The sequence below is a fragment of the Camellia sinensis genome, chromosome 13, assembly GCF_055761805.1.
Source record: "Camellia sinensis isolate YWXY chromosome 13, ASM5576180v1, whole genome shotgun sequence".
Lineage (NCBI taxonomy): Eukaryota > Viridiplantae > Streptophyta > Magnoliopsida > Ericales > Theaceae > Camellia > Camellia sinensis.
Genome location: NC_138973.1, coordinates 61,580,442 through 61,652,530, shown reverse-complemented (window position 1 = coordinate 61,652,530; position 72,089 = coordinate 61,580,442). Strand labels below are relative to the sequence as shown.

At 34.2% G+C, this 72,089-nt stretch overlaps 3 protein-coding genes and 1 non-coding gene across 5 annotated transcripts in view; 3 read left to right on the top strand and 1 right to left on the bottom strand.

Annotated features, from left to right (window-relative positions):
* The first annotated feature begins 21,265 nt into the window (after positions 1 to 21,265).
* Positions 21,266 to 23,096, top strand: LOC114282435 (Exostosin family protein). Its single transcript, XM_028225115.2, has one exon. It carries the CDS (start codon positions 21,489 to 21,491, stop codon positions 22,821 to 22,823), a length of 1,335 nt encoding a protein of 444 aa, XP_028080916.2. The 5' UTR covers positions 21,266 to 21,488; the 3' UTR covers positions 22,824 to 23,096.
* A 120-nt stretch (positions 23,097 to 23,216) lies between these two features.
* LOC114282436 (beta-ketoacyl-[acyl-carrier-protein] synthase III A, chloroplastic) lies at positions 23,217 to 42,877 on the bottom strand. Its single transcript, XM_028225117.2, has 8 exons — positions 42,197 to 42,877; positions 40,438 to 40,586; positions 39,340 to 39,476; positions 25,599 to 25,704; positions 25,388 to 25,506; positions 24,381 to 24,445; positions 24,070 to 24,295; positions 23,217 to 23,577 (listed from the first exon to the last, which is right to left on the bottom strand). Exons 1-8 carry the CDS (start codon positions 42,388 to 42,390, stop codon positions 23,356 to 23,358), a joined length of 1,218 nt encoding a protein of 405 aa, XP_028080918.2. The 5' UTR covers positions 42,391 to 42,877; the 3' UTR covers positions 23,217 to 23,355.
* A 14,968-nt stretch (positions 42,878 to 57,845) lies between these two features.
* On the top strand, positions 57,846 to 57,916 carry TRNAG-GCC (transfer RNA glycine (anticodon GCC)). The gene has a single exon. It is a non-coding gene; the product is annotated as a tRNA-Gly (tRNA).
* Positions 57,917 to 63,811: 5,895 nt separating this feature from the next.
* The window catches only part of LOC114282439 (uncharacterized), a 10,324-nt gene continuing 2,046 nt past the window's right edge, over positions 63,812 to 72,089 (top strand). The window contains exons 1-4 of one of the 2 annotated variants that reach the window (XM_028225118.2): positions 63,812 to 64,052; positions 66,628 to 66,830; positions 67,123 to 67,305; positions 72,043 to 72,089. The exon at positions 72,043 to 72,089 is cut by the window's right edge and continues 503 nt beyond it. In XM_028225118.2, coding sequence (XP_028080919.2) covers positions 66,720 to 66,830; positions 67,123 to 67,305; positions 72,043 to 72,089 — 341 coding nt within the window. In that variant the 5' untranslated portion in view covers positions 63,812 to 64,052; positions 66,628 to 66,719. Of the gene's footprint in view, positions 64,053 to 66,619; positions 66,831 to 67,122; positions 67,306 to 72,042 lie in introns of both variants that reach the window. The other variant, XM_082902345.1, reaches the window with a different exon arrangement.

The following is a 72,089-nucleotide window of genomic DNA, read 5'->3' as shown; positions in this document are numbered from 1 at the left end:
GAACCGGCACCCATATATATGCAAGATTTCGGGACTTTCACCTTGGACACTCCAGCCAAATTAATTTTAAATGGAGTCCATCCCCTATCTCCTCTAAACAGTGGAGTACATCCCTTTTCTTCTCTCAAATAATTATACATATACAATGTATTAAAATATCGTCATATACAATGACCATCCACAACACAAATTCAATGTCTCGATCATACCGTCATATTCAATGACACAATTTAAATGATAGGTTTCAATTTACTTAATCCTCATGCAATTTCTACAACAATCATAACTATCCTTCACTAATAACCCAAAACAGATATTTCTAGACAGATACACATTCTTTTAAACAGATAATTTATCAAATTTCCATAGGTGAGTGATTTAACAAATCCAACTACACCATTCATTCGCATATCCTTCCAATCTCACATTTCCCATATCAATTTCATTTATACAATTTGATTATTCAACTCAAATTAAGGCAAATTTTTCCCTTTTTCAAATATCAATCCACAGCTAAATTTCACCATTTTAACATTAGAGAATCTCATATACAAGTCCCATAGTCATTTTGTAAAAACAACATGCAAAACCCCTCTTTCAATTTTGAATCAAACCCTAACTTTACTCAAATCCTCCCAAATCCCACCATTTATACAAAACAACAAATACCTAGGTTAAAAACCATATAAAGGTGAAGAATGTTCCTACCTCAAAGAAAGAAGACGAGCCAAGCAAGGATGGAACTTCAAAATAACGAAACCAACTTCTACTCGGATCAAAGTGAAGAGCTTGAGGAGTTCTACCTTTTTAATAAAGGCATAAAGGTGTAGAGATCAAAGGATCTAGGTCAAAATGTAGAGAGAATGTGAGTTTGAGAGACAGGAACTCTCAACTTTAGGGTTTTGGGTGAAAATATATGAAAAAGTGATATAAAAAGTGTTTTTTGTGATCTGATATACGAGCAGTCCGCTCGAGCGGAGAGTTTGGCGCTCGAGCGTCAAACACAAACTTTTGTTCCGCTCGAGCGCAAGAAGAGCCCCGCTCGAGCGTAGAACACACACCTTCAGAACTTTTACAGACGATAGACCAACCGTTCGAGCTTAAGAAATGATGCTTAAGCACCCACCCGCTCGAGCGTAGGAAACGCCGCTCGAGTGTGAAAGACACTTCTCCAGCACTTTTACAGACGTGCAAAGTACTAAAGGTTTGCAACTCCCGCTCGAGCGCAAGAAAGTCCGCTCGAGCGGAGGACTAAAATTTACATATCCCGCTCTAGCACAATAATGGCCGCTCGAGCGGAAGACCAAAAATCTGGGCAACACAAGGTTTGAAAACTAAGTAACCCACCTATTCCAAACACACCACAACCACCCAAAGACCAATTTCAAAGGTATACAAGGGAAGAAAGAGATACACAACAATACAAAGGTATTAAACCCAAGTCCGGAACATCACAAGAGTCTGGTCAAAATCGGGATTGCTATAACCTCCCTTCTTAAAGAATTTCATCCCCAAAATTTACCAATTGAGTTTCAGAATCAAGTTTAGGAAATTCTCAAAATGATTACAAATCAATACTCAACGCCATAACCCATTTACCGGTCAGTCAATCCCTTCACAAGAGAACAGATTCACAATATACCTCTCAACATATGTTACCAATACACATTCCCCAAGATTTTAACCAATTTCAATACATTTGCCTCATATATTCAAAACATATTCAATATTTATGACAAATTTGCATTTCCAAAACTTGAACAACATATACAATGTTCAAATTAAACTTGCGTTTCTAAAACATATTCAACATATACAATGCTTTCATAATTCAAAACATATACAATGTTTTCATAGTTCATAAACAAAGCTAAAATCTCAACATATACTCAAACATCAACAAATAACTCCAAATATTTCTCACGAACTTCCAATTCACGCTCCCAAGTTACTTCCTCGACCCCGTAATGTTTCCACAATACTTTAACTAAGGGAATTGCCTTGCCCTGCAAGACTTGGTCCCGTCTATCCAAGACTCTCACTGGTCTCTCCTCATACGAGGCATCCTCCTCTACCTCTAAGTCGGTCCAATCCAACATGTGCGATGGATTCGGCTCATACTTCCAAAGCATACTAATATGAAACACATCATCTACTCTAGAAAGTTGTGGCAGCAACGCCAAACAGTAAGCAACCTCTCCAATTCGCTCAAGGATTTCAAAAGGGCCAATAAACCAATGAGATAACTTCTCACTCTTCTCAAATCTCATCAAACCCCACCTAGGTGATATTTTCAAAAAAACATGATCACCCACTTCAAAGGACAATGGTCTTCTCCTACGGTCGACTTAACTCTTTTGGCAACTCTGGGCTGTAGCTAATCTCTTACGAATAAGTGTCATTTTCTTCGTTGTTTCCCAAACCAACTCTAGACCCAACAAAGGTGCATCACCCACCTCGGCCCAACACACTGGAGATCTACAAGGTCGGCCATACAAGGCCTCAAATGGTGCCATGCCAATACTCGATTGGAAACTATTATTGTAGGCAAACTCCACCAAAGGTAAATGCCTCTCCCATGACCCCTTGAAATCAAGCACACAACCTCGAAGCATATCCTCAAGGATCTGAATAGTACGTTCAGACTGCCCATCAGTCTGAGGATGATATGCAATGCTAAAGGTCAATCTAGTACCCAAGGCACTCTGCAAGCTCTGTCACAACCGAGCTGTGAAATGCAGATCTTTATCCGAAGCAATCGTCACAGGGACCCCGTGCAATCCCACTATGTCCCTAATATACAAGTCGGCAAGATAGTCTACTAAACCACTCACGTGCATAGGAATAAAATGCACTGATTTGGTCAACCGGTCAACTACCACCCAAATGGCACCACTACCCCGTTGAGTCCTCAGAAGGCCCACAACAAAATCCATCATGATATGCTCCCACTTCCATTCGGTTATAGGCAAGGGTTACAACAAACCCACTGGTCTCTGATGTTCAGCCTTCACTTGCTGACAAGTAAGACACATCGATACGCACACGGCTACATCCTTCTTCATACCCCTCTACCAAAACTGACGATTCAGATTGTGATACATCTTTATGCCTTCCAGATGCACCGCAAGGCGTGAATGGTGAAACTCTCGGAGTACATCCTCTCGGCAAGACTCCGGTACAAACAAACGATCACGGTATCTCACACTTTGATCAAGATACACAGTCAAGCCCTTCTCTATCTTCCCACTACAGATCTTCTCCTGGAGAGATTCTACCTCAAGGTCACCCCCTTGCGCTTCTAACACTCGGTTCACAAATGTAGGTTGTGCACCTACTGAAAACAAGGCCGCAGATTCAATAGACTCGCCCAAGTCTAAGTCAAACTCCCCAAGAGCACCCAACATCTCCCATTCCCGAATGGCGATACAAGCCACACTACTAATGGATTTCCTATTCAAGGCATCGGCTACGACATTGGCCTTCCCGAGATGGTAATACAACTCAAAATCATAATCCTTTATGAACTCCATCCACCTCCTCTGTCTCAGATTCAAGTCTTTGTGTGTAAACAAATACTTCAGACTCTTGTGATCGAAAAATACCTCAAATCTCTCACTATACAGATAGTGCCTCCAAATCTTTAAGGCAAATATCACTGCTGCCAACTCTAAGTCGTGAGTAGGGTAGTTCCTCTCGTGGGTTTTCAACTGCAATGAGCCATAAGCTACTACTTTCCCCCATTGCATCAATACACAACCCAAACCTTCCCGTGAGAGATCACAACACACTGAATAGCTCAAACCCCTCTCCGGAATAATCAAGACTGGAGCGGTGGTAAGTCTAACCTTAAGTTCTTGGAATGACTTTTCACAAGTCTCACTTCACACAAATTTAACTCCCTTCCTCGCCAACTTAGTCAAAGGTGAGGCTAATCTCAAGAAGTCTTTCACAAACCTCCGATAGTACCCGGCCAACCCCAGAAAACTACGGATCTCAAAGGCATTTTTAGGCTGTGCCCGATCCTGCACGGCCTCTATCTTGGATGAATCTACAGTCACTCCTTCCCCGGATACCACATGGCCTAAGAACTTAACTGTTCTCAACCAAAACTCATGTTTTCCAAACTTAGCAGATAGTTTGTGGGCTCTAAGTAATTCAAGCACTACTCGCAAGTGCTCCCCATGTTCCTCCTCGGAAGGTGAGTAAATCAAGATGTCGTCCACAAAATGGTCTAAAAACTCCCGGAAGATTCTGTTCATCAAATCCATGAACACAGTTGGTGTATTAGTTAGCCCAAAAGGCATCACAAGAAACTCATAATGGTCATACCGTGTATGAAATGCCGTCTTCGGGATATCCTCCTCCCTTATCCTCAACTGATGATAACCTAATCTTAGGTCTATTTTAGAGAAACAATGAGACCCTCTCAACTGATCAAACAGGTCATCTATACGAGGCATCAGATACTTGTTCTTAACCGTAACCCGGTTTAGTTTTCGATAATCTATGCAAAGTCGCAACACTCCATCTTTCTTCTTAGCAAAGAGAGCTAGTGCTCCCCAATATAAGGTACTAGGGCGGATAAAACCCTTATCTAACAATTCCTGGAATTGAGTCTTCAACTCACTCAACTCAACTGGTGCAAACCGATAAGGTGCCATAGAAATTGGTGCCGTGCCAGGCACTAAATCGACAGAGAACTCTATCTCTCGGTGAGGTGGTAAACTAACAAAATCCTTGAGAAAGACATCCGAGTACTCACAAACCACCCTTGGCAACTTAACCCGAATTTCATCACACTCACCACTCTGAAAACTAGTAAGGAGACAATGAAGCCTACTCCGTCCACGCGGATCATATACTGGGGATAAGACTCTATCCACCCGGTTTCCCAAGAAATAAAAATAATCCCCGTTTAAGGTATATACAGTAACCCTTTGATGGTAGCAATCTATAACAGCCCGATATGACGATAACCAGTCCATACCCAAAATAACATCAAAACCAATCATATCAAGCAAAACAAATGCAAAAGGAAGTCGACAACTGGCGACCTCTATGTCATAACCCCAACACCACTGTTTCAAGATAACCTCACCATCAATAGGTGACTCTACACAGATAGGAGATGCTAACTGTACCAACTCTAACCCCAAGACTGATGCAAATGCAGAAGATATAAAGAAATGGGATGCGCCCGTATCAATCAATACACTAGCAACTGAATTGTAAAACAAAAAGGTACCTCTCACAACAGATTGAGCCGACACAAGGTCTGGTGTAATAACATCATACACACGCCCTGTTGGGCCCTGATCTACCTGCTCACCCCTCGGAACATAAGACTGTTGCACTGACTGAGTTGAAGAGGCTCTCTGATTGGCCCTTGAGGCCTGTGCTGACTGTGCAGGCTGGTGACTCTGTGTCTGCCTTGAATCAGACGCACTAGGCGTGCCACCGAACTGTGAAAAAAAACTTTTCAAGTGCCCCACCTACCCACACTGATAATAAGTAAGCGGCTGGCCTTTGCCCTGACTCTGGCCCTGAGAACGAGCCGAAGATGAAGTTGCTCGCTGCCCTCCTCTCCTCTGTGGACAAGCTGGAGACTTGTGGCCCAACTAACCACATTTGAAACAAGTGAAGTCTCCCTGAGCACCTCTCCCAGAAGCCAAACTCGGCATTGGAAAGGTAGACCTCGAATACACTCTCTAGGACTGCTAGGGATTAGAACCCCTCTGCCTCTTTCTATCCCCCTAACCATCCTGACTCCTCCTGGAGCCCCTCATCCTCTATTCCTCCGCATGCATAATGGTCTCAAAATGGGTTGCAGCCTCCACAAGGTGTCCATAGTCCCTAATCATGGATCCGGCCACTCTAAATATGAGTCTGGTCCTCAACCTCTTCTCAAACTCCAAACACCGACGTTCCTCGGTCGCCACTAACTCCGGTGCGAACCTCAACAAACTAGTAAAGGTGGCCTTGAACTCAGCCACTAGTGTATTGAGTTGCACCAATTTGGAGAATTAATCCCTCAACTTCTCCTTTACTGTTGCAGGTAAGTACTTGTCCTGGAAAGCATCTACAAAGGCCTCCAAAGTCCCTCCAATGCGCCCTTACGCACACTTCTACTACTAACCTGCGTCTCCCTTCAATTGGAAGGACGCCAAGGTCACTCTTAAACCTCCGTCTTCGATGTCGAGCATCTCAAACGTCTTAAGTACATAACATCTATACTTAAGCCTCTAACAAGCGAGGCAAACCCATTGTGGTATTAACCACTTCCCACGTATCCAAAATATTCAAACCCGGTACGCTCTGATACCAAGTTGTCATGCCCCCAAAATATAATACAAACAATCCATTCCATAAGATCTATGAACATAATAAAATGATCTACTTCATTCATCAGAGTTTCTATTACAAAAGAGAATTACATGCATTATACATTCATAAACATTCATTCTGAATGTACAGCATGTAATTCAAATTAACGATAACAAAATAAATGCCCTACGGGCTTACATCTTTCCAAGATATCACTTGGTTACAACAAAAGAAAAAGTCCTAAGCTCTATACAAGTTAAGCATTTGGCTTGAATAAACATTAAGCACAAATATAACAAAAATGGAGCCTTCAGCCTCAATCCTCCCAAGCTATGTCCTTGGCGGTAGCATGTCACCAGTACCTGAAAATGTTTTCCCAAGTAGGGTGAGCCAAAGCCCAGTAGTGATAAACTAATACAGTATATAAGGTTTAACTAAGATATAAGTGTCAAATAAATGTTTCATAATCATGATCAACTTACATTCTTTCTTTAACCATTCAATATAGATGACCATATCTCAATTCATTTCCATTCATTCATTTCGGGTTAATCCATTAACCAAGTTCATTATTATCTAATCAACCAAAATGAAACTACAACTCAATGGTTCACAATTCAACACATTCATCACTCCAACACTTCTATTTTGTCATTTTACGGAACTCTCATCCGAGGGAACCGGCACCCATATATATGCAAGATTTCGGGACTTTCACCCTAGACACTCCGGCCAACTTAATTTTAAATGGAGTTCATCCCCTATCTCCTCCCAAACAGTAGAGTATATCCTTTTTTCTCCCAAACAATTATACATATACAATGTATTAAAATATCGTCATATATAACGACCATCCACAACACATATTTAATGTCTCAATCATACCGTCATATTCAATGACACAATTTAAATGATAGGTTTCAATTTATCTAATCCTCATGCAATTTCTATAACAATCATAGCTATCCTTCACCGATAGCCCAAAACAGATATTTCTAGACAGATACATAATCTTTTAACTAGATAATTTATCAAATTTCCATAGGTGAGTGATTTAACAAATCCAACTACACCATTCATTCACATACCTTTCCAATCTCACATTTCCCATATCAATTTCATTATTTATACAATTTGGTTATCCAACTCAAATTAAGGCAAATTTTTTCCTTTTTCAAATATCACCCCAAAGGCTAAATTTCACCATTTTAATATTAGAGAATCTCATATACAAGCCCCATAGTCATTTTGTAAAAACATGGAAAACCCCTCTTTCAATTTTGAATTCAAACCCTAACTTTACTCAAATCCTCCCAAATCCCACCATTTATACAAAACAACAAATACCTAGGTTAAAAGCCATATTAAGGTGTAGAATGTCCCTACCTCAAAGAAAGAAGACGAGCTAAGCAAGGATGGAACTTCAAAAGTAATGAAACCAACTTCTACTCGGATCAAAGTGAAGAGCTTGAGGAGTTCTACCTTTTTAATGAAGGCACAAAGGTGTAGAGATCAAACGATCTAGGTCAAAATATAGAGAGAAGGTGAGTTTGAGAGAGAGAAACTCTCAACTTTAGGGTTTTGGGTGAAAAAATATGAAAAAGTGTTGGAAAAAGTGTTGTAAAAAGTGCTTTTTGCAATCTGATATACGCGCAGTCCGCTCAAGCGAAAAGTTTGACCTCTCAAGCGTTAGACACAAACTTTTGTTCCGCTAGAGCGCAAGAAGAGTCCCGCTAGAGCGTAGAACACACACCTCCAGAACTTTTACAGACAACAGACCAACCGCTCGAGCTTAAGAAAGGACGCTCGAGCGCCCACCCGCTCGGGCGTAGGAAACGCCGCTCAAGCGTGAAAGACACTCCTCCAGCACTTTTGGAGACGTGCAAAGTACTGAAGGTTTGCAACTCCCGTTTAAGCGCAAGAAAGTCCGCTCAAGCGGAGGACCAAAATTTACATATCCTGCTTGAAGGTAATAATGGCCGCTCAAGCGGAAGACCAAAAATCTGGGCAACACAAGGTTTGAAAACTAAGTAACCCATATGTTCCAAACATCTCCACAACTACCCAAAGACCAATTTCAAAAGTATACAAGGGAAGAAAGAGATACACAACAATAAAAAGGCACTAAACCCGAGTTCAGAACATCACAAGAGTCGGGTCAAAACCGGGATCGCTATAGCAGGCTTTTTCATCATTCAACCATTTTCAATGAGACATCAATAAAAAAGGCATACTGTATTGCGAAATACACAGATGCATACATATTTGCACAACAACGAAAATCAAAAATGAACTAGAACATCGTACAAGTTGGGTTAATGATAAAATTTATGCAAGTGGGTCGAATTCCAGAGGCATGGTAAACTTCTGCAAGCCATGTCTGAAAGTCGGTAGGCCCCCTTCCAGCAATTGAATCAATCTAATAAGGACCGTCCTAGTTGGGGCCTAATTTACCGTCTACCGGGTTTTTAGTAGTAGGAAGCACTTTCTTGAGAACTAGTTCTCCAGGTGCATGACAGTGCAACTACACGTGTTGGTTATACGACTTAGCGATCTGTTGCTGATACTACGCCATACACGCAAGAGCACGATCTCGGTGTTCTTCAATCAAAGTCAAATGTAAGGCCAACATCATGTTATTACGCCCCATGTCAAAAACCTTTGATTTTAGTGTGGGTAGGCCGATTTCAAGAAGGATGATAGCCTGTGTCCCAAAGCATAAGGCGAATAGCATTTCTACAGTGGAGCGCCTCGGAGTAATACGATGAGCCCCCAATACACTGGGCAACTCTTGAACCCACTTGCCTTTGGCTTTCTCCAATCGTTTCTTGATTCCGTCCAGCATCACTTTGTTAGAGGCCTCAGCCTAACCGTTGCTTTGTGGGTACGCCGGTGAGAAAAAATAAGGTCGGATACCATATGTATTGCATAACTCCCGATAGACGCCACAATCGAATTACGTACCATTGTCGGATACCAAAGCTCTCGATATGATAAATTGAGTTATAATGTTTTTCTATACAAAGCGTTTAACATCGACATCTCGGATATGTGCCAATGCCTCTACTTCAACCCACTTCATGAAATAGTCAATTACGACGATCAGAAATCATTTGTTTTCTGGAGCCCACGGTAATGGTCTGACGATGCAAGTCCCCATTGAGCGAACTACCAAGAACTAGTAACGAAATTTAATTCTTCAGCAAACAGATAAGTTAATGGGGAAAATTGTTGGCATTGTTCGCATTTCTTTACATAGTTCTCGGCATCAGTACGCGTGGTTGGCCAATAATATCCCTATGTTACGGCTCGGTGGGCCAATGAGCGTCCTCCAAAGTGGGCGCCGCAACTACCTTCATATATTTTGGTCAAGAATTCCTCAACTTTGTCTGGATGAACACATTCTAAATATGACCCAAAGAGAGATTTTTTGTAAAGCTTTCCCTACAGATCCAAATAATATCGCAGTGCTTTATTCCGTAATTTGTGGGCTTCTTTCTTATCTGTTGGAAGCTTCTCTAAGGAAAGAAATGCAGCGATAGGGTCTATCCAACTCGATCTTAACTCAATGACATTAATCTAAACTGGTTCAGAAGAAGTGATACTCGGCTCTGGGATGAACCATACTTCGATGGTTCGTTTGACTTCTGAGTTAATGGTGGAAGCTACGCAAGCAAGGGCATCCGCATGCGTGTTCTGATCCCGGGTTATTTGATTCAGCTCGTGGTGGTCGAATTTTGTGAGCAAGGAATTTTCCATTTTCATGTAGGCTGCCATTTAGTTATTTTTAGCCACATATTCCCCTTTCAACTTGTTGATGACTAACTTTGTGTCATAGAAAACATGTAACCGCCGTACACCAAGATGAAGTGCGTTATGAAAGCTTGTTAGCAATTATTCGTATTCGGCCTCGTTATTTGATGCATCAAAATCTAGTTTGACTACCTGTTGTAGCTCACTTTTTTGTGCTCCTTTCAGAAGACAATAAGTCCTATAGTTCGGACTCCTGTGGTTCTAAATCTGATCTCACAAATGCAATGTGAAATAGATAAATACCAAAAAGTCCAAATCTGGCAAATCTTTTAGAAAATCAATTTTGAATCAAAATGCCAAAAATAGATTGTTTTGCTAGATACAGAGTCGCCATCTAAACATTTTTTAAAAATTTAAGAAACCCATGACTCGTGCCAAAGGCCACATGTCCATCATCACCAAGATTGTCTCGGCTTGGGAACTTAGGTATGAGAGATGAAGGTCATGAATTGAGCACCCCCGCTCGTCCGATCAAAGATCAGCCTTTACTAATCATGATGTGAATCTTATTTACATTATATGCTCTTATTTCGATTTATTAGGTTAACTTACTATGTGATGCGCACACAAGTATAGACTATTTTGCCAAAATTAGAATATTTGATTTCATGTTTGTTTTTTAAAAGAGTTTGTGAATGTGCCACTTGAAAAAGTGGGCTCAAATGTATATTAATCAAACTATCCCAATTCAAGCAACTAGCCTTCACCCACAGGCATTCAAATAGTTTATCACCTAAGCACTTAGCCTCATGATGAACATGCTTTGACATGGTAACAACCACAATCGTGCAATATGCTAAAGCACAAAAAGCTCATCTAATACTCCAAGCCAAAAAATATGATAGAGTTAGAATAATGCATGCTCCAAACTATGCAATATCACTAATGCAACGCATGCAATATGTAATTTACTAGGCTCGGCTACTAATATAGCGTATAAATTAATTTGATAGCGTGCGGTCTAAGCACGTATTCAAAGAAGTATTAACTAACAATGTAAGTTAGAATGATGCGCTGAGCTCAATGCATGTAAGACAATGGATGCAAGTCATGAGAGATGCTAAACGAAACATGATGCCTTAAACTAACCATCATAAGTAGGTAAATAAAAGGGAGAAAGACATGGGGTTGGAAGCCATACATATTATTACAACTGTTCCCTCGGGTAGGAGGGCCCAACTAAACTGACTAGCTAAGCTAATTAACTAGCTATTACAAAACGAATTAACTAATTATTACAAACCGAATAAACTAACTATGATAGCTAGTTATTACAGAGCCAATTAATTAATTAACTATTCTATGGAACTAACTAATTAATTACACTAATTAATTAATTACAAATCAAAATTAACTAATTAATTACAACATGAATACAACATAAAAGAAATAACTAAGCTAACTAATCAGTCTGGGAAGTGAGGAATGCTCATGTATGCACGGATTTCTAACCAAAAAGCCCACTGTTTTGCTGTCAAAATGCCTCTGTTGCACAGTTAGAACATCTTTTCACCTCAGCCTCTGCTCTGCTCTGTTCTATTCCAAAAAGTTGCTACTCAATTTGACAAAAGTGGCCAGCAGGCCAGAAGCAATGGCCGACCGGCCACAAAAGGTAGCTTGACGTCCAAAAGAAGTGGCCTACTGGCCAGAAAAAGTGGCATGCCGGACACTAAAGCCTGGTTCCTTTTGCTACAACAGAAAGAATACAGAGCACAAACAATGTATTCTCAAGGTATGTTTGTCCACCTTACCCCTCATTATCATCAAATAGCTCAAAGGAGTGGCAAGCTCAATTCACAAGCCATCAATCGATGCAATTTCATTGCATGATGGCCTATGAACCAAGGTGTACAATTTCAATAAATGCACAATAAAAGACTCTCAAACCTCTTCCTTATCATAGATTGATCAAGGGAAGTGGTTGACCTTGGAAACTTGAACCATTTCATCACTAGCAAGTATGAAATGCCTCAAGTTTCTATGTGTTCAATTAACGTCCGATTGAACACCAAATTGCTTATTATCTTACACCATTTTTAGTCCCAATTTTATTACTTCATTTTAATTACCAACCATTTCTTAGTTCATTAAGTTTGATACTGATTTTTAAGTCCTTTAATGGAAAAGAAATACCAAACCAAGTGTTGTTTTAGGCATCAGAGATGTGTCATGTCGTTGGTAATGAACCCCTAAAGGGTTAAACCATTAAGTACAATACCTCTATCTTAAGCTTAAACAAGCAAGTAGTTTGAAACAATTTCCAAAGCAAAGAAAAAGTCAAGAAATGAGGGAGGTAACAGAGGTAATTAAATATGAATACAAGCATGGAAAGCAAGAAATAAACACTATTAAGTCAAATAGGTTGGTGGCTAAGGCCTAAACCACCAAGTCTATGAGGACAATTACACTACAAGCATGCTATACAAATCTCAAATGCAATGAATAACCAAAAACAGTCCTAAAACATGTTGGAATTAATACAAAAATAGCTAAAACAATAAGTTACAACATGAAGCAAATTAAGCTAGTAAGTAAGCACAAGGAGGGGAGGCTACCTCCTCCATTTTTGCGACTTTAAAACATGGTTTTAGCCTTTGAAAAACCTCTGAGATTCATTATTAAAAAGCTGAAAAAAAGATAATAGAAATGTGGGAAACACAAGGACAAAGGCTTAAGAAGTGAGGTGCAAAGAAGGGTGATCTACCCCTCCACCGTTAATGGCCTTAAACCACAAGTTTCAGCCCAAAAATACAGAGTATAAACACTTCAAAAATAGTAGGAAAATAATAAATAAATCAAAGAAACGAGCCGAGACTTATACCTCTTGAAGAGGAGAACCCTTTCTAAGTGACAAACCAACACTTACACACCCTCAAGAGCTCAAAGTAAGCTCAAAAGTGCCTCAACTCAAATACCACAAGGTTTGGTTTAGAGTGTATAGGCAAAGATTTAAGAATTGGCAAGAGAGAGGGAATTGTAGAGAGAGAGAGAGAGATATAGTTTTGCTCCAAAACTTCCAACCCTCAAAAATGGAAGGGGAGGTCTTCTACTTATAGAAAAACATGAAACTTCCTCAGAAATATCCTTACATAGATGTGTGGGCAGATGCATGCACCTGTGGAAACAACTGGTACAACTGGCATAAATATCTGCAAAAACACACAAGTGGCCGACAGGCCACTAATGTTGGTCGGCAAGCCACACAAATGACCGGTAGCCCAAACTAGTAGGCCTGTAGGTTTCAGGGTTTTTAGGCTTGAAAAACTGTGGTTTTGGTCCAAAACAAGTCACAAGATGTGTAGGGTTTGAAGGCTCAAAGCTGTGGCATTCTGCTGAGGATTTTGAGCACTTGACAAGCATATACAAATTTATCATTGGGTGCACAACCGGTGACGCCCAAGTCATAAGGGCGGTCAAAAGTGGGGTGTCTACACCTGCTCGATTATTGCCCTTTCGGGGGTCATAATTACTACGAATGCCCCGCTGCCACGTTGGTTGGATGATCGATTACAATACATTTGCCAAATGTCTCCAACATACATTCTCCAGTCGGGTTGACGTTAAAGGTGGACTTGATCAGACTTGAAGTTAGCATGGCATCCCATGAACTCGGCTACAAAGTCGGCGAGCACCTACCCTTTAATGGCCATTCTAGGCAAAATCTGGATGTCATACTGGCCGAGTTCCAAAGCCCATTTAGAGACTCGCCCCGATGTTTCCGCGCTACGAAATGCTGCTTGGAGAGGATAGTCCATTAATACCCTTATGGTATGAGCTTGAAAATAGTGCATCAGTTTTCTAGCAGCCACCACGAGAGCTAGGATGAGCTTTTCCAGTGGTAGGTATTGTGTTTTGGCGTCAACTATTGCCTTGCTTACATAGTAAATTGGTCACTGCTCCCCGAATTTTTCCTTTAGTAACACGGCGTTAACCGCCCGGTCGGATATCACCAGATACAAGATGAGCGGATCGCCTGGCGATGGGGTTGGCAAGAGTGGCACTGAATGGAGATAAGTTTTCAAGCCATCCAGCGCGACCTGGCACTCAAGGGTCCATTCAAATGCTTTGCCCTGCTGAAGTGTGTGAAAAAATTGTTGGCAGCGATCTAAGAAACGGCTGATAAACCTATTAAGGGCGGTGGCCATTCCCATCAACTTCTAAACTTCTTTAGCCGACTGAGGCGAGCCGAGTTCTAGAATTGCTGTGATCTACCTCGAGTTGGCCTCTATTATGCGATGGTTCACAATATAGTCGAAAAACTTGTCGGATCCGAAATTGAATGCACATTTCGATGCATTCAGTTTCATTTTGTACCTTCGGAGAATGCTGAAGGTCTCTGCTAAATCGGCTAGATGGACATGCTTTTCCTTGGATTTCACCACATGTCATCAATGTATACTTCCATAGTGCGGCCGAGTTGTTCCTTAAACATAGTGGTAACCAGCCTCTGGTATGTTATCCCCGCATTCTTCAGTCCGAAGGGCATGACCTTATAGCAATAGGTTCCCCTTGGGATGAGAAATATGGTATTTTCCTAATCCTCTTGATGAATAGCAATTTGGTGATAACCTCTGTAGGCATCCAAGAAGCTCATGTGTTGATGATGCGCCGTTGTGTCTACAAGTTGGTCGATTCTTGGAAGAAGAAAGCAATCCTTGGGACAAGCCCTGTTCAAGTCCGTGAAATCCACACAGACGCGCCAAGATCCATTTTTCTTCTCTACAACCACAGTATTGGATAGCCACGTGGGATAAGTTACTTCACGAATTGCCCCGGCATCAAGCAACCTATCAACTTCATTAACAACAACCGATGCATGCTCCGCGGCTGACCGTTGACTTTTCTGAATGATTGGTTTGACTTTTGGATTGACGTTTAAACGGTGTTGGGCCACTACTGGATCCACCCCTAGCATTTCATATGATGTCTAAGCAAACACGTCAATGTTACCATGTAAAAAGGAAACCAGCTCGCGTCTTTTAACTTTATTTATGGAGTGTTGATCATAAAGAACTTGTCAGGGTCCCCATTGATTTCGACCCGATCAAGGTCTTCAGTTGCCTTCTCGCTATGGGTTTTCCCAATGTCCTCAAGGCTTTCTCGATCTAGCACTTCAATCGAGTTCACTTCCAGTTCGTTTGGCCTTTTTACAGAAGCAATAAGATAGCATGCCTGTGCCGATTTCTAAGAGCCCTGAATTTGCTCGATGCCATATTCAGTTGGAAAGTGGAGTAGTTGATGGTAGGTGCTTGGCACAGCCTGCATAGCGTGCAACCAAGTTCTTCTCATGATAAGATTGTATGGTGACAGGAGTTTGACGACCAGAAATTCCACGTCGACTGATTTGGTACCCGTCCGTACTAGTAGTGTAATCTTGCCCAAAGGGTACTCAGGGTTGGCGTTGAAGCCGAACAGTAGGTAATCGGCCGGTAACAGATCCAAATCAGTGAAGCCGAGTTTAATGAGTGTCTTTTAATACATTATTTCTGAGGTGTTTCCCTAATCGATGAAGACACGTTCAACCGTGAATCTGTTCACGCATAGCTCGACGACGAGGGGATCAGCGTGGAGGAGAGTTACTCCATCTAGATCGGTGTCATCGAAGCTAATCTTGCCAGTTTCATGGGGTCGCTTGGCTGGTGTGATTGGCTTGGACGGGCTAAGGTGCAACTAAATTGTATGTACTTAGGCCGGCTATGGTAGACTGTATATTATGTGAATTACACCAAGTTGAAGTGAATCCGGCCAAAGGGCTACCGTGTTTGGTGGATTGTTCTTTCGGATATGTTGCGCCAGCCGATCATCTTGCACTAACTCCTCCAGGTGATTCTTTAGTGCATAACAGCTGTCAGTGCCGTGGCCATGGTCCCTGTGATATTTGCACCGCTTATCCCTCCTTCTAGCATCAGGAGCCCCCCATTATCTTGGATGGCCACTTAAAGAACGGAAGATGCTGGACTTTGCGTAGGATTTTACTGATCGGCTCTGCCAATTCTGTATACTTCTTGTCCGAACGTCTGGTGTGCCTGCTATCCACTTAATACTGTTCGTTCGAACGATACGAACACTGCCCACTTGATCGGCATGAATCACGTCGATTGTCTCGTTTAGCCTGAATCTAAGGTTTAGGGCTCCTTGGTGGCATGGCGTTTATCGGCTGAACCAGACCAGTCGACGCCGATTTCACGACTTTCTGTACGGCCTTGACATGGAGGGCATCATCTTCTATCTTGCAGTACTCCTCAACTTTCTTCATTAGTGCCCAGACTGTTTTAGGGGGCCGTCTGGTGAACGAAATTCGGAGAGGACTATCAGGGTGTAACCCCATCTTAAAGGTGGTAATGGCCATAGAATCATTACAGGCATCATCCACCAAGTTGAAACACTCTAATAGCGCAGTACTCCTCAACTTTCTTCATTAGTGCCCAAACTGTTTTGGGGGGCCGTCTGGTCAACGAAATTCGGAGAGGACTATCGGGGTGTAACCCCATCTTAAAGGTGGTAATGGCCATGGAATCATTACAGGCATCATCCACCAAGTTGAAACACTCTAATAGCGCACTAAATACTCACGGAGGGTCTCTTCTGGTTTAATTTGCATCTCCTAGAGAGAGTTAGCTTACTTTGGCTGAACCTTGTTGGTAATGAATCTTGCCCTGAAGGATTTTTGGAGCTGATGAAAGCTTTTTATTTATGTCGGCTCCAGTTTATAGTACCATCTGATGGCCAATGGTCCCAGGCTACTTGGAAACATTCGACACATGAGGGCTTCATCATCAGCATGCAATGTTATCACTTGTTTGTAATGACGAATATGGTCCGTGAGATCTGACTATTCATCGTACAGGGTGAATGTGGGTTTTTTGAACTTTTTAGGCAGCACAACCCTTGCAATGCATCGTACGAAAGGGTCGTGCATGTTCTCTTCATCTGAACCATCACTTCCTTCCCTTCGCATGTGCCGTGCATACGGACTTCCCTCGAATAAGCTGGATATATCAACTCGCCCCTTTTTTCTGGGTTCTTGAGATGGCGAGTCAGAATCACTGCCACTATCATGTTTCCGATGTCGTCGATCATCTTTCTTCTCTGGCGATCGACCCCGATCATGACGTGTAGCCTGTTGGGATTTGGCTAACTCCAGGGCCAATTCCTTACGTAAGCGCTCATTATAAGCCGCCATATCTTCCAGACGTTGTTCGTTTCGTTTTTCTTTATCCATGATCATCTGCATGGTCTTCTGCATAGAGGTTGAGGATGAGGTTTGAGCCACTGGGTCGAAGTTCAGGGCCCTTCGCGCGGTGATATTCTCTGGTCCAAGCATGTTTCTTGGAGTAACATCATCTCTAGGTGTAACATCGTCGGCAACGAGTGAAAGACCATCTGTCACGCCTGCCATGAACGCACTTGAGTATTCCCACAGATGACGCCAATTGTGGTAATGTGGTTTGGAGATCCTCTAGTTGCTACCTGAAAATGGAAATGAACACTCCGGTTGGGGGTGCCAGAATTAGCACTACGATGGACAAATCAGTATTTTCTCAAGTTTTCTTATTTCACAAGTTATCTTCTTTGTTTTCACATACCTCCTTTGGCTAATGCTCCTCCTTTTTATATTGCTCTCGAGGGGCCCACTTTCCCATCATCACCTTTCACCATCACATATAGGATCCCCAGATATGCCAGAAGCTTTTCGACATACTCAGCCCGCGAGATAGATTCTACTTGGCCTTGGTCTGGTTCAGATAGGTCTAGTCATGCCGAGTTATCCTCACCAGTCTTCTCGGCATCCTCTTTGAGCAGTTCACCTGAGCAGTCACTTTTATTCGCCCCCCACAAAGCTAATGACCAAATCCATAAAAAATTCACACAGTGACTAAATCTAGTACCTTTGATACGGCGGAGGAGGCGACGTGCGCTTACAACTACGCCGCTCAAGCGATGCGTGGAGTCAAGGCGAGAACCAACTTCGTTTACCCATCTTCACCTCCTCATTCAATCATCGACAATCTCATCCCTCTGTTTCACTACAAGAAATCATCTCAGTCCTCTATGAGAGACATACCTAATCGAAGCTTTGCTCCTCCTCCTCCTCCTCCTCCTCATGTCGGTGACTTCTCTGGTTCTTCTCTCAGCATGCTTCTCTTGCCTCAAACTATGTCTATGTACGATCAAATTCCATATATCGATCACTGTGGTTCTCAATCATATATTGGGTCTCTCTCTGTTTTGCTCTTCTAATGTCTCTAAGAGCTTTGCAAGTTCATTTCTCACTCAACCCAAAGTCAAAGATCATCGAGAGGGAGAGAAATGAGATTTGATTTGAAGACTCAAATTTTTCTGTGATGTATGAGTGTGAGGTTGAGGGACCTTAGACATCATAAAATAATATTGTGGATATCTTCCATCACTAAAAATGGGTGAGAGACCTTAGACTAATTTTCTCATTAAGATTTTATAAGATAAATGACATGTAATATTTTTATAATAGTTAGGGTCCTTCAACATTATCGAGGTATTTTAACTAATAAGAATATATATATATATATATATATATATATATATATTAGATATCTCCTACAACTAAAAGTTGGAGAGTGATATTTCATTAATTTTTCCTTTCATAAATTATTTGCAAAAAGTTCAATTCTTCATAATAATATATTTTATTTCAATTTTACCATTTTGATTAAAATATGAACAAAAAATTAATTTATTATTTTTTATAATAAAAAACTTTAATCGTTGACATTAAATAAATTTTTATTACGCATTGAGAAATATATGAATTTGCTAAGAAATTATTTTTCATAGGTCTATTGATGAGATTTTAATAAAATTTAGTTTTTAGAATTTTTTTATCAAAAAAAAATAAATAAATTATAGTTTGAAACAACAAAAAATAATGAATTTTATGCCATAATTTTTTCAATTCAATTGTTGTTTTATGCTTTTGTTTAATATGATATTCATAATTTTTATAATTAAAAAATAAAATTTAAATTATTCATAAAATTATTTTTGATAAAGGAGAAGGGTCAATTTGGAATAATATTAAAAACAAAATATAACTTATTAATAACTTTTCTTAGGTCTCCTTTGAGAATAAATTATTTTAATTATTTTTTAATATTTTATAAAAAGATGTACAGAAAAGTAGAGAGAATGATAAAAAATTTATAGTGACTTTTTTTAAATTTTTTTGACTAAAACATGTGCTTGCCAAACGAGATCTTTGTTGGTATTTTTCCATAATAATATATAAAATATATATAAAATAAATTAAATAGAAATGACAAAATAATTTTTTTAAATTAAAATGATGAAATACAGAATAAACAACACAACTAAAAATACATAAATGAATTAGAATACATTACTAATAGAACAAATTATTAACATGGATAATTAAGTTGGAACACATTTTTGTAAACTAAATATTGAAAAAATTAAGAATAAATGATAAGAAAAGAAGCAAATCGAAGCCTGCACTAGATAGTTTCCTTAAAACAGATTCACCGCATTCCGATAGATGTTAGAGGTACGCCGGCGTCTGTCTCTCAGAATACGACGGTTAAAACCAGCTAATACAGAAGCACCTTCTGAATAGTTTCGACAAACTTGACAATGACTGCACTCTTTCTAACAAGAACCAAAGAAGGGGCTAGTAAAAAAGATAAGAAAAAAAATTTTTGGTGTAAAATAAACATCTCCAACTTTTTATCTCAAAACACCATCTCCATTTTCCATAAAAAATCTCTCTAAAATTCTTTTTCTAAGTTGGAGGGGAAAAGCCTCTATTTATACAAGTAGGGAAATCCTTAACCATGAAGGTTATACATCAATAAAGCTATCAAATGCCATTAACCAAGGCGATCAACTCTAGCCATTAGGGCTAGAATTACAAAAGTTGAAAACCTATGGCCACTAATATAGTCATCAACTCCGTCATCAAAAGATGAGAGTTACAAATTTCCAAACCTCCCATGTACTTAATATATATGAACAAATATGTATATAACGATGTTTAAATAAACCAATTAGATGGGTCACAAAATAGATATTAATATTGGATTATAACCCGATTCAAACTCAATTCTTAAACACATGCATAAGCTAAAGCCAACACAACATAACTTAACACAAGCTTAAGATTAAGTCTAAGTCTAAATTCAAGACCAAACCCAACACAAGCATAAACACAAGTCTAGGTCGTCTTCAAACTAAGGTTAAGTCTAAATCTAAACATAACTTTATTTATGCCCACTTTATGAGACAATTCTCATTCATTATACAATAATTTCAGCTCATTATTTTTATATTGTAATCTTCTCACTTGAGATAATACAAAACCACTCAAACCAACTTCAACCAGTGGTTGAATCACACTTTAATTTTAAATTAAAATTGTTAAAAAATTATTATTTTTCAAAAATCTTTGTAAATTTTAATCCACTAGTCAAATCAATCCTTAATTATTGGATGAAACAGCGTGGATTAGGCAGAATTGAGCACGTTATTAAATTCTATTTTAATCATATTTTACCTTAATTTTTTTAAGGAAAATGTCCCGTAACTCAAATTTTGTAGCTTAAAAGTGGCTCAAATGGCCAAAACGATCGTTTTGGCCATTTTTATGTTGTTTTGTACTCAAAACGACGTCGTTTTGGCCATTTGAGTCACTTTTGAGTCACAAAATTTGAGTTACGTAGTATTGTCGTTTTTTAATTACAATTTTTACCGCCTAAAATGTTAACAGTCCCGCTGCATACCCCCAATGGGGGTTGCGCCCCCAGTGACGTGGCGCGCCCCCACTGGCTGAAAACTCAAAAAAAAAAAAAAAAAAAACAATTTTTTTTTTAGGCCAATCTCGAAGCGACACCTCACTGGGAGTCGACAGCCAGTGGGGTAGGAAGCATTTTTGAAATGTTAATACATTAAACCAAAAAAAAAAATAGTCGCCGCCGCATTGAGTGGGAAAGTGATGACCAGCAGTTGCTCCACCCACCGACAATGGTGGTGTTCAAACACACACCCTTCTCTCTCTCTCTCTCTCTCTCTCTCTCTCTCACTTTCCATAAATCTCTTTGCACACACTAGTACAGTACAGAACAAAGCCACTGACCACTCTCTCACTTTCCATAAATCTCTTTGCACACACTGGTACAGTACAGAACAAAGCCACTGACCAAAAATATTCCCCATTTCCATTACAATACAGTGGTAGACACTTCATTAAAAATGCAATAATTTAATCCCAAAAAAAATCAACAAAGAAAAACAAGTCCCCTTTCTCTCCTCTCTCCCCTCTCTCTCTCTCTCTCTCTCTCTCTACTCAGATCCCTACAATGGCCACCACTAAACCCATGATCATCACTCTCTCCTTCATCATCTTCTTCTTCATTCTCCTCAATTCTCAACGGTCCGATCTCAACCCAGACTGCTCCAACCGTTGGATCCACATCCGAAACCTCCCCACCCAATTCAACCTCGACCTCCTCTCCAGCTGCTCCCATTTCCCTCTCTTCACCGACTTCTGCCCCTACCTAACCAACCACGGCCTCGGACCCAAGACCCACAACCATAGCCACAGCTGGTTCCGCACCGACCCATTCATGCTCGAACTCATCTTCCACCGCCGCATGCTCGACTACCCCTGTCTCACCTCCGACCCCTCCGCCGCCTCCGCCGTCTTCCTCCCCTACTACGCCGCCCTCGACTCCCTCCGCTTCCTCTACGGCCCCGACCTCAATTCCAGCTCCCACCACGGCCTCACTCTCTTCCAATTCCTCCAAACCCACCACTCCAAAATCTGGGACTCCCGTCACGGCCACGACCATTTCTTGGTCATGGCGAGACCTGCGTGGGATTTCAGCCAGCCCATCTCGATCCATCAACCACCCATTTGGGGCACTTCGTTCCTCGAATTGCCTGAGTTTTATAATATTACTGTTTTGACATTGGAATCCAGAACCTGGCCTTGGCAAGAACAAGCTGTGCCTTACCCGACCTCCTTTCATCCACCTAATACCGCGTTTTTCGACTCGTGGGTCAGTCGGGTCCGCCGTTCTCGGCGTACCACCTTGATGTTGTTCGCCGGTGGCGGCGGTATCTCAGCGTCTCCAAATGTACGGCGGAGCATTCGGCTCGAATGCGATAATAATAGTACTAATTTGAGGATCGGGAATGGTAGTAGTGGGTACTCTAAATTGTGTGAATTTGTGGATTGTTCGTATGGGATTTGCGAACACGATCCGATTAGATTCATGAGGCCCATGTTGAAGTCGAGCTTTTGTCTTCAGCCACCGGGGGATACTCCAACGCGGAGGTCGACATTTGATAGCATTGTGGCGGGGTGCATACCCGTGTTTTTTGAGGATCAATCGGCCAAGTCGCAGTATGGGTGGCATTTGCCGGAAGAGCAGTATGGGGAGTTTTCGGTGTTTATACCGAAAGAGGATGTGGTGTTCAAAGGGCTGAGGGTTTTGGATGTGTTGATGAGTATACCGAGAGGTGAAGTTAGGAGGATGAGAGACAAGGTTTTGGAGATGATGCCTAGAGTTATGTATAGGAAGCATGGAAGTTCATTGGCCTTGAAGAACAAGAAAGATGCATTTGATATTGCAGTTGAAGGTACTTTGCAGAGGATCAAATCTAGACTGAAAGAAGTTGGTCTGAAATAAGACCCGATAAGGCGTGACTTCAGACTTCGCTTTTGCTAATTTAACCAACCATAATCAGTTAAAATTAAAAAATAACGTGATGATCTAAGACACCAAAAATGGATTCCTACAATTCCCCTTGTAATTTTTATATTTTGTTGTGTTGCTTTTGCTCCTTTCACCTTATTTATTTCACCACAAATGTTGTACATAGAAGAGAAAATTAGATGTTTTGTATTCATTGATAATAATAAATCATGTAATTTTGGGCTGCAATATTTACTTGGCCTGTTATTTCTGTTCCACTTCTTGTACTTTTGAGTGTTTGGCAATGAAGGCACATCTTCTTCACCCGCAAAAACATTAACCCCCACGCTGTGACTCCATGGACTGCACAATGTGCTCAATAAGAAATATCAAAAACAAATTATATTCACGTCTTGGAAAAAATAATTAACATTTATTCATGGTGCAAAATTTTAAAGGTAACAAAATCTGAAAAAAAAAAAAAAAAAAAAAGGCGATCATCACTAGGAGTGTAGGATTTTCAGTTTTATCCCCATCGAACAATGGCAGAACCCCACGTAAGACCAGCCCCAAAACCAGCAGCTGCTATCATATGGCCTGATTTCACCTTCCCACTCCGTACAGCTTCATCCAATGCCAACGGAATGGATGCTGCGCTTGTATTACCGTAGTTTGCCAAATTCGATATGACCCGTTCTGGTGGGACTTCTAATCGTGTTGCAACTGCATCAATGATCCTTCGGTTTGCCTGCGTAAACCAATTATTTTGTATGATTAATCAGAGAATTAATACACACAAGCAAATATGTGCACATGAGAAATTCTTGGGGTATAAGATATGCCTGAACTAACAAAAGTTATCTCGTTTTAGTTTTGAAATGAGGAAAAATGAGAGACAAATAAGTGCTGTTTGGTGTAATTTATATGAGCCACTTATAGTGTTTATAGTTTGGAAGACTCCGTCAAAACTGGTTGGTACGGCTTCACTTACCGTTTATCAGGCAAAAATAGCTTAAATAAGTTGAAAAAAACTATCTGGAAGTTGGGGAAGGAGTATTTTTGGTTTTTGCTTTTTGATTATCAGGGTTTAGCTTACAATAAGTTGCACCAAACAAGCCCATGATTGAGTACAACTTTTTATTGTAAAATTTAAAGGTTTAAATACCTGCAATTAAGTAATCAACTAAAACAATTTGAAGATTTGATAATGCCTATTATCCTTGTAGACTATGTTTCATACCTGATGGAGAAGTAACCAATCAATGCTAGACCCAGAGAGACCAGCCTTTTCGAGCGCGGACTCTATTGACTGTGGTACATACCGAACAGCAAAGCGAAAGACCTCTTTACCATTCATCTGGATGCAGGAATAAGAAGAGCGTTTGGGAGGAAAACCTAACACTGAACCATTGGAACCCAAACCAAGATCCGCTTCATTTTCGTTCATGGTGGAGGCATTTAAGTGCCTGCATGGGGGGGATAGTACTCAATTCTCATTCTTCTGTAAAAGATGCGCAGAGTATGTTTTCTAAAGAAGATAAGAACACAAACCTCTGGCCATCACCGTCACTATGCAAATCAAAACCAAATAAACCGTCCTCCTCACTACCACAGGCCTGCAGAACAACTATAATTATCAATACAGATAGAAGAGAACCATCCCACTAGTACCAAGAAGAGGTATGCCAGACATTTAAACCAATTTTATCTAACCTATAAAAAGAAATAATAATCAAACAAGAGTTAAAATTCAACCAGGACTTGATTAGGTGAAGTCCTCATAGCTGACCACGGTGAAATTCCATAATTGTAGTTTTGCTTAACCCTAGTGGTAAAGCCCACATAGCTGGTCCTGATATTGCTTGTGTGGTTTTGCTTAACCCTTGTAACAGTCTTCCTTCTCTTCCCAAAGTGACCAATTTAATATTTTTGCAGTATTATTCATAGCCTCTTCCCCTCCTGTTGGTTTTCAATTTACCACTCACAACCCATACAACATCATTTTCCAGAGATCTCTAGCAACTGATTTCTGAATCTTCAGCAACCCGAAGAAGTGAGAGAAAAGGAAGGCAGAAGCTGTCATTACTTGGAAGACTAAGCAAAGACTATGCAAAATCTCACACCCTTTCCATCGGTGAGCAGACTCCAAAGAATAAAAGTAAAATGAAAACAAGCAGACCATCAGTCAATAGAATACATTGTCTATCAGCAACACCTTGTCATTTAGACATCAATTTGTACAATCTCTGGGATGAGTATCAACCTAAGACTTAAACAGTATAGAAGTTTAGAAGTTGATGGAAGAATTGGTTACTACCTATCATGAAAAAGAGCTCTCACTGCATAGCAGATTCAAAAATATTTTCATCTGAAAGAATATAAATGCACAAGAACCACATCACCCTAATCTAGATATTAAGTCCTAAAAAATAATAAAACAAAAACCGAAGACACATTACCAATAAGCTGGGAACAATGTATATCCAGATTGCAGAAACACAAGTAATCTACATATAAGTTCCACGGGTTCTAGAGAAGAAAATTGAAGAGCCCATTACCTGTACTACGACAGCACCAGCAGCATCACCAAAGAGAATACACGTCCCTCTATCGGTCCAATCAACATAACGAGAAAGCACGTCAGCCCCAATCACAAGGACATTATTAAAGCCACCACCTGCAATTTACAATAGTAGAGTTCAGTTTTAAACTTTTTATAAATGTTTGAACTTTAATTGAGATCTCCTACAGCAATTAATAAAATGTTACCCCGAATATAACAGGCAGCCGAAACTAGACCCAACAAAAACCCACTACAAGCAGCTGTAATATCATAAGCCAATGGATTTCCTTTGCAGCCAAGTGCCTTTTGGATCTGAAATGTGACATAAAATATAAATTAAAAGCACATAAGAAAATTTAGAGTGCTTGTCATACCAAATGTGGAAGAGATCAATTATCATAATCAGGCAACAGTATTTCAAATAGAATTTGGCAGGGAGCTGTGCAAAAATGTTAAGTTATAGGTCATGTATGTGAAAGCCTAACATTAAGAGTTTAATATCTAACTGTTAACAAAGACAAAAGCATATTCTGACTGGCCTAATACAGTTTTAAAGAACAATTTCAAAGCCCTTCTCCATGGTGCAAAACATAATACCATAATCATTACAAAGTAACTAAATTAGTGTCTAAACTATTCCTTTACAGGCATTGCAAGAGCATATTTATGTTCGTTAGCTAAGCTAACAACTGAAAAAGAAACCACCATCATTGCCCTATCATTATTCATAAATGGCTATAAAACAATTAACTAACTTACGGAAACTGATACAACTTTCAAAAAACCTCTAGTAAATCAAGGTAGGCAACTTATTATACAATCTAAGACTATAAATTATCACACATCATTCAACAATAGAACTACAATAACAAATGCAAGGATCAGTGTATTGCCCAACAAAATTGATTCTCTCTCTCTCTCTCTCTCTCAACGTTTTGAAGAGTAACTTTCTTTGCTATGTTGTTTTCTTGTCATGCATTTTCAAACTCTAATAATTGCTAATGAGGTTTGTTTCATGCATTCAATTATGGATGACTTCAAATCAAATTTAGTATTGCTATTACAGCAGGCATTGCAATGGACTAAGCCAAAAATGAGCAGCTTGGACTAGGCTGATTAAAAAGTTGATTCAGGCTGGTTCACCAATTAAATCAGCCAAGCTCAAGATTCAAGCTCATTTCAGTAACAAGCAATTTAGGCTCATTAATGTTTGACGTAGATATTGTGATGTTGTAACATCAATAGTTCAGCAACTTTTTAAGAGAAAGTGACCTGAAAAAGAAAAGTTGTCCATAATAATTATGCAAACAATTTATGAATAATAGAGTAAGTTATAGACGTTTTAATCGTGAATTTTTATTTTTTAAAAGGTAGCATGCAAGGGCAACAATTTAGCATTAGGCTAATGCAGAAGCTTGGGTAGACTTCTGAACAAGTTCAAACTTGACAACATCTACACAAACCAAAATATACATAGCGAATTCGAGATCACATGATGAATAAACCCAAGCCAAATTATGTATATCCTAACAGCATTATCAACAAACAAAATACAATTCATCTTTGGCCAAAATTGTTAGGATTTTTACCCTAAGAAATTAATAATTTGTGTTTTGGCAATACCTCTCTTGACAAAACTTAATATCATGATTATTGATTCAAGTTATTTTGTTTTTCTTAAATTGATTTCTATATTTATCATCTTGTTTATTGTGCCTCACAGATAAATCACGATCTTTCTTGAAATTGTTTTTTGTTTCTTATGCATGTGTTTTATCATTGAGGATACCGGTTTTAAACTGTATTATAGTGGTAAGAATAGACGCAGGAATGGGGTAGGAATCATAGTTGCCAAGGGTCTTATGAAAAATGTAGTGGCAGTCATTAGGAAAGGAGATATGATTACGTTAGTTAAACTAGTTAATGGAAGAAATATAGTGAACGTTATTAGTGCATATGCCTCTCAAGTAGGATTAGATGATTAGACTAAGAGGGATTTTTGAGAGCAGATGGATGAGATCTTACAGGAGATACCCGTAGGAAAGAACCTAGTTATAGGTGGAGATTTCAATGACCATCTCAGCATCGATAAATTAGGCTATGAAAGGGTGCATGGTGGATTTGGTTTTGGTGATAGAAATAAGGATGGAGAGAGTATCTTAAATTTTGCGTTGGCTTTTGACCTGGTGGTGGCCAATACTATGTATAAGAACACGGAGGAGCATTTGATAACCTTTAAGAGTGGGTCAGTTAAGAGCCAAATAGATTACTTTTTAGTGAGAAAAGTGGACCGCCTAAAATGCAGTGATTGTAAGGTGATTCCTGTAGAGAGTCTAACCTCTCAACGTAGGATTTTGGTACTAGATTTATATTTTAAAGGGCAATACCAAGCTAGGAAGAATGATGGGCGTCGTAGGACGAGATGGTGGGACCTCAAAGGGGATGAACTAGAAATATTTGAGAATAGAATGGATAAAGAAGGTGCTTGGGACTTGGAAGATGATGATAACATTATATGGAACTCGATGGCCAATTGTATGAGGAGAATCTCAAGGGAAGTGCTTGGAGAGTCGAAAAGAATGAGACTCAACTCTAGGGAAACTTGGTGGTGGAGGGAAAAGATTCAAACGGTCGTTAAGGCAAAAAAAGAATGCTTTAAAAAGTGACAGAATGATAAAACTGAGGAAAACATTAAGAGCTATAGATTGGCTAATAAGGAAGTCAAGAAAGTAGTGAGAGAGGCTAATTTGAAAGCTTATGATTACCTATATACTAGACTAGATAGTAAGGAGGGAGAGAAGAAGGTATACAAACTTGCTAAGATACGAGAGAAGAAAACAAGAGATTTTAATCAAATTAAGTGCATCAAGAGTGAGGAGTCTAAGGTATTGGTGAAGGATGAGGAGATTAAGGAGAGATGGAAGAACTATTTTGAGGAACTATTCAGTGAGGAACATGGACGTACGTCAACAGGGGAAGAAATAGCTAGTAATACGATAAACCAAGACTATAGGTTTTATCGCAGGATTAGGAACTTTGAAGTGGAAATTGCACTTAAGAAGATGGAATCAAATAAGGCTTTAGGACCCGATGATATCTCTATTGAAGCTTGCAAGTGTTTGGATAAAAAAGGGATTGCTTGGTTGACTAGGTTTTTTAGCAAAATTTTGTTGACTAAGAACATGCCAGATGAGTGGAGGAAGAGTATTTTAGTGCCAATCTATAAGAATAAAGAGATGTCCAGAATTGCAACAACTATAGAGGAATCAAACTAATGTGCCATATACTGAAAGTGTGGGAGAGGGCGATGGAACGCCAATTGCAAGATATAATAAAGGTGTCAGAGAATCAATTTGGGTTTATGCCTGACAAGTCAACAATGGAAGTGATCTATCTATTGAAGAGAGTAATAGAAAAGTACAGAGAAAAGAAAAGAGACATTCATATGGTGTTTATCAACCTTGAGAAAACATATGATAAAGTGTTTCGGGATATAATATAGTGGGTGTTAGAAGAAAGGGGTGACAAAATGTTACATTGATGTGATTAGGGATATGTATGAATGGGTGGTGACCACTATTAAATCGCCTCCTGGAGAGACAAATGAATTGCCTATCACTGTAGTGTTACACCAAGGATCTACCTTAAGTCCTTATCTTTTTGCGTTAGTTATGGATGAGTTGATGAGAAATATTCAGGATAACGTGCCATGGTGTATGCTTTTTGCAGATGATAACACATTAGTGGATGAGACTAGAGAAGGAGTTGACACAAAGTTAGAGATGTGGAGAAAAGTACTTGAATCTAAAGGATTCTAGACAAGCGGAACTAAGACAGAGTACATGGAGTGTAAATTTAGTAACAATAACAATGAAAGCAGAGGAGAAGTGAAGATTGAGAACCAAGAACTGATTAAGAGTGAACATTTTTGTTATTTAGGGCCGATTATCATAACGGCGGGGGAGATTGATGCGGATGTAGCCCATACGATTAAGACGGGATGACTTAAGTGGAGAAGTGCGTCTGGGATACTGTCCAATAAACGAATACCCACTAGACTAAAAAATAAGTTCTATAGAACGGTAATAGAAATATGGATCTACTTAATTTGACTAATGAAATGCCCTTTGATAGAGTCGCGTGGAGAAGAAGGATTCATGTAGCCGACCCCATAATGGGACTTAAGGCTTGGTTTGGTTTGGCTTATGCATGTGTTTTATCATCTTGGGTTCATAACATTAACATTTTTGTTCAAAAAGTGGCTAGATGGTTAAAAGCCAAAGATGGCTATGTGTATGAAGTCAGATTTTCATATCATGAAGAATCGCATTGCTTTGATTACTTTTGCATTATCTTTAGTAAAATAATCAAAGTGTATTTTTTTTGGTCGGCAACTTGTGTCAACTTTTCAGCCCAAAAGGAGATTTGTCTGGTAACCTTGGAATTTGTGAAACAACAAAGCAGCACAAAAGTCCACAAAAGCTGCTGGAGAATACACGGGTCGCGCCCGCGACCATATCAATGGTGCCCACAATTAAACATACTGCGGCCGCGACCTTTACCTTCGCTCCCGTGATTTGGAGAGTCCGAAAGTCCAGCTCTTAGTACTTTTCTTTGCAACCTGCGAAGCCATACCGCGCCCGCAATGGAGTCCTGCCCAAGTCTATTTAAAGGCCCCTGGCTGATGTATTTTGTATCTCTCACACTTACATTTTCTAAGTGTTCTCTCCATCTCTCCTAAATACTTCCAACCTTTAGAGAGTTTATTTTGAGAGAAATATATTTTGAGAGAGATCATTTTTGCAAGAGAGAAATATTTTGAGAGAGTTTGTTTTGAGAGTGAACTTGTAGTGAGATTCATTTGTAACACTCTCATCTACTTGATGATACATTAGCCATAAGAGCTCAAAGCTAATCACCAAGTTTTTGTATAAGTTCTTCACTCCTTCCAAACGTGAACTTTCTTGGTGGATTCTAAGATTGTAGACTTCAGTGGATTACGAAGTCATTGGCGTCATGACGATTCAACAACCGTGGCGGATATCCAGTGGAGATCCTGGAAGTACCTATAGAGTGAGCAAAAATGTGTGCCGGTGAGTGGACTCATGTTGCCTGGATTGATCTTTGTAAGAGATCTCTTGTACTACCTTTCTTTCATAGTAAATTATTAATCTAGCCAAGGGCCCGTGATTTTTCATCACAAGGTGGTGTGGATTCCAATTGTGATTTTTCAAGTAAAAAATCTTTTGTGTCGTGGATTGATTTTCTCTTACTCTCTCTTATCTATTTTAATCATGGTTGCATTAATTTTTAATTGGATTGTCTAAATCAATAATCACGTTAAACGGTACGCATCTAGATTTTTCAAAAGTATTTTCCGCATAAATCTAAATTTTTCAATTGGTATCAAAGCAGGTCGCTCATACTTTGTTTTTCAAAACTATAGCAGCATGATCTTTTTGTGATAATTGATTATGGTTTCAATCTGAAGAAATAATGTTTTTACTCTAAAGGATGATCAAGAATTTGATTTTGAAATGATGGCTTTGTTTACAAAAAAAAGTTTCAACAATTTTTACAAAAGAAAAAGCCTAATTTCAAGAATTTAAATTCAATGAAGAGAGTTGATTGTAAGCAAAATTTTTCTACATCTTCAACACATGAGAAAGATGCAACCCACAATGCCTTGGTTGCAAGTCTTAACCAGACTTCAGAAAATAAAGACACGTCTGAAAGAGAAGACAAGAATTCTCAAGAAATACAAAAAATGTACTTCCAATGCTGCAAGTTGTCAAAACGAAAGGAAGAACGTTTTACCAGCTTGGAAAAATGTGAGATGGAGAAAGAACAACTGAAAAAGGAGCTCATGGAAGCTCAAATAAGAATATGTTCTCTCACAAATGAGAAATTTATTTTGATCGACAAAATCTCCACATGTGAAAGTGAGAGATGTCATATTTTTGGCACACATGACAAGCTTAAGAAGAGTTTTGATCTTCTTAAAGAAGTTGAAATTTGTGCCAAGAAAATGAAAGAGCTTGAAGAAAAATGTACAAAAGGGGAACTTGAACTGATCGGTGCCAATGCCATGGCCGAAGCGTCAACTTCCAACATTACAAGCTCCCAAGAGGTAAAAGGCCTTGACAAAAGGTACAAATTCTTCAACTTCTAGTGTTTCATATGAAAATATTTTGAAGAAAAAATTCATACCTATTTGTCATCATTGTGGAGCTGTTGGTCACATTAGGCCTAAAGGCTTGAATTTGTATAAGGCTAATCATGGCAGAGATGGAGTTGTTCATCAACAAGCTCAAAGGCCACAACATGTGAACAAGCAGAACATCCAATGTGGTAAGTTGCCCACAAAATATCCGAAGGATGGTAAGCCTGTTTTTTGTTGTGATTCTTGTGGAAAATTAGGCCATTTTGGTTTCTATTGTTATTTGCTTCAGGACCACATTCCACATAGAGGAAATAAGTTTTCCAATACCTCTAAGAATTTTGCACAACCCTCATTGTCCAACAAAAATCCAAAGTGTCAAGAGAATTTTCAGAATTTTTTGAACTTTCCCAACAACCGTGTTAAAATGCTTCATGTTAAAAATAGAGTTGTTTGGGTTAGGAGAAATGAATTGGGATGAAGAGTTTCGCGTTCTTGTGTTGTAAATATTTTTTTTCTTTGTTTTTTTTAGTTCTTTGAAAAAGGAAAAAAAAATGTTTTTAGTTTGGTGTCAAGTCTTGTGAGCAAGATTTTGAAGAGCGGTTGCGGTCGCCGAAACGGTTGCGGTGATGCGGTAGCGGTTGCGGGGTGTAAAGGCCGTAACATAACGGTTGCGGTAACCGGAACCGTGAATTTTTTTATTTTTCACACAATTTGAAGAAAACTTACCGATACGCATATTTTTTTTTCAGAATCACAGTTATTAGGGTTTAAAATAAATTTTGAATAATTTTTGTTCATTTTTAAGTATGATCCAATATATTTCATATTTCTAAATCACTATAAAAGCAGCTTTTTACATTTTACTTCAATAGTTAATGATTTTAAGAATAATTGATTTTAAATATTTACAAATTATTTTTTACCAATATCTGAACTAACTGAATAAAAAATATTCACAATTATTAAATGAAACGATTATAGAATAAAAATTGTGCCATAAATTTTTTATAAAAAAATTATAAAAAAAAAATTCATGTAAGATTTTTTCTTTGGGTTTGAATTACTTGAGTATTTGTTCTTTTTTGTAATCTTTTGTTTTTTTTTTTGAAAAAGGAAACTATTCAGAATATTGTAAAAGGGTGTAATGGTATCTAACGAACCGTTACAGCCGTTACACTAACACTGCAGTAAGGTTTTAAAAAGCTGTCGCAACTGCTACGTTAACGCCATTACGGAACGGTTGTGGTGGCTACCGCCACCCATTACGACCGCTATAGCCGTGTGATAGAAATTCACATGTGTAACGGCCGTTTCGGTGTTACATAACGGAATCGTAACGGTCTGTTAGATACTGTTACACCCTTTTACAATATTCTGAATAGCTTACTTTTTCCAAGAAAAAAACAAAAGCTTACAAAAAAAAATAAACAATTACTCAAGTGATGCAAGTCCAAAGAAAAGATTTTATATGAATTTTTTTTCTTTATAATTTTTTTTTAAATTTATGGCGCAATTTTTATTTTATAATCCTTTCATTTAATAATTGTGAACATAGTTCAAGTGCTGGTAATAATTTGTAAACATTTAAAATCAATTATTCTTAAAATCATTAACTATTGAAATAAAATGTAAAAAACTTATCTTACAGTGATTTGGAAATATATTATATTTATCCAAAAAAAATATATATGAAATATATTATATCATACTTAAAAATTAACAAAAATTGATCAAAATTTATTTAAACCTCAATAAATGATTCTGAAAAAATAAATAAATAAATATATGCGTATTGGTAAATTTTCTTCAAATTGTGTGAAAAATATATAAAAAATACGGTTTCGGTTATCGCAACCATTACGCTATCACTTTTACACCCCACAACCACAATCGCTACCGCGTCACCACTACCGTTACGGCGACCGCAACCACTTTTCAAAACCTTGCACTATAGCCATTACGTAATACTGAAACAGCCATTACACGTGAATTTCCGTCACACCGCTATAGCGGCCGTAACGGGTGGCGGTAACCATCACAACCATTACGTAACGGAGTTATGTACCAGTTGCAGCCGCTTTTTAAAACCTTGGTCGTACCCGTATCTCATATCCCATATCTATATCCGTGCTTCATAGGTTAGTGGGCTTAGTACATCCGAATAGTCATGTATTGTTTGCATTGCTACAAAGATGAGCACATTCGGATGCACATTGGTCCAGTTGAACAAGAACAATGTTCATTTTCATAAGTAGCTTTCGAAAGAGTACTCGCCATTCAAAAGTAGTGTTGGTTTGTTCAAATGCAAGACCTACTGTTCGGACAAACTAAACACTTGGTTCACGCTAGTGTGCTTACCATTTAGATGCATCTCCTTTTTGACACATGAATTTGTTACTTGTCTAGAATGGAATTGTGAGATTTTGTTTCGTTATTCACTTCTATATCTATATATAAGAGCTTTAACAATCATGTTAGGTGCTGCTTATAGAATTCTTTAGAGAACTTCATAGTCCACAATTTTCTTCTATATTTTTTTGAGAGTTACTAGGTCTACATATAGACTTCGTGGTTGCATGTTCATTATCAAGCTTGGAAGCTTGAAGGATCACATTTGTATGGGAGTACAAGTGAGAGATAGGACATGTATGGATAACAGATTGAGCTACAATTTTGTAGTTCAAATGTGACATCGAGCAATTTTGTAGTTCAATCTGTTATCCATGCTTGTCATATCTCTCACTTGTACTCCCATACAAATGTGACCCTTCAAGCTTCTAAACTTGATAAATGAACATGCAACCACGAAGTCTATATGTAGACCTAACAACTCTAAAAAAAAATATAGAAGAACACTATAGACTATGAAGTTCTCTGAAGAATTCTATAAGCAACACCTAACAAGATTGTTAAAGCTCCTCTATATAAATATAGAAGTGAATAACGAAACAAAATCTCACAATTCTATTCTAGACAAATAACAAATTCATGCGTCAAAAATGAGATGCATCTAAATGGTAAGCACACTAACGTGAACCAAGTGCTTAGTCTATCTAAACAGTAGGTCTTGCATTTGAACAAACCAACACTTTTTTTCAATGGCGAATACTCTTTCGAAAGCTACTTACGAAAATGAACAATGTAACCAAGGTTTTAAAAAGTGACCGCAACCAGTGTTACGTAATGGTTGTGATGGTTACCGCCACCCGTTACAACCGCTATAACAATGTGACGGAAATTCACATGTGCAACGGCCGTTTCAGTATTACGTAGCGGCTAGAGTGCAAGGTTTTGAAAAGCGGTTGCGGTCACCGTAACGGTTGCGGTGATGCGGTAGCGATTGCGGGCTGTAAAAGTCATAGCGTAACGGCTGGATAACCGAAACCGTGAGTTTTTTTTTTTTTTTTTTTTGTACAATTTGAAGAAAACTTACAGATACGCTCTTTTTTTTCTAGAATCATTTATTGGGGTTTAAAATAAATTTTGATCAATTTTTGTCAATTTTTAAATATAATCTAATATATTTCATATTTTCAAATCACTATAAAATGAGTTTTTTTATATTTTATTTCAATCGTTAATGATTTAAGAATAATTGATTTTAGATGTCTACAAATTATTTTTTACCAACACCTGAACTATATTCACAACTATTAAATGAAAGGATTATAAAATAAAAATTGTGCCATAAATTTTTTTAAAAAAATTATAAAGAAAAAAAATTCATATGAAATTTTTTTTCTTTGTGTTTGCATCACTTAAGTATTTGTTCTTTTTTTTTACAAGCTTTTGTTTTTTTTCTTGGAAAAAGTAAGCTATTCAGAATATTGTAAAAAGGTGTAACGGTATCTAACGGACCGTTATGGCTATTACGTAACACCGAAACGGCCGTTACACATGTGAATTTCTGTCACACCACTGTAGCCGCCGTAACAGGTGGCGGTAACCACCACAACCGTTACGTAACGGCGTTAAGTAACAGTTGCGGCCGCTTTTTAAAACCTTGTTTGTGAGTCTTTGTGTGTTTCAGTTATTTAAAAAAAAAAATTTGTGTTAATTGATCAAAAAGATTTTTGTTTCTAGACTCACTCTTCATGTTTTGTTTTATATGACATGTTCGATTTGTGTAATTCTCACTTCACTTTGAATATTTGAACATAATCTCATTATGTACACATTTTTAGGAGGATATAATGTTTATTGATAGCTCATGAGAAATCCTGGATAATGTGTTAATTTTTGTGCATTAACTCTTGCGGATTGACCGTTACCAAGTACTTAAAAGTATGATGATGAGAGTTGAGCTGAAAATTTTTGTTGCTTTTGTGCTAAGCTCAAGGGAAAGGGCTACATGTAAGAGTGTGTTATATCTACCATTTTTCAGAGGATAAAATTCATGATCTATTGGATTCAGGTACCGCTCTTAGCAATGTGAAAGCCTCCTTCACATTGTTGTCAAAATAAAAATAAAAATAAAAAATGAAAAAGAAAGGATGTTATAGAAGTTTGAATGAAAGCTCTCTCAAAATTCATACGTATTTTGAAAACTCAAGGTTTGACTTCCAAAAGAGTGGCTCAATTTTTGGTACAAAGATGTTCAAATTTGATCTCTACATGGCATTGTTAAACATAGTGTTCTCAATTCACCTGTGTTACATGGACTCCGCAGTTGGAGGCAAAGTACCCATGTCGACACAACACGACGCGACACGGGTGCGGGTATGGGATTTGTGTCAGATTCGCCTCCTCTCTCTCGAACACGGCTAATCGAAAAGGAAGAAGAAGATTGAGATACTTGCATGGATGTGTTGGGTTCGAGATCGAGATTTGTTGGATCATAGCTTCATCGACAAGTGAATGTCGACTACAATAACCACATCATCTAGAGTTAGAACAGAGAGAGAGAGAGAGTCATAATCACCAAGTGGGAAGGAGGAGAGCATCGATCTGTGCATAATCACCAAGTGGGAAGGAGAAGCGAGCTTCGATCTGTGCGTATTTTTATTTATTTTTCAACTCTGTTGTGCGTATTTCAGAGAGAGGAAAGAGGAGAAAAAGGGAGAGAGAAGAGAGAAATGATATACAGCTGGAGATTTGCTAAGTTTGGCTAATGGGCTAAAACCAAATGAATAAAATAAAAGTTTGGGGGCCTGTGTTTTGTATTTGCCTTATTTCGTCTGGGCCTAGAGTCTTTTATTCTGGCTTATTTAATATTTTGGGCCTAAATAAAATAAGTCGGGGCCTATTTAGTTTTTTAGTGTTTTGTATTTGCCCAACATTTTTATTAAAATAAAAATAACTTATTTTATTATATAGAATATAATTTATTTTATATCTAAAATAATTTTTATAATTTTTATTTGTTATTTATATTTTATTTGTTTTTTTTTTAACAAAATCTATTATTTATTCCTCTTTTTTTTAACTCATCTTCATAAAATAAATATATTTTAAAAAAAAAAAACTATTTAACGTATCCCCGTACCCGTATCCAAATGTGGATCTATATCCACGTATCCTCAATTTTTAATTTTGAAGTGTCCGACCCCTAGATACACACCCGCACCTGATACCTGTACCCAAGTCCGTGTAACATAGCAATTCACACAACACACTGCCTTTGTATAGGATTTATGTTTGCCGGTATCCAATGGTTTTCAAGTGAGTGACTCTTTGCACTTGTTGAACATTGTCAATTTGGGTAAAACTCTGTTTTTCAAAATTTTGAGAATGGAGATAAGATTCTTTTGAACCATTACATGTATATGTCTTGAGTGCATGTTTTTGTTTATTTCGTCCTCCTACTTTGTCATGTGTGTTATTTTTAGTTTATCTTGTTTTGGGTTTGTCAATTCTGGACAAAAAGGGAGAGTAAAAAATTGGTCTTGAATTTCGGGGGAGAGAGAAAAAAATTTGTGAAAATTGGTTGTGTTTTAGGGGGAGTATTTTGCTTAGGAGAGATTGTTTTGTTTTGCGTACTAATATTTCTTATGCAGGGGCGTATTTTGTGTTTTGTCACAAAATAACCAAAGGGGGAGAATGTTAGGATTTTCAATCCTAATCGTGTACATTACAATGCAAGTTGGCCATCTCATTCCAAAGACAAACTTGTGATTTTCTATTTATTCATTTTTGGTCTTTGTTGCTTAAATCTTGTGAAGGAATGACTTATGAAGTTTTGTCTCGGCATTGCCAAATGGGGAGATTGTTAGGATTTTTATCCTAAGAAATTAATAATTTGTGTTTTGGCAATACCTCTCTTGACAAAACTTAATATCATGATTATTGATTCAGGTTATTGTTCTGTTTTTCTTAAATTGATTTCTATATTTATCATCTTGTTTATTGTGCCCCACAGATAAATCATGATCATTCTTGAAATTGTTTTTTGTTTCTTATGCATGTGTTTTATCATCTTGGGTTTATAACGCTGACATTTTTCGTTCAAAAAGTGACTAGATGATTAAAAGCCAAAGGTAGCTGTGTGTATGAAGTCAGATTTTCATATCATGGAGAATCACAAACAATGCTTTGATTACTTTTGCATTATCTTTAGTAAAATAATCAGAGTTTATTATTTTGGTGGACAACTTGTGTCATCTTTTTAGCCCAAAAGGAGGAGATTTGACTGGTAAGCATGGAATTTGTGAAACAACAAAGCAGCACAGAAGTCCACAAAAGCTGCTGGAGAATACACAGTCACGCCCGCAACCATATCAATGGGGCCGCGATTAAACATACCGCGGCCGTGACCTTTACCTTCGCTCCTGTGGTTTGGAGAGTCCGAAAGTCCAGCTCTCAGTATTTTTCTCTGCAACCCGCTAAGCCATACCGTGCCCACGATGGAGTCCTGCCCAAGTCTATTTAACGGCCCCCTGGCTGATTTATTTTGTATCTCTCATACTTACATTTTCTAAGCGTTCTCTTCATCTCTCCTAAATACTTCCAACCTTGAGAGAGTTCATTTTGAGAGAAATATATTTTGAGAGATATCATTTTTGCAAGAGAGAAAATATTTTGAGAGTGCTTGTTTTGAGAGTGAACTTGTAGTGAGATTCATTTGTAACACTCTCATCTATTTGATGATACAATAGCCATACGAGCTCAAAGCTAATCATCAAGTTTTTGAATAAGTTCTTCACTCCTTCCAAAAGTGAACCTTCGTGGTGGATTCTAAGATTGTGGACTTCGGTGGATTCCAAAGTCATTAGCGTTGTGACGATTCGACAACCGTGGTGGATATCCAGTGGAGATCGTGGAAGTACTTGTAGAGTGAGCAAAGACTTCTGCCGGTGAGCGGATTCGTGTTGCCTAGATTGGCCTTTGTAAGAGAACTTTTGTACTGCCTTTCTTTCGTAGTGGATTATTCGTCTGGTCGAGGGCCCGTGGTTTTCCATCACAAGTTGGTGTGGATTCCAATTGTGATTTTCCACATAAAAAATCTTGTGTCGTGGATTGATTTTCTCTTACTCTCTTATCTATTTTGATCATGGTTGCATTAGTTTTTAATTGGATTGTCTAAATCAATAATCACGTTAAACGGGATGCATCTAGATTTTCCAAAAGTATTTTCTGCATAAATCTAGATTTTTCAAAAATGTTTTATACTTATCGTATACTACCCTTTCAACCCATCTAAAAATCTTGGTATATTAAACCCCACCTGTGTAAGATTCCAATCCGACACCCGCGTATATGCAACTCTGTTTAGAATACACAAGCACTCATTACCACATAATGAAAGACATCTTGCACAGCTAACCCATCAGTCAATATAGCTGTACCTGAGGAGCACTGCCAAACAGATCCTCTGGAGTCGATGTACACAACAAGACTAGGTCCACATCATCAGGATCAACCTCAGCCATCTCAAGAGCTTTTTGTGCTGCCTCTACAGCCAGAGTTGTCAAGCTTTCTTTGCCTGTGAAAGCACAAGTCAAACTGAGGCCAATTACAGTTTGCATTACTAGGACACCAACATAGAGACACAGAGAGAGAGAGAGTTGATAAAGCCCCATAGCCCACCACATAAGAATTAATACCAGGCATTCATATATACAAAATTTGTGGAGCATCAAAAACAATCTAGTCTGCTTAGACAATTAGGATATTCAGAGCCACAATAAGATGGATCACTCAAATCATTTTTTACATTTTATTTTTTGATAAGCAAGTTAGATCACTCTTTTCATACTGAGAGGTAGATCCCTCTTATTGTCTTATATCACTAAATGTCAAACCAATTTCAAATCCTGCCATATCTTTCAGATCATTAGAAAAATATATGTAAAGGCCCAAGCCACATGCACAACCCACTGCTACATAATCAAAGTCAATATAAAAGGTAATCTGCCGTGAAAGATAATCCTAGGGTAAACACAAATATCAAATGGTGAGTTTTGAAGCCACAATTTCTCTTAAATGACTCCCATAGAATCCAGAAAAGAAAATTGGGGACGTGACACTGGAGTATTATAATTTCTTTGAAATATACAAAAAAAATTAGAAATCAGCACAACTAACTTAGCTTAAGCTGGCTCCAGAATACAATTATTGGGTTGGGTTTAGCTTAGCTCAAGCATGCCAGGGTTGGCAGACTTCAAGACTGCCACAGTCTAATAATACAGTTAGGGTGATTCAGGCCCTAAACTTGTTCCATGCAAAATTATGAATTCTGCAAAAATCAATACCCAGGTAACCCAACCAACCCACCCTAGCCAGGCAAACAAAAATCAAGATGTAAGCAACTTAGTCTAGCTAAAGCTAAATTTCAGTCTTGTAATCAAAATGAAGCTCACATAATAGCAATAAGCAAAGCTACCTCAAACTGTTCATAAGACCAGATAAATGCCAGCAGGCATGAACTCTGAGGAAAAACTGACCTGTTAGAATTCGTCGATTACGGATCCCAGTGCGAACAGATATCCACTCATCTGAAGTATCAACAACTTTGGCAAGATCATCATTGGAAACCTGAAGACTTGGTACTGCAGAACCACATCCAACTAGTTTGCAGCCTTTGCTGACAAGCCTGTACAATTTCAATCCCAAAATCACAAGCAAGCAAATGATTTCTCCAATGAATTATCAGAAGCTGATTTGAGATTTCCACATTCAATCCATTGAACCAAATAAGGATCAACGTGAAACATGATATTGCTGAGGTAAATGTTATGGACAAAGCAAGCAAGTTTGAAAAATGAAATGAAAACAACAGCCTTACAACAATATTCAATAAGATGAAATACAAATGAGCCCCAAATCAAAATGGCCTTGAACAAGAGACTTTCAATAGCAATAGCAGAGCTTGAACAATCCACATAAACTTATGAAGTATCAGCATGCATGCATACACATCATAACATACATTCACACCCATATGTACATACATGTATACATTTATCTGTATTTATGCAGAACCTACAAGATTTAACATTCATACTAGCCTGAAATAATTACCAAGTAAGCCTAAACTTCAATTGTAGAAATTAGGATAAAACTAGATAGCTACCTGAATCAACTCAACAAGCCTTAGTCACAATTACTTGGGATTAGCAACATGTACCAATTACTCTAGTTGGCTTATTGAAGAGGCATATCCTCAATTTCGTGTACAAGGAAACCACATCCTTTCTCCCATAGCCTAAACCCTATCCTTGGCATTCCTGTTTTACTTTTGGCACCATCAACCTAAAGCACTCCTTATAGGTGCATTAGTTGGCCTATGTTGCACACTTCAAACATTTTTCCTCATTTAGTCTTAATTAGTGTCACTTCTAACTTCCCTTCGATGCATTCATATTTTCATTCTATATTTTCTAGTAAATCACTCCTTATAGGTGCATTAGTTGGTCTATATTTCACATGAACATCATCCTACTTCAAAGTTCACACGTTTTTTGACCCTCATTTGTCCAATTGGTGCCACTTCACCTCACCTCCCCTCACCCCCCCAAATGCATTCAATTTTCTCGATCTTTTCTAGCTATCTAACACTATATACCATGCAAAATAACTAGCTTAACCGCCTACTTTTGATGTAATTGTTGGCTACAAAACCAAGAATTTCCTCAAAAACCACCCTTTTGTTAAGTCCATAGAACACAATTCACAGCTTACAACAACTATGAGCTCCATCTGACCCATTTGTCCAGAAATTATGAGTGATGACAATTATTTACATATTACATTAACATTTGAAATCCTCATACCCAACAAAAAATTTTAAGTGAACTTCCCCTGTAGGAGTAGTCTAGATAGATTACTGTACATCAATCCTTTGAAGTCTAAGTACCCATGCAAGAACAATAAAGTCTCTCTTTCTTGGTCCACAAACAACTTGGGTACTCAAAAATCAAAATCAGAGTGATACAACAGTGAAAAGACAAACAAGATGAGCACATAAGATAATCATCACCAAAGAAACCCCACATGCTCAGCATAGAGATGCCAAAACAAAACAATAAACCAAATAAGGTGAACTAATTTGATATCAAATCAAATTCAGATCAATAAAGTAATAAACTTTTCAAACCAATTGCACTTAGTACCCATTTGATAGAAAGAAAAAGAAAAAAAAAATCATTACTTCAACAAAGTGATCAATCACCGAAATAGAAAGAAATCAAAGAGCGAACTCACCTGGGTACTCGAGATTCAGAAGGTGAAACACCAGAACCAAGCTTCTCTGAACCTTCGATGGTACTGGAGCAGAATACCCCTTTGGAGATTCCCTCACCAGAAAAATACACAGATCGACACATGCCAATTGATGGAGGAATCGTCTTTCTCAGACTCGGAACTGTAGGTGAGAAGAACCCAGATGTTTTCGCCATTTATAGAGCGAGAAATGAACAAACCCAGAGAGAGAAAGTGAACAAACAAACAATCTAGTATCTGAAGCTTATTGATGAAAGACAAAGAATGCGAAGAAAGTATAGAGAACCCATGAAGGTTTATAGAGAGAGAAATTACGGAGAGAGAGAGAGAGAAGTGGGTTAAAATTTGAATTAATTAGAAGAAGAAAGACAGAGAAAAACAATGCATTGAAGGACTTCTCATAATCTACGAAGGGCTCGAAGATGAGAAAGATGGGCGATTGTGCCAAGCGAGATGGAGGAAACTCCAATGCAAACCCAATCCAACACACAAACATTCATTTTTCGACCACGAGAATCATGGACTGCTTGCTCCAACCCAAGATTTCATTTTTTATTTTTCCATACCATCTACTTAAAATAATATATATTTCAAGTAGTATAAGATTAGTATATTAATATATTTCAAGTAGTATATATTAAGTAGTACAATAGTGATAGAGGTCTCCAATTTGGCTCGACTGCTTGCTGTTTGTTTGTTTGTTTTTTTTTTGTTTTTGGGCTGCTGTGTTAGTTTTTTTTTTTTTTGTAAGTCTAATATAAAATATTATACATTTCTCACCAACTCATTATATAAAATAATATGAAATTAACAAAATTTAACCAATAATTTAATTAATCAGTCAATTTTATCACTTAATTAATCCAACTTAATTCGGTTAGACTGTTGGTTAAAATTTGTTAATGCTATATAATTTTGTACGATGAGTTAGAATAGGATGTCTAATTTTTTGACACACCCCTACATATAACTATTTTTAAAAAAAAATTAAAAAAAAAAAAACCAACACAACCTAACAAATTAAATTAAATTAAATTTAAAAAAAATTGATCGGTCAATTTTATTACCCAATCAGTCCAACCCAACTCACTTACAAAATGTCTAATTTTTTAGTACACCCTTATACATAATCACCCCTATAAAGAAAAGAGAGAAAAAAAAAAACTAAAAAAAAAAAAAAACCAAACTAAAACAGCTTTGGAAGAAAAGAAAAGAAAAAAAAAGAAAAAAAAAATGATTTCAAGGCAAATTCGAGCCTCAAATTCGAGGCCTGAATCATTTTTGTAAGTAGTATAAGATTAGTATATTTTCTAATTATTTATAAAAAAAATATGAGATTAGATTGAAATAATGTGATAGAGAAATAATATGATCTAAATAAAAAATAATATAACTTAAATAAAATGATATATTATTTTAGCATATACCCAACAACACCTGAGTAATGTTACTTTGTAGGCAGTGCCAGAGTTATGGAGGGACTAAAGAGGCATGTGCCCCCTCTCAAGTTTTGCAATTTGTTTATTTATTTATTTATTTTTGCATATAAGGAAAATAATTAATCAATAAAAAATTTGTATAGAATAATTTAGAATGATTTCTTAATGACATTTTTTTAATTTCGAAAATAATAATGGTTATTTTGATTAAAAACGAAAAAATTACAACAAACCACATTATTAAAAAAATTTAGTGCAACAGTGATATCAAATCATCACTGACATGCAAACACAGTTAATCCCACTACGAAAATGAGAAATTATTGAATTTTTAATTATATTTAACAAGTGTGATTGATCTTCCATGCGTTATTTTACTATTGATTAGCGATATCATATATATCGATGATAATGTGGTATCACTATTATTTATATATTATTATATAATCTATTATAAGATATACAAGATTCTTTTGCATTGCCTATAATACATTAGTTACAAATAACACCATATATTTCTAATTCTGATTTTTCACAAAGTCAATTGTAAAAACAAAAATTTTTAAAATTTTATATTAAATATTTACGATTTTGTGCATAATATTAATTTGAAAATTATTATCTATTGTTATTGATTATAAGGAAAAAAAATTCAAAATTTTAGTTGACAAATGCCCCTTCTAAACTATTTTTCTGACTCTGCCACTGTTTGTTGGGTAAATTATGAATACACTTGTTTAAAATACGAATGGTTTCTTTTATAGTTTTGAAAATTACACTCCATCTCTTAAAGTTTTCAGTTTCATAATAAATGGTCTCTTTTATTAATAAACTATTTAGTCAATTAACATTATTTAATGATGTCAAAAATATATTCAATTAATAATTTAAATAATTTTATTACTATATATAAGAGCAATTGTGATTTTTTTTTCAATTAATTCTATTAAATACAAAATTCTAACAATGAAATATTTGTAATTTTTTAAATCATAAGGAAGAGTCTTTAGTTTAAAAAAATTTCAAGAAATGTATTTATAATTTATCTTATTTTATTTTATTTTTATTATTATATTGTAAATATAGATGAATGATGATACTCAATAATATCACATAGAAATGTAATAACAACAGCATTATTAGTGATGAGTGGAATTTAGGGATGTCATTCAGTTAATTATTATCAATATTATTATTTTATATTGATTGAACAAGGATTGTACAATTTTTAATAAATTGAGCAAAGAGAGCGAGAAAAAGACAAAATAAGTTTTCATATAAGAAGAAAAAAAATGTGTAAACATTTCAATGCTTAAAAAGAATGATAGCTCTTAACTATGTTTTTTTTTTTAAATAAAAATAAATAAATAAAATACAAAAATAAAAGATAACAATATATGTATATAAACAAAAAAAAATGAAAATTACAAAATGATATATCTTCAAAACAAAAAACTATTATCTTAAAAAATTTAAAAATATCATTAACATATTATTTTGAATGAATTTTTTGTACAAACTTTTAAATTTGATACGATATGTAATGAGTCAGTGCCCCTCCCTGCCTCCAATCTTTCGTTCAAGAGGAGAAGTTGAGTTTGTTTAACTACATCTACATGCTTGTAAATTGAATAAAAATTAGAGTAATGATTCATCCCCCTTTTTCCCCCACCCCCTTTGACCCCCTTTCTCTCTCATTGGTTACCATTTCTTTTTCTTTTTCTTTTTTTTCCTGCTCCACCAATCACCCCCTGCCACGTGACAAAGGGGGGGTGAGGGGGTGACCCCCAAAAGGGGGTCCCAAGCATTATTCTAAAAATTAAAAGACTCCAATACTTGTGTCTATGGGTAAGTCAAGGAATTAATGAATTATCTGGGATAATGTGGTTGGTATGGTAGGTACCAAAGATTTGGAGATTAGGGTAAGATGACTTTCTAACAAGAAACTATTGCAAATGTCAACAAGAATTATAACATTATTGTCATAAGGTTAAATAAAATAATAATAATAATAATGTGTAGTTAACATTCATTCAATGGGTGATAAAGATCAGACCAGCTTAAGGGTTAGGCCACCAAAACCAATACTTTAGGCCACAAATGTTATTGAGGCTCTAAATTTTTACACCTTATAGTTAAGGCTTATATAATTTTATCATTCTTTAATATTAAGAAAGAATACCTAAAATTGTTATTTTAAATGAGTAAATTTTATATAAATATATTTATTTTTTTCACTAGGTTTTTTTAACTAACCTGAAATAAATCTCTAAGGTCCCGTTTGATTGTCCGGATTGGACATAAGAGTTTGAAGAAGATATGTAATCTATCTATACTATATATATAACCAGATGTAGTTATTTTGTCAAAAACCTCCAAATATTTATTCCTAAATTCTCATAATTTTAAAACACTCTATTTCCTACGTGGCAACCTTATTTGATTGCCTTTCATGTTTTCTATTTTTCTTCATTTTGTATTTGTTTGATTAATTAAAATTAAAATTAATTTCATTACTTATGGATAAAGATTTGAATTTCAAAATTCCTCCATATAGATAAACATATAAAAACTGAAAATTAATTTTATAATCTACAGATAAAGATAAAAAAATAAACAATTAATTTTAAAAAATTAATTTTATAACTTATAGATAATTTAAAATTTCTTCCCATAAATAAACAAATAAAAGTTGATAAATAACTTATAAAAATTAATTCCATGGCCTACAAATAAAGATAAAGATTAAATAATTGATTTTTTTTTTTAAACAAAATTACTCTCTTTTTTTCCCCCCTCATTTTGTACTTTAATTAAAAATTCATAAATAATTTATAAAAATTTATTTCATGACCTATAGATAAAGATAAAAATTTTAAAAATTATTTTAAAAAATAATTTCATGACTTATAGATAAATAAACGTATAAAAATTGATAAATAATTTATAAAGATTAATTTCGTGGCCTACAGATAAAGATAAAGATTAAATAATTGATTTTCAAAAAATTTAAATAATAAAATTTAGATAAAGATATGATTTGTTAATCTATATATCTATCAAAAACATATATATCTAAATCTTTATTTTGATTTACTCATTTTTTTTTCTCCTATCACATATTATCTTTTTTTTATTTTAAATTTTTTATTTTATGAAATGCTCTTATCTATAACTTCTTATCTCCTATTAAATTCTTAACCTTCTCTTGATAATTTTTATTATTCGTTATTATCTACCAAATGATAAAGATTATTAAAAAAAAAAAAAAAAATTATCGCTCTGAATGAGAATAGTATCAATAATGAAATAATAAAGGCTACATGGGAGAAGGTAGCACAAAAATCTCACAAAATTAATTTTTTTCACTATATTTATAAAAGGTAATAATTTGAGATTCTTTCTATTAGTTATTAAAAATAATTTGCATTCGATCATTGTTATGTTTTTTTTTTTAATTTTTTTATAAGGCTGCCATTCGTTATAGTATTTCTTCAATCCCATTTCTAAATTCTCTCTTTGAAATTTTTGTTTTTTCAATAATTAAGTTTAGAATCAATTTCTTATCAAATTTGTTTTCTTGATCCTTATTTTATTGAAGGATCGAGACGAATAAAACTTTCATATAATATATGAAATTAATGAATATAACACAAAGATGATAGGGAAGTACTACATATTTGTCAATATCTCTATGTTATTATTAGTTGATTTGCTAGATTATACTATCAATTTAGAGCCCATATGATTTAATTTAATGTTCATGACTCTATTTGTATTTGACCATTTTTTCGTTGAGTAACCGATATAATTTTTTTTTGGGTATATAATGATTAAAGCTATCATTTGTTATATTTTTTCAAGTACAATTCAAATAATTTTTTCTCATTTTTTTATAAATAAAATGGATTAAAACTATTCTCTTATATAATTTTTATAATACTATGACATTCTTATCTTGATTAATTTTTTTAAAATGATGTAGGAACTATACAAGTATTATTCAAACTATGGAGAATAATTTATACTTTGATATGATATGAGTGTGTCATTGATAGAGGAAATTAAAGAGAGAGAGTTGCTAATATAATCAATTAATGATTTGTTTGAAAAGTTCTTTTTATAAGTAAGGCAACAAACTTAGATTAAATTTTTAAAAAAACTACTTATAAATTATAATTAAAAGTTGATATTTATTCATAATTTGATCCCACAATAATAATATACACCACTGATTTAAAATTCCAAGTAAATTTATGATAACTTTTCTGAGCTTATAGAATTTCTCTCTTTTAATGTTTTGTTTAGTTTGATACAAGTTATTTATGTTATCAAGTGACACACAAAATATATATAGTCTATTTTTCCGTGCATCGCACGGGTTACCGCTAGTACTATATATAACCAAATGTAGTTGTATTGGCAAAAGTCTCCAAATATTCATTATTAAATTCTCATAATTTTAAAACTCTCTTTCTTACGTGGCAACCCTCTTTGATTGTCTTTCATGTTTTCTATTTTTCTTCATATTCTATTTATTTGATTAATTAAAATAAATATTAATTTCATGGGTTTATGGATAAAGATTTGAATTTCAAAATTCCTCCATATAGATAAACATATAAAACTGATAAATAATTTATGAAAATTAATTTCATGGTCTACAGATAAAGATAAAAATTAAATAACTAATTTAAAAAAATTAATTTCATAACTTATAGATAATTTAAAATTTCTTTCCATAAATGAACTTATAAAAATTGATAAATAACTTACAAAAATTAATTTCATGACCTACAAATAAACGTTAAAAAGTTGATTTAAAAAAATGAAATTACTCCTTTTTTTTTTTTTTTGCCCTTCATTTTGTACTTTGATTAATTTCATTATAGATAAACATATAAAAATTCATAAATAATTTATGAAAAATTATTTCATGACCTAGAGATAAAGAAAAAAATTAAAACAATTATTTTAAAAAAATAATTTCATGACTTATAGATAAATAAACATATAAAAATTGATAAATAATTCATAAAAATTAATTTCGCGGTCTATAGATAAAGATAAAGATTAAATAATTGATTTACAAAAAATTAAAATAATAAAATTTAAATAAAAATATGATTTGTTAATTTGTATCTGTCAAAAACATATCTATCTAAATCTTTGTTTTGATTTACTTATATTTTTTTCTCCTTCTATCATATATTATCTTTTTTTATTTTATTTTGAAACTATACTAAATGTAGTGGAGTATGAGAATTCTCCAAAATCTTAATACTAAATTCTTATGGATTCTCTCTCCTACGTGTCACTTCTCAAGTCTCCCCTCCTACTTTTCCTAATATTTAATCATTTGTCAATTATTTAAATCTCAAAAGCCAAAAGGATTATATATATTTAAATAAAATGAAAAATATTTAGATATGAAAAACAAAGAGGTAGAGATAAAAAAATAAAAAGATATATGAACAATTAATTTTAAAAATAAAAAGTTAACTATTTATATATGAACAATTAAAAAATATTTAAATAAAAAAATATTACGAGTCAAATAATTTTTAAAAGGGCAAATTACAAACACCCCCCTCGAGGTTTGGTGAAAATACAGATTCCCCTCTAAGGTTTGAGAAATTCATCCCGCCCCCTGAGGTTTATATTTTCATAACAAATTGCCCCCTGAAGTTTTTATTTTCATATAGATTCCCCCCTAATTTCTCCTAATTTGTTATGAAAATTTGACCCTCAGAGGGCGGGATGTAATTTCTCAAACCTCAGGAGGGAATCTGTATTTTCACCAAACCTCGAGGGGGGTGTTTGTAATTTGCCCTTTTTAAAATAAAAAGGTAATTATTTATATATGAATAACAAAAAAATAGAGATGAAGAAATATACAAAAATAAAAATATAACTATTTAGATTTGAACTGCAAAATAAAAATTCAAATAAAATATAACAAAATATTTAAATAAAAAAGATATTAATATTGGGATATAAATATCTCAAAAAAAGATAATTTTTTGAACGATCTATATTTATCTTTTGTTAGTTTGTTACAGAATTTTCATATATTTTAATTTAATCTTTTTAAAGTTTATCTTCAAGTTGAACTTAATATTTATCTATTAAAATCATCAATTAATTATCCTTACAAATTTTAAATATGATAGAATTCCATATATATCTTTGTTTAAGCATAATCTTTTCAATATAAAAATAAGTTCCTGCAAAAGAAACCATGAACAAAAGAATGGGAGGAAAGCAATCAACATTGAGCCATTCTAATACCTTTCGGTGCCTAAAAATCTTAAATATTTGCTTTACATTTGAATTGGGTACTTACATGAGTTTTTGCATTTGTGAGAAAGTGAGTTTATATAAATGGATATTATTATTTTATTTTTAAATTTATTTTTTACAATCTGTATTTTTCCTTATTTCTATCTTTTTGTTAATAATGTTTCATTCAATTGAGATTTTTTTTAATATATTTATAAAAGCGCTGCTACTATCAATTTGTAACTCTCTCACTTATTGATTATTTGTGTTTAATTTTTTTTGGTACAGATGTTAGATTGAAAATAAAGAACACATCAAAATTTATTGGGTATGGTTTATACTTTAAATGTATTCATCAGTTAATTTTTTATTATTGATTATCCTGTTGAAATAACTCATGATTAAATTTATTTTTAGGAACTCATTTTCTTTGAGAACAAACCACAAATTTCTTCTTTTTTTAATTTTTTTTTTTATTTAGATTCAGAGTTTAAGCAAATGAAAAATATCTCATATTTAAAATGTTAATTTTTTTTGAATAATTTAAATATTTATATTCTTTATGTTTGTCAACTCAAGTTTAACGCATTTCCAAACCTTTTTTTTTTTTAATCATTCCAAACCTATTTGTGTTTAATAAATCAATATAACCATAAAACAAATAGCATGTAAAAAAAATTTAACCACTAACCGAATATAATGGGAATTAAAATTAATTTTCTTTTAATTTATTATATTATATGGGATGGTTAATGTAATACCTACTATTGATTAAACAAAATTAGTGTTACTTTTATTTAATATATTAGTTATTTTGATTAATTATAATATGCCTTTGTTACTCTATTTTTGGTTGTCTAAAGTAATTCTTAAATAAATTAGCATGGCTTCGTTTGGGAAGTCTAACTTGGGATTTTTTTGGCTATTTTAGCCACAAAAAACAAAATAGACTTTTTAGTCTAATAAGACAAAACATCACATCTAACCCATAATTATTACATTCTTTCTCTCACAAAAAAGTCAAAAACCAAAAAAGCTAAAAGCCCTTCCCAAACTAAGCTTTTTAGCCTCGGGCTAAAATAGCCAAAAAAATCAAAAAGCCAACGCACTTCCCAAACGAACCCATTTATATGTTATGATTTACTTCATGTATGATAGTTTTCAAAATTTTTAATAATGTGAAATATTTAATATTTTTAATGATGTGATATAAGATTTATATGCACAAACTAAATAAAAATATTAAGAAATACAATCAAACAACAATTTTTTTTAGTCATTATTGACTTTCTAAAATCTCGTGCATCGCACGGGTGACCACTAGTACCTAAAGATAAGGATGTGATATAATATGTTATAGGATATGAGATGGATTATATATACTGTGGGATCACTCATACTATGTTTGGTTAAGATAGAATATAGGACGAGATAAGATGAGAGTAATTATTTTTAACTTTTGGATGAAATATGAGTTATATTCGACGGTGGGAGATGTAGAATACCATGGGGGTGGTATTGCATATCTCATTTTGTATCATATACTATTCGAACTCTCCATATCCGGAGCAACTAAACATGGGATATAGGGAGACAACAAAAAAAAAGTGAGACCCATCTCATATTATATCCGGTAAACAAACAGGGCCTAATATGAGTAATGATATACAAACTAACAAATTTTACAAATGTTTCTTACTCTTTGATGTGACATTTTCTTTTAAATTGATGAGAAATTTGACAATGAAACAATACAATTTTTCAAGAATTTTTAGAATTTATTGAAGTATTAAACTATATAAAAAAATAAAGAAGTTTAGTCGTTTCCAAATGCACCTATTGTTAACAAAATGACATGAAAGAGATTAAATGGATAAACTATACTATTAATTCAAAAAAATATATTAACAAAACTTGATATGAAAATTTAATTGATAATTACGTACGTCAAAATCCTAAAAAAATAACTTTTAAATAATATCGTGATAATAACATACAAAAACTTTTTGTAAAATCTCTCATTTTAACTTGTTACTTTAGGTCCTTAATTTGTTTAGAGCCGGCCTGATGAAAATCACATAATGCAATCAAATAGAGACTCATGTTTACAATAAATTTGGGTTATTGACTAATTTTGTGTGCACATTTTTATGATTTTTTTAATGCACAAAATATTATTGTTTTTATCACTACAATAAAAACACACTTTTGTGACACTATACTAGTGACATCTTTCTAGAAAATGTCATAAAAATAATGTTTAGTGGCACGTTTTTTAAAAATGTCACAAAACGACAAACATAAAAGGCTCTAGTGACATTTTTATAAACAAATGTCACAATACTATAGCAAAAACACATTTTAGTAGCACTACACTAGTGGCATATTTTAAAAAAATGTCACAAAAATAATATTTGGTGACTCGTTTTAGAAAAATGCCACTAAATCACAAATATATATGGCTTTAGTGGCATTTTCAATAAAGAAATGTCACATCGATTTTATGGCCTTTTATAAAAGAATAACACAAGAAATTATTTTAGTGACATTTATCAACAGATGCCACTAAACTTTAGTAGGAATGACATTTTTTAAAAAATGTCAGTAAACTAGGTAGGTGCAAGTTACTTTTATAGCATTAGGTGAAAAGTGTCATAACAAATATTTTATAGCATTTTGAGAAATGTCACTAGTCAAAAACTTTCTAAGATATCTAATGGCATTTTTTGAAAAAACAAAAAATGCCAATATATGTTCAAAATTTTTAAAATAAATATATAAAAAAAAAAAACTCAATATAACATGTTTTTTGAAGTGTACTTGTCACATGTACAAAATTAATCAACGGCTTTGTATGACTTAACAGAAAAAATAAAATTTCAAATTGCTCTCTTGTATAATAATAAAGTTTCTTCAATTTTAGTTACTGTGGTTTCAATTAACTCGATTTTGACTATGAATTTACGGATTTATCTCAATTTATTTCAATTGCTTATAATTGTTGAGTAAATTACATCAGTAATCCTTACATTTTGTTGGTCCATATAGTTTTAATTAACTCAATTTTATTTCTTAATTTTAAATTTTACGTCAATTTAATCGAATTGATAGCATCTTTGGAGTCTGTGATAGAAAATTTTCATTGGATTGGCCAAAATTGAAAATACTACAAAATATTTTGGGCCAAAGTGCAAAATCGAGCACAACGCTGTTCCTCGTTTTGATTTACAGCTGTCTCTCTGTCTCCTCTCTTCTGTGGAAACTCCCCCGAGAAACAAGCCCTCGTTGGGCAGAGGTAGAGAAAGAGAGAGAGAGAGAGAGAGAGAGAGAGAGAGAGAGAGAGAGAGAGAGAGAGAGAGGGGTCTTCACAATCTTGAACTCTTCGGCCTTGCTTGGTTTGTGTTTCTCAAAAAAATTTAGGAAAAATTCTCTACAAATAAGTTTTCAAAAGTAATCAAACCAAACAAATTTATTCAAAAAAATTTTCCAAAATTTGTTTGGTTTACAAATTTTCCAAACAAATCCCTCTCTCATACACATCAAATCAATCACTTTTTTCCAAAACTCTCTCTCAAAATAATTTTTCTAAACATCTTTTGAAAAAAAACCAAACCAAACAAATTTTCGTACTTTTTATCTCAAAACATGTTTCTCAAATACAAACTAAACAAGGCCTTCGAGTCCAAGGTAAGTCCATTTTCTCCACAAAAAACCCTAATTTCTCACACTAGTTTCATCCTAAACTTCAATATTTTCGAGTTTTAGATCTTCTTTATCTGTTGAATCTATAGCTTTCTTGATGTAATCAGCTATTCTAGCTCATATTCAATGATTATTCGTTGTTTTTCGTATTCCCATTTTTAAAAATCGAAATCATTGCTCATTTGTTAATTTTATATGCCCTAGATGTTTCAATTGAAATTGTAGTGAGTTGTTTTGTTTGAATCGGATGTAATGTAAAGAGGCAGTTTCTACATGAAAGGACTAGTTTTTCTTTGGAAGGAAAGAAAATTTGGGATAGAGATAGTTATGTCAAATTTAAGATAAACTATATCCATTGACATGCATTACGTTCTGACATATGGGCCAGTTTGGCATAGATTTTACAAATCAATTATTAGAAGACAAAAGAAAAATTTATTAACATTGTGAAAAATTTTGTGAACTTGGTGTTTTTGGTCATCTTAATACTCTAACTGGAAAAGAAAAACTGAGAACAAAAAGTAATTTTTGGATGTTTCATGAAAATTGGTTATTTTTTACTTGATTTTCCGAATACTGTTTCACTGAGAGAACGACAAACCAAATGAGAATTTGTTCCTGTTTTATGTTACTGTGATGCTTACGCGCAAAATTGTTTAAAAACTCTACCAAATATAGCCATATTTTCTTTTGAAGTACTATTTATTAGATGTGTAATTTGTGTCAAAGCTTCCAAAATTTATTGTTGTGTTTCTTTACATTGTGTTTGGTTGAGAGATTTGGAAAAAAATTTGAAAAGAAAAAATGAAAAGGGAAATGAAATGTGAATAAAATATATTTATATTTCACCTAGTAACACTACAAAAGAGACTGGAACCAACGAGGCAACAAAAGCAGTGATAGTATGTATCAAATAATTATTTGTCTATTTGAACTTGTAGATTAGTTAAAATTCCCACATTATAGTGTTAGTGATTGAAATGTATATATGAAGCTATATTTATTGCAACCTTACAGGATGAAATGAATGAGATGACAACTTTAAATACAAATTTGTCAAATGAGAGCCCAAATGATACATATATAGAATTTTTTTAATAGAGGTAATTTTTAAATGCAAATTTTTTTAAATGAGAGGTAATTTCTTTACATTGTGTTATTGATTTTTTAAGTTATTGTTTGATATGGTCTAAAAATTTACGGTTGTTATTTTTATATAATTTGTTGTAGTGTGGTGAACCAATTAAGTAATTAAATCATTTGGCTTGCTTATTCACTAGAGAAATGCATATCTCTTTCAGTTGTGATCATCTTTATTGTGGCACTTTGTACTGGTTTATTTTTTAAATATTATTTATTAATTTTAAATATATAATTACTTATGTAGTTAAATCTTGATTTACAGGGGGGAGATATAGTTATTCTAAAAAGTATCATTAGGCCAATAGAAACAGTTGCAATCAGAGTACTTAAAAGCACATATGCATTTGAAGAAGTAGAAAGGGAAGAACTAGGATCTAACTATTGAAAAGTATATGTTCAAGTGTCAGTCAAACCTAATGAGAGCTTGATCTAATTATATGGACTTGTCAAAACTGTTGGACAAGCTATTAGAGCTTATGTTGCTTGGCCTGCTCCATTTGTGATATATTTTTTTCGTAAATACTAATTTCATTAACAAATTTATATTAATTTAATATAGTTTCAATTACCTTTATATGTTTATCTTTTGGATGCAGATTTCGCAAACTATAGATGCTAGTTGAGAATATTTATGCAAGTGAGGTTGAAAATTTGAGAAATAATTTTATTTTGATAATTTGTCTCTCCGGAAGATGGATATCACTATGGCTTTTCAGAATTTATGGTTGGAATAATTTTCTTTTAAATTTTTTTTACTTAAACTTTGTTAGTGTAGTAGAATATTTTATAATTTTGTCAAGAGATTTTTATTGCAATATACAAAATTTATATTTCAATAATAAATAATTGATTGTGGTTTGAATTTTTTTTTTTTGTTTTTTTGTTTTTGATGTGATGATCCTATGGTGGTAATATTTATTTATTATTATAAAAATATTACAGGATGAATGGATTTCAAATTAATATGGGATGCGGCAATTAATATTCAACTGTTTATAAAATTGATTCAATTTTTACAGGCATTTACGCATGCTTAGTTGTAACTTTTAAAAGTGTTAATGAAAAGAACATATAAGTGGCATTTTGTAGTAGTGATAGTAGCTTTGCAAAGTGTCACTAAAATAAGTTTTAATGGCATCCATTTAATGTCACAAATGAATTGGATTTAGTGACATTTATGAAATTGTTATAAATATCAATTGTGGCATAATAAGTGCTATTAAAAATTCATATCGCGGCAATTTTTAGATTGCAAGTTTTCTTTAATGGCACTTGATAGCGTCACGAATAGTGTCTACCATGACATTAAAGTGTCACTGAAAATTTTTAACCTTGGTAGTGTAATGACACTTACAAGTGCCACAACTCTTTTTTTAATGACACTTGGTAATGTCACAAATAGTATCTATCATGGCATCAAAATGTCATTGAAAGTTTTTAGCCATGATCGTGTAGTGACACTAACAAGTATCTACCGTGGCACGGGTATAAATGGCACTTGTTCAAAATATCACAAGGCTAAAAAATGCCATTAGAAGAATAATTTTGTGGCACTTTCAAATGTCACTAAACTAAGAAAATGTTGTTTTGTATATTTACTTATGATTTTATAATTCAATTGCAAATTTTGTTGTATGCAAATTTTGGTAGTTCAACCAAAATTTTAAATTTTAATAGTTCTAGAACCTAATTCAACATGCTAATATGGTCACATTGATTTTAATTTAGTCCTAGCATTCAGTTCGTTTTTGAAAATTAACTACACGATATAGGACTAGTCTAAAGGATAAATTGATAAAAGTAACTTAAAAATCTTTTCTAATATATAAATAAAAGTCATTAAAAAATTCCTAGAACTATGCATGTGAATAAATGGTGTTGGTTCTATGTTTTTTTTGATGTTGGGAAAATAAAGTTTTGATTAATTTTACCAATTTATCCTCAGTTAGGTATCATAAAATGTATTTAACCGGTAGAATTACATAATATATTAGGGGGTTGTAAGGGGTGGCTGGGGAGGGGAGGCGGCGAGTAAGGGGGTTTTGAGAATGGCAAGATAAGAGAGGAGATTTGGGGGTAATAATGTAATTGTGGAGGGTTGGGAAAGGGATAGTTGGTGGTGGCAATTGGCAGGGAGAGTAGTGCTGAAGAAGAAGATGGGTGTCAGCAACAATGGTGGTGGGGAGAGGGTGAGTGGTGATGTAGAAATGAAATTAGTAGTAAGGTTGTGAAGATGGTGAAAGAAAAGGTATATATGTAGGGTGAGAAATTAAGGGTGTGCTTGGTTTAGCTTTGGGAGAGGAGTTTTGAAAAAAAAATTTAAAAAAATTGTTTGGTTTGAGATTTTTCTTAAAAAATTTTGAAAATTACTTTCTCTCTCTTACACATCAATCAATCACTTTTTTTCCTTCATCTCTCATTCTCAATCACTTTTTCTCTCACACACATCTACTCAATTACAACAAAATATCAAATCATTTTAAACTCTCAAACTCCAAAATTACTTTCAAAATATATAACCAAACAAACCAAAAAAATTTCTAAACTCTCTCCCCAAAACTTTGTTTGAAAATCACTCTCTCAAAATCAAACTAAACACACCCTAAGATTTTGATTTGAAATTTGACTTGTCCAATTAATTTTTCTTGTTCATTTTTTGCCCAAGGCTTTGTTTGATTAGAAGGAAATTTGATAGAAACTGAAGGTGAAAGAAAAAAAATAGAAAAATATTTTCTTGCAAACATTTGATTAAGATGGAACTTTTGTAAGATAACTCACACATTCAAATTTTGTTGTATTTTTTTACAAGAAATTTAAAATTAGTTACAGTACTAATGTGGGTTGTACAAAAAAAATTAATTTTCTTCTACTTTTTATCCCTTTTAAGCTAAACAAACTCATAAATTAATTTTTTTCTCCTTCTTCTACTTATTTTATTTTAAACAAACTGAAATCTTTTAATTGGAGCAGAAAAAATCTAAATCAAATGGAATAGTAAAAATTGGGGCTTAAAATTTAATCTATATATTATTATATATTAAACATGAAATGGTGGTGACCAATAAGCACCAGTGGTCTAGTGGTAGAATAGTACCCTGCCACGGTACAGACCCGGGTTCGATTCCCGGCTGGTGCATCCTTTTTTTGGGACTGTGTTAATGGGTTCCATAGACCCGGTTTAGGACTGTTTTTTGTTTTTTTTTCCCGGACTGTGTTAATGGGTTCACATAGAACCGGTTTAAGACTTTTTTTTTGGTTTTGTTAGATCAAATAATGTTTATGAGCAATTTTTATGTCTACATAATAAATTGAAAATGTATGTTTTAAAATTTATCAGATTTAAAAAATAATGTATAAAGTTGTATATATATATTTATGGTAATAATGCATAAAGTTACATAATAAAAATTTGTGCATATATTTAACTCTCTCGTGCTAAAATCTATAGATAAAATGTGTCTAAATCATATTCAACTCTTTATGTTGAAATTCATAGTTAAAATACATCTAAATCACACATTGTTTTTGTGGAGAAGATTCTAACACAAATTATGAGTATGTATGTAGCAATACAAATAATAATAATAATAGTAATAGGTGTGACTTGCTATCACACATGAAAAACAAATAAGATGTAAAGTTTTGGATAAAATATTCCAGTAATATATAATAATAACCTTCCCAAACATAATTGTTACTCACTCCTTCCATCCACATTAGATTGCGTGGGTGATCGAGCTTTTGGTGATTGGGAGATGCATATCCTTCCTTCAAGCCTTTTTGTCTTTGGATATTTGGGTTATATGTATAATTTTTAAATTTTTATAGTTATTGTCTCGAGGTATATTCTTTCGGGATCAAAATGACAAAACAATTTGAAAAATATTATATCATCATAATCTATCCATCTATCTATCCACGTCATCTATTTGTCAAAGTATCATCTATATGTCTAACTATTTGTCCACGTGACATCTTTTATTTGTTCACGTGTTATCTATATGCAAATCTAATCTACCTATCTGTTTATATCATTACCATAGTAACTTTTCCGACAACTTTTTCGGCACTGATGGTGGTCTGGCTATGATCTAGCTGCAATGAGATAAAAATAAAAGAAAAAATTATTAAAAACAATAATTTGTGATTCTCACTAAATAATTTCATTAATCATGTCTTTATTTTTGTAACAAATCAATCTTTAGACCTAATGTCATATCTCCAATAAATGGATAAATTTTTATTTTATTATTGTTTTATTTTTTTTACAAATGAAGCATAGGCCAAAGCAAGAAATAAAAATCAAGAGGACCCCAATCCACACTAACTGGCCCATAACCCTGCAGTTAAAGCAATGGCACGCCGAATTATTTGGAAGAAGCCACCTATTCAAAACCCCAACTAACTCCTTCAAACCCTGTTTTGGCAAAATTGTTTTCACCTAAATTTTATTAACCGTGCACTTTGGCCCCTCTTGGATATCTCACAGGTTTTAAAATAATATCGCTTTTCACACAATGAAATAAAAATGAGATCTTAATTGATATTACTTAAATATATTATAAATATTTTAATTAAATTTTTTGTATGCCACCGTGCACCAAAATCATTGTTGGTGTAGTTTGATTGATCCTCCTTAATTCTTTTGTTTGTTATCAGTTCCATAACACCACCAAAAATTAAAACTAAAAAGGATAAATTATACTTTTATTCTCTAAAATATAGGTTAAAAAAAATCCCATTTTGGTCCCTAAATTATTTATTTTTGTTCAATTATCAACTTTTGCAACAATTAAGTGGTAATTTTGAAATTTCAAAAATTAAATTTCTTACTTTGGTCCATAAAATCTTTCCTACCCGAAAACACTAGTATCAAAAACTAATTTTATATTAGATAGATAAAAATAAAAAATTACATTTGTTATGTATTAGAGATAATATTGGGGTGTTTTGGGAAACGGTAAGAAGTTGATTTTTTGACTTTTTTTTACTTATTTTGTCTTTTTGTGGATAAGTTATGTGAGATGTGATGTGACTCAAAATTGGTAAAAAATTAGAAGTTGACTTTTTACCAACTTTCCAAAAGAGAACAATGAATCAAAGTTTGAGGTAATGGAGGAGATTGAATGGTGGATTGAGAGAAAGAAGTAATCAATTGCAAGAGTAGAATGAAGGAGATGAGGTGGTCAATTATTTGAGTGGGATACAAATATACATAAAGAGAATGTAAGGAAACGTAAATGAAAAAGAGTTAAGAGTAGTGATTTAGAGCACTAAATTTGAAACTCTAAAAACATCACTAATGAGGTGGCAATGTAAAAAAAAATAAAATAAAATAAAATAAAGGCCAAACTATCACATTAGTGGTGGGGTCCACATGATGCCACATCATTAGTGATGCATTAGTGGTGCTAAATTAGTGGTATGAAACATTTTTCAAGAGTTAAAGTTCAAGTATTATGAGATAATATTTTAATATATAATATGATAAGTTGTGATCAAAAGAACTTATATTGTTTTTTAGTTAGATCGTTTTCTAGGAATTAAAGAATCAAAATGGGAAAAGAGTCATACTGTAGAAGGTAAAATGTATAATTTCCTCTAATTTTATAACAACTAAAATTTGGAGTGAAAATAAAAAATTAAAAAAAAAACAGAAAAGAAAAGAAAAGAAAAAAAAGGTAAATTGGGAACAGGCCTCCCTTTTGGGCCATTTGTTTGTGGCAACTGTCCCTCGGCGTGTCTGATTAGTCGTCTTTAAAAGTTAAGCCCACAAACCAGAACTGCAAACTTTAGAGAGAGAGAGAGAGAGAGAGAGAGAGAGAGAGAGAGAATCCCAAAGACGGAAAGATAAGAGAGACAGATACTTAGATATGTTTTAATAGTTATTTGAAATGATTTGAATGTATTTTTTCACTTTTTATAAAAAAATTTGTAACATAAAATAGGGGTGATAGTGTTTAAATAAAAAATAATATGATTCAAATAAAATAAAATAAAAAAAATGTGTTAAAATGGGAGTATTGACAACTTAGGTTTAAACTATTTTTTGGTTAAAATTGGGTAAATTATAAATGGGTGATTCTACTTACACCACTATTTAATCTATTTACACCATCTATCTTATTATATCACTAAAAAAAATTTAATTCTCATTACACCTCCAATATATTATCAAAACTAATCCTAAATTAACTATTTCATCTTTTTACACCACTAATTTTGGTAACACGGTGCTAAACAATTTACATTATTTCGATGTTATACTACCAGAAAAAATAGATATCTCTTACATTTTGTTGCTATACATTTACAGAGACACTTTTTTTCAAACAATGATTTTTTAATTTCTGATGGGCATGTTCGGTAATACAACGCTAAGTAATTTGAATTACTCTAGTGTCATGTTACCGGATAATATTTTTTTTTCCGGCATAATGTTGCCGTCCAATTAGATGATAACAAGAAATTAATTTGGGTCATTTGTGAAGTACATGTTTAGTGATACATTGTTATACAAATGAGATTACTCTAGTATCATATTGCCAAACTATAATCGAGTTATCTAGGGCCCCGTCGTTGTACATTGAAAGATTTATTTTTTTCTTGAAGCATCCATAAAAAAAAATCATCAATCAAACATGCATCCATAAAATCATATGTAAAAAGTATTCATAAAAATATCAAGTGTACGAATATCCATAAAGTATTCATAAAATCTATTATTGTTTGCATCTATCAACCAAATATGTTTACAATTCGTCTTGGTAATTTATAAGTAATTTTTTTCCCTTAATAGAAATAGACATCTACGCTTTTTAGAAACCTGTCAACCTCAATCGTTCTCTCTTGATTTCCTGTTGTCTCTGTAGTAACCACTTCTTTTACAAGTAAGTGTAAGTCTTGGTTTTCTGTCATTGCCTCCCGCATCTGATGTTTTAATAACAATGACAAATCCAATCTTCTTCCCAACGTCAGAAGCCCATTTAATTAATGATTCACGATTACAAAAATCTAAAGATAATAAATACATTTATACGTTAAATTTTTAATAAAACTCAATACAAATTAAAAATAAGAAAAAATGGTATTCATAAAAAAAATTTAACAAATCTCGTTTATAATGAATTCATGACTAGAGTTCACTAACATTACAGCACTTGCGTTGTTGCAATGAGTATAAATATAATCATTCTAGGGGGAAAAAAAAATACATGGTAATGAGAAATCGAACAAATTAAAAAAATTCGGTTTGGGGTTATCGGAAATGTATCTTTTATTCGGTAGTTGGTTACCAGACTCATATTTTTTGTTCGGCAATGCGATGCCGGACTATTTTATTTTGTTCAATTTCAAACCACTGAACGAAAGTCGAGCACCAGTCAAAAAAAACACAAAACATAAACCTACCAAATAAATAAAAAAAACTCACCATTTCACCTTTTTGATAATTCTTCACCACCATTTCTTCATCCATTACTTTCTTTAATGATATAAAAACTATGGTTCTCACATTTTGAAAAGAAATGTGTAAGAAAAAAGAAAAATTAAGAAAGGAAAAAGAGGAGTAGGGATTGAAGACCAATGGGTATAAGGAGATAACAAAATATATTTAATTTTAGTGTTTTGTCTTTAAAGGTAATTTCACACATAAAAAAAGGACTCATATAAATGGTGTAAAGTTGTAAAGTAGTGGTGTAAGTAGAATCACCCATTATAAATACACTCTTGAAATTTGCTTAAAATACGAATTGCTCCATGTAGTTTAGAAAATTACAAATACCTCCCTGTCAGAATTTTTCATTTAACAGAATTAATTAAAAAAGTAAAATTTCTAATTGTTTAGTTATACAATAATAAAATTATCTGAATTATTAATTGAAATAAAATTTTAACATTATTAAAAACTGTTAATTAACTTTGATGATTTATTAATAACATGACCTATTTGTTATAAAATTAGAAACCTTAGGGGGCATAATGCAATTTATAGAACAACAAGAATAATTTGTAATTTAAGTAAATCTTAGAGGATGCGTTTGGTAATTTACCCGTAAATTTATAAAAAGATAAAGTAAACTAAAATAATAAGACAAAATGCTACATCAAATCTATAATCATTTCATTTTTTCTCTCGCAAACATCACATCCAACTAAAAAAAATCCAATTATCTTCCCAAATACAAAAATTTTAATCTATTAAAATAATCAAAAACTAAAATAACTTACTAAAATAATAACTTTCCAAACACTTATATGGAGTTCGTTTGGAATATGGGTTGACTTTTTAACTATTTTAGTTTGAGGTTAAATTTTTTTTGTTTTGGATAGGGTTTTTGACTTTTGCAAGAAAAAAAATGAAATGATTATGAGTTGAATGTGATGTTTTGTCTTATTGAGTTAAAAAATCTCGTTTGGGGTATTTTTTTTTGTTTTTTTTGTAAGAGAAAAAAATGAAATGATTATAGGTTGGATATGATGTTTTGTTTTATTAAGTAAAAAAATTTATTTTGTCTTTTTGTGATTAAAATAATCAAGAAAAACCAAAAAACTTAACACGCCAAACGAAGGTATAATGTATGCGAAACAAGGCTTTACACGAAGGAAAATATTATGGATTGCAAATAAATTATTAAATTTTTTACCAAATCTCTCACATGAGTGTGAGATTCACACAAATCACATATGTACAGATCCCACACCGATACGAGAGATTTAGGCCCCGTTTGGAGACTTACTTTTTTAGCCAATTAGTCAAAAAGTTACTAAATTAGCCAAAAAGCCAACAACTCATACCAAAAAGTCAAAGATTCTCTTTTCTCTATACTTTTTGCACATCTTTTCGTAATTAGTCAAAAAGTCATCCCAAACATACAAATTTTTTTTACTTACCTTTTTAGCCAAATAGCCAAAAAGTTACTAAATTAGCCTGTTTCCAAACGAGGGCTTAATAAAAATTTTGATAATTTATTTGAAATCACTAACTTGAAACCAAGCAGGGGAATAGAATGACGCGGTGCTAATCCCACCCACCCATCTGCTCAACACACCCCTAATACTGCCCCATTAGTCGCAGCAACAGAGAATTTCCTCTCAGTCCTCCGTCCTCGGGTTCTCTCTCTCTCTCTCTCTCTCTCTCTCTATATATATATATATATATAGATTTTAAGGGCAGAGGTTGGGAAGCATTTACTTCGATCCTCTGGAGTGCCAGCGTGATGTGGCTGCAAGTTTTCTACATGGGTGTCTCTTCCTTCTCTCACTTACTCCTGGTACTCTCTCTCTCTCTCTCTCTCTCTCTCTCTCTCTCTCTCTCTCTATTTATATATATGTTAGTATATATTTGCCATGTCTATTGTATGTTTATAACAAGATTTATGGATCTTGTTTATCATCTGATTTTGAACGATTCTGGGTAAGAAGTGTAGTATCTGGGTAATGAACCCTGAGATATAAGATTACCCTTTTGTTTGCTTGGAAAATGTGAGCAAGATACAAAAGTAAATTATGAATTTTAGATTTTTTTGTAAATTTTTTTAATATTAGTTTATAGTTTTAGTTGAGGTTTTATTAAATACCCAGAGGCTTGCCTGACATAAGAAATAGAAATTTTCTGGTCCTTTGTTTTTCTCGTTTGCTCGCATGCCAAACAGTTGGTAGACGATAAAATTAAGTATTGGTATTTATTAATTTTTCTCTTTTTATTTTTCCCGGGTGAAAGAAAAAGGGAAACGCTATGATGCGCACCTGTTTGGTAGAGATAAATTCACGAGCAATAACTAAAATAATATATGCTAAGGAAAAAAGAAAATTGAAAATTGATCGTAACTAAAAAAAAAAAAAAAAAAAAAACCCAATAAAAATATATATAATACACAAATTTTTTTTTTTAAAGAAATATATATTAAAATTTCCCAAGAAACAATCTTGGACACTGCCATGATAGTGAGGTACAGATAACATGGACCGAGTCAGTCAGCTAGGTATTGTCTTTATACATTCTTTTGTTGCTATATTTAAGGTCCTGTTTGGCCAGCTGGAAAAAAAAATCCATTTCCAAGTCATGGATAAGAAATTACTATGCATCTATTATTTCTAAAGTCAAATTACAATAGTGGTCTTTGCGTTAATTTGGTGTCTTTAGTTCTAATTGTGTTAATTTTTGCCTTGAATTTTTTTAATTGGTCGCTATTCGGTCCAATCGGTCATGTTCGTTGCATTTTTTTTTTTTTTTGGAAAATCATGCAGCACATGAGTCTCACGTGAATTATTTATGGGCAAAGTAGTTAATTTACACAAATTCCCCTATTCTTACTCACAAACAACCCTCTCCTCCCTGTATTTTCATACCTGCCCTACACCATAATCATCCTAAGAAAGATCATGAATTGCTCTTCCATCTTCGAGAATTTAAGTCCCACATTGCCAACTGTTGCTTGAACATTATCTCCTATGAATTGAGAGATTCATCTTGGCAATAAAACACATCTCGTGGCTTTTATTTCCCATCTTTGTCGAGACAGGTATCCAAATCTACAAGCAAATTGCCCAGCATAGATCTTTTTATTTTTATTTTTTGTAAGACCTATCCTTCAGGAAACATGTTCATTATTCACCTTTTCCTTCACGAGTCACCAATTCATCAAAAATTTTACCACATCAGAAATGCACGTTTCAATGGTTTGATTTCTGTTTAGTAGAGAAATGCCACTACTTACCATATATGAACTTTTAAATTTTGGGCAAATTAAAGCGGTAGTCCCTGTAGTTTACCCGTTTTATCATTTTGGTTCCTATTGTTTCAATTTGATAAATTTTGCCCCTAAATTTTACGGATTGTGTCATATTAATCCAATAAATAACGGTGGTTAATTTTGATGGACGGAAAATCAAATGGTGTGTCAATTTGGCCTCTGTAGTTTACAATATGTGTCAATTTGGTCCCTGTTGTTTTGACTTTCCTATAAATTACAGAGACCAAATTGATACATCCTACAAATTACAGGGACCAAATTGACACATTATTTGATTTTTTGTCTATCAAACTTAACCGCCGTTATTTATTGGACTAATATGACACAATCCTTAAAATTCAAGGGGCAAAATTGATCAAGTTGAAACAATATGGACCAAAATGATAAAACGAGTAAATTACAGGGACCATTTACATAATTTACTCTTTAAATTTTGATGTTCATCTGGCAAGGAGCCCATGAAGTCACTAAGACAAGACAGGGTCACCGTCATTATGAGTAGAATTTCAGTTAAGTGCAGCTAGACATGCAATAGTACTATATTCCCCACTTGGAGGAGAATCGCACTCTTTTACGACATTTTTACCGCCTACTCACAAGGGAAGTGGGCCTCATACCATATGTGAGTTGTGGGGTCCACTCCTGTTATGGGTAGGTGGTAAAAAATATTGTAAAATAAATGTGTGGCATAGCAGGACTATATACATACTCATATGTAAGGGCATCTCAAATACTAATTCTTACTCATATCAAACTTAAATTTGAGTAAAAATATTTAAAGTGTACTTTGTGGTGACAAGTCAACTTCCAAATTTGCCACTTTGTTACTCACTAAGATACATGTATGTTTTCCCCATTTGATCTTTTAACCCTGTTTTGAAGTACCCAATCCCTAATTGTTGATTTGAATTGCAAACTAGTAAAGCACATGATTGTCATAGTTCTTGTGGTTTTAGGTTGATTGAACCTTGTGCCATTATTTGATTCCAACTTTCTTGTCGTACATGAAGTTCATTCACAGAGTTTTAAAGCAATCCTAAAATTATTGGCATTTTCTATGTCATAACTGGCATTTTGTGTGTAAGTGATGCAGGGATTGTGCCATTGTGAAAGGTCCTCACAAGACTCAATTACTCTTAAGTAAATTTTGGCGGTGATGAAAATTTCAACTTTTGTGAGGACAAAATGTTGATGGTAGGAGATTTCAATCTGAATTCAATGCAAGGATGTACCGATTCTGTCAAAGACATTTTAAAGCAGACAATGGTCAGCCAGGAGGTTATGTTCAGAAAGCAGGTCTGTGGACGTCTCCCACACAGAATTGCAGTTAGATATCATTCAACTTTAGAGAGCCAAATTTCTGTGTCTTTAGTTGGCAAAAGCTTTTCTTATTGATTTCATATCCTAAATGATCCACCGTTGAGTTGGGCCAAACCCTTCAGCTGTTGGGCCCTCTGGTGTCTGTGTTGAGCCTTCTAGGTCAAAACATGGTTTCTGCTGAATGATTAAACACTAGGCTATACATGAATAAAGCACTACTCTTCCACTGTTTACACATTCATTTTGTTGCAACTGATTTTTCGTTCAGGTCCATGAACTCCACCACCTGTATAGGATACAAAAATCCTTGATGGAGGATTTTGGCTGGAAAGAGCCTGATGATGGATACAATTTGTGGAAAGCAAGCACACAATCAACCTTGGGACCCTTTGTGAATCCGATACAATATTCTCCTCTGGCGAAAGAGAAAAACTTTTGCAGGAGTCCCATGGTATGTGAGCACAAGCTTCTTTCAAAAAAAGTTTAAAAGCAAGATATTTTATTTTATTTATTTATTTATTTTTAATTTTTGGGGGGGGGGGGGATTTTTTATTTTTTTAGGTAAATTACACTAACATTTCTTGAGGTTTAGGGAATATACATCAAGCCTCCCAAATTTGACATAATTACATTGTATCCGTTGAAGGTTTAAATTGATATGACACTTGGCCCTCATTTTCATCAATAATTTGTATGAATAAAAAAAAATATTTTCATCTTTTTTACACTGAAATGCGTATCTTCCCCTTTATCTCCGTGTCTACAAACCATCTACATTAGTTTTGATCGCTTTGGTCTTACTAAAAGGGATATCAGTGTAATATTTCCGAACTTGTGGAGTTTATTGTATTTTTCTTTCTAAAACTTGGGTGGTCAGTGTAATTTACCCTTTTTCTTTTTATTATAATAATTAGGTGTGGTTCTTCCAGAGCATGCATCCTGCCTTTTGGAGATTTTACTTTTTCCTGGTTTGACTGAGAGATAAGGGTTACATTCAAGGTTTGGAAAAGCAGTTGCGGTCACCGTAACAGTTGCGGTGATGTGGTAGCAGTTGCGGGGTGTAAAGGCCGTAGCGTAATGGTTGCGGTAACTGGAACTGAGATTTTTTATTTTTTATTTTTTACACAATTTGAAGAAAACTTACCGATGCGTATATTTTTTTTCTTTTAGAATCACACTTATTATGGTTTAAAATAAATTTGAAACAATTTTTGTTAATTTTTAAGTATGATCTAATATATTTCATATTTTTAAATCACTATAAAATGAGTTTTTTGCATTTTACTTTAATAGTTAATGATTTTAAGAATAATTGATTTTAAATGTTTACAAATTATTTTTTACCAATAACTGAAGTTATTGAATAAAAAAATATTCACAATTATTAAATGAAAGGATTATAAAATAAAAATAGTGCCATAAATTTTTTTAAAAAAATTATGAAGAAAAAAAATTAATATAAATTTTTTTCTTTGGATTTGGATCACTTGAGTATTTATTTTTTTTTGCAAACTTTTCTTCTTTTTTTTTTTGGAAAAGGAAGCTATTCATTGTAAAAGGGTGTAACGGTATCTAACGGACCGTTTTGGTACCGCTACAACAAGGTTTTAAAAAGTAGCCGCAGCCGTTACATAACGCCGTTACGTAACAGCTGAGGTGGTTACCACCACCTGTTACGTAACAGCGCCACCCATTACGGCCCGCTACAGCGGTGTGACAGAAATTCACATGTGTAACGGCCATTTCGGTGTTACATAATGGCCGTAACAGTACTGTAATGGCCGTAATTGTCCGTTAGACATCGTTACACCTTTTTACAATATTTTGAATAGCTCACTTTTTCCAAAAAAAAAAGGGAAGTTTACAAAAAAAAAAGAACAAATATTTGAGTGATGCCAATCCAAAGAAAAAAATCTTATTTGAATTTTTTTTTTAAATTTATGGCACAATTTTTATTTTATAATCATTTCATTTAATAATTGTGAATATAGTTCAGGTGTTAGTAAAAAAAAATTTGTAGATATCTAAAATCAATTATTCTTAAAATCATTAACTATTGAAATAAAATGTAAAAAACTCATTTTATAGTGATTTGAAAATATGAAATATATTAGATCATACTTAAAAACTGATCAAAATTTATTTTAAACTCCAATAAATGATTCTGAAAAAATAAAAAATAAATATGCATATCAGTAAGTTTTCTTCAAATTGTAAAAAAAATAAAAAAAATTACGGTTTCGGTTATCCAACCGTTACGTTACGGCTTTTACACCCCGCAACCGTTACCGCGTTACCGCAACCGTTATGGCGACTGCAACAGCTTTTCAAAACCTTGCGCTATAGCTGTTACGTAACACCGAAATGGTCGTTACACGTGAATTTCCGTCACACTGCTATAGCGGCTGTAATGGGTGGCGGTAACCACCACAACCATTACGTAACGGTGTTACGTAACGGTTGCGGCAACTTCTTAAAACCTTGGTTACATTGTTCATTTTCATAAGTAGCTTTTGAAAGAGTATTCGCCATTGAAAAAAAGTATTGGTTTGTTCAAATGCAAGACCTACTATTTGGATAGACTAATCACTTGGTTCACGCTAGTGCACTTACCGTTTAGATGCATCTCCTTTTTGACGCATGAATTTGTTACTTGTCTAAAATAGAATTGTGAGATTTTGTTTCGTTATTCATTTCTATATTTATATATAGGAGCTTTAACAATCTTGTTACGTGCTGCTTATAGAATTCTTCAGAGAACTTTATAGTCCACAGTTTTCTTCTATATTTTTTTGAGAGTTGCTAGGTCTACATATAGACTTCGTGGTTAGATGTTCATTTATCAAGTGCGGAAGCTTGAAGGGTCACATTTGTATGGGAGTACAAGTGAGAGATAGGACAAGCATACAAATGTGACCAATTTTGCAGTTCAAATGTGACATCAAGCAATTTTGTAGTTCAATCTGTTATTCATGCTTGTCCTATCTCTCACTTGTACTCCTATACAAATGTGATCCTTCAAGCTTCCAAGCTTGATAAATGAACATGCAATCACAAAGTCTATATGTAGATCTAGCCATTCTCAAAAAAATATAGAAGAAAATTGTGCACTATAAAGTTCTTTGAAGAATTCTATAAGCAGCACCTAACATGATCGTTAAAACTCCTATATATAGATATAGAAGTGAATAACGAAACAAAATCTCACAATTCTATTCTAGACAAGTAACAAATTCATGCGTCAAAAAGGAGATGTATCTAAACGGTAAGCACACTGGCATGAACCAAGTGCTTAGTCTGTCGAAACAGTAGGTCTTTCATTTAAACAAACCAACACTACTTTTGAATGACGAGTACTCTTTCGAAAGCTACTTATGAAAATGAACAATGTTCTTGTTCAACTGGACCAATGTGCATTCGAACGTGCACATCTTTGTAGCAATGCAAACAGTACATAACTATTCGGATGTGCTTAGCCCACTAACCTAAAAAACACGGATACGAGATACGGGTACGACCAAGGTTTTAAAAAGCGGCCGCGTGGGGTGTTTTGGGAAGTTGGTAAAAAGCAGAATTTTTTGCTTTTTTGTAGCTTTTTTGGAAAAACTTGGTAAAAAGCCAAAAAGTTGGCTTTTTATCGGGTTCCCAAAAGGGCACTGTGGTGGTTATTGCCACCCGTTACGGCCGCTATAGCGGTATGACGGAAATTCACATGAGTAACGGCTGTTTCGGTGTTATATAATGGTTATAGCGCAAGGTTTTAAAAAGCGGTTGCGGGGTGTAAAAGCGGTAGCGTAATGGCTGCGATAACCGAAACCGTGATTTTTTTTTTATTTTTCGCACAATTTGAAGAAAATTTACCGATACGTATATTTTTTATTTTATTTATTTATTTATTTTTCAGAATCATTTATTGAGGTTTAAAATAAATTTTGATCAATTTTTGTTAATTTTTAAGTATGATATAATATATTTCATATTTTCAAATCATTATAAAATAAGTTTTTTACATTTTATTTCAATAGTTAATGATTTTAAGAATAATTGATTTTAGATGTCTACAAATTATTTTTTACCAACACTTGAACTATGTTCACAATTGTTAAATGGAAGGATTATAAAATAAAAATTGTGACATAACTTAAAAAAAAAATTATAAAGAAAAAAAATTCATATAAATTTTTTTCTTTAGGCTTGCATTCACTTGAGTATTTGTCCCTTTTTTTTTTTGTAAGCTTTTGTTTTTTTTTTGGAAAAAATAAGCTATTCAGAATATTGTAAAAGGGTGTAACGGTGTCTAATGGACCGTTACGATACTGTTATAGCCGTTACGTAATACCGAAATGGCCGTTACATAATACTGAAACAGCCGTTACACATGTGAATTTCTGTTACAACGCTATAGCGGCCATAATGGGTGGCGGTAATTACCACAACCGTTACGTAATGGCGTTAACGTAACAGTTGCAGCAACTTTTTAAAACCTTACTGTAGTGGTATCGTAACGGCCGTAACAGTCCGTTAGATACCGATACACCCTTTTATAATATTCTGAATAGTTTCTTTTTTCTCCAAAAAAAAAAAAAAAAAAAAACTTACAAAAAAGAACAAATACTCAAGTAATCCAACCGGAAAGAAAAAATCTTATATGAATTTTTAAAAAAAAAAAATTTATGGTACAAATTTAATTTTGTAATCATTTCATTTCATTTAATAATTGTGAATATTTTTTATTTAGTTAGTTCAGATATTGGTAAAAAATAATTTGTAAACATTTAAAATTAATTATTCTTAAAATCATTAACTATTGAAGTAAAATGTAAAAAACTCCTTTTATAGTGATTTGAAAATATGAAATATATTGGATTATACTTAAAAATTAACAAAAATTGTTCAAAATTTATTTTAAACCCTAATAAATGTGATTCTGAAAAAAAAAAAATAAAAATATGCGTATAGGTAAATTTTCTTCAAATTGTGTGAAAAATAAAAAAAATTACGGTTCTGGTTACCGCAACCGTTACGCTATGGCCTTTACACCGCTACCGCGTTACCGCAACCGTTACGGTCCCCGCAACCGTTTTTCAAAACCTTGGGGTCAATAGTTGGGCTTATCAAGTGAATTGTGTGTTCAAAGGGACTTAGAACTTTGTTCTGCTTCTGAAGCTGTTATTAACGTGCCTTTCAGGTAAGCTCAACACAATTTGAAAACAGAGGTTTTCTGGAAGACAACCA

Excerpts from the sequence above, each read along its gene's own strand:
- LOC114282436 (XM_028225117.2), bottom strand. The coding sequence starts at position 42,390 with ATGGCGAAAACATCTGGGTTCTTCTCACCTACAGTTCCGAGTCTGAGA. Across the intron at positions 25,507-25,598 it reads GGCTGCCTGTTATATTCGGG|GTGGTGGCTTTAATAATGTC; the intron begins GTAACATTTTAT and ends TGTAAATTGCAG. Across the intron at positions 24,296-24,380 it reads AGTGACGGTGATGGCCAGAG|GCACTTAAATGCCTCCACCA; the intron begins GTTTGTGTTCTT and ends CCCCCCATGCAG.
- LOC114282435 (XM_028225115.2), top strand. The coding sequence starts at position 21,489 with ATGGCCACCACTAAACCCATGATCATCACTCTCTCCTTCATCATCTTC.